At 42.2% G+C, this 72,089-nt stretch overlaps 3 protein-coding genes across 4 annotated transcripts; 2 read left to right on the top strand and 1 right to left on the bottom strand.

Moving 5' to 3' along the window:
- Positions 1 to 649: 649 nt before the first annotated feature.
- On the top strand, positions 650 to 8,315 carry LOC139443612 (uncharacterized). Its single transcript, XM_071224570.1, has 2 exons — positions 650 to 725; positions 5,956 to 8,315. The coding sequence occupies exons 1-2, from the start codon at positions 650 to 652 to the stop codon at positions 8,313 to 8,315; spliced, it is 2,436 nt and encodes an 811-aa protein (XP_071080671.1).
- A 19,163-nt stretch (positions 8,316 to 27,478) lies between these two features.
- LOC139443610 (allergen Ani s 10-like) lies at positions 27,479 to 28,225 on the top strand. The gene has a single exon (XM_071224569.1). The coding sequence runs from the start codon at positions 27,479 to 27,481 to the stop codon at positions 28,223 to 28,225; it is 747 nt and encodes a 248-aa protein (XP_071080670.1).
- Positions 28,226 to 35,407: 7,182 nt separating this feature from the next.
- On the bottom strand, positions 35,408 to 71,826 carry LOC139443155 (thyrostimulin alpha-2 subunit-like). Of its 2 annotated transcripts, XM_071224114.1 has the most exons (5): positions 71,747 to 71,826; positions 67,002 to 67,115; positions 45,917 to 46,261; positions 45,016 to 45,191; positions 35,408 to 40,770 (listed from the first exon to the last, which is right to left on the bottom strand). In XM_071224114.1, the coding sequence occupies exons 3-5, from the start codon at positions 46,020 to 46,022 to the stop codon at positions 40,678 to 40,680; spliced, it is 375 nt and encodes a 124-aa protein (XP_071080215.1). In that variant the 5' UTR covers positions 46,023 to 46,261; positions 67,002 to 67,115; positions 71,747 to 71,826; the 3' UTR covers positions 35,408 to 40,677. The 2 variants fall into 2 exon arrangements, with proteins under 2 accessions (XP_071080215.1, XP_071080214.1); XM_071224113.1 differs by lacking the exons at positions 67,002 to 67,115; positions 71,747 to 71,826 and adding an exon at positions 60,339 to 60,533.
- Between the last annotated feature and the right edge of the window lie 263 nt (positions 71,827 to 72,089).

The following is a 72,089-nucleotide window of genomic DNA, read 5'->3' as shown; positions in this document are numbered from 1 at the left end:
TCCACACCCGACAGTCTGCTATACAGGACCACTGCCTACAACCTCTAACATGCGACTACAGACCCGTGAAGATCCGGGGTAGAATAGGTCTTCAGCAACCCATGCTTGCCGTAAAGGCCGATTATGCTTGTCGTAAGAGGCGACTAACGGGATCGGTTGGTCAGGCTCGCTGTCTTGGTTGATGCATGTGATCGTATCCCGATTGCGTGGATCGATGTTCATGATGTCAGTCTCTGGATTGTCTGGTCAAGACTCGATTATTTACAGACCGTCGTCATATAGCTGGAATATTGCTGAGTGCGGCGTTAAACTGCAAATAAACAAACATGCGACAACATCCTGCAACCTGTCATATAAGTCCACACCCTATAGACTCTCTCCAGACTACATCAGCAGCCTGCCACAAGAAACAACATACTACAGTCTATCATACAGGACCATGACATATAACCTGTCCCATGCGACCACACGATACATAAATCTGGGGGTGTCAGCAAATTTATGACACAGTCCTAATACCAACCTGTCTATGATAATGCCCCTATGATAAAGTACCAGTCCCTAAAGGCACCCATTCAACAAGGTACTACATGCATGCATTCACAGTCAGTATCCCTGGAGTGTTTAAATGGAGTGCAGATGAGTGCCGATGTATGCCTTCACGGAGGAGACTGGGATAACACTGCTTCTGGCAGCGACAGTCAACCGGCAGTGCTGCAGTGAGGGTAACTTCGTTATCCGTGTGACTAGCTGATACGTCTTGCCCCATCTGAGCATCCAGACAGATTTTAATGACTTCAGGCGATTCGGGTTTAGAAGTTAACTCTTGGAACAAATTGGTAATAGAAGAGAAGGAATCGCTTTGTATGCTCACTGCGGAAGTGGAATCAGGTGGGTGAAGTCATTTCACCCTCTCGATCCCGCGGAGAAGTGTGTTAAATGTAGTCTGCCTTAAACAGACAATATAACACTAGAAACTGGAGAGCATAGATGAATACGCCAGACACAGGCAGCTTAACATTTTCTGACAAGTTCAATGGTCGGTATAGAAGAGCCTTCTATGACACGTAGATGAGCTGTGACAAGCCGTCACGATGTGCCTCTAAGATAGCTGACTACAACCCACCATGGTGTGGCTGTGTGACAGAGGACGACATGACTACAACCCACCATGGTGTGGCTGTGTGACAGCGGACAGCATGACTACAACCCACTATGGTGTGGCTGTGTGTCAGCGGACAGCATGACTACAACCCACCATGGTGTGGCTGTGTGACAGCGGACAGCATGAATACAACCCACCATGATGTGGCTGTGTGACAGCGGACAGCATGAATACAACCCACCATGATGTGGCTGTGTGACAGCGGACAGCATGACTACAACCCACTATGGTGTGGCTGTGTGACAGCGGACGACATGACTACAACCCACCATGATGTGGCTGTGTGACAGCGGACGACATGACTACAACCGACCAAGGTGTGGCTGTGTGTCAGCGGACGACATGACTACAACCGACCAAGGTGTGGCTGTGTGTCAGCGGACGACATGACTACAACCCACCACGGTGTGGCTGTGTGACAGCGGACGACATGACTACAACCCACCATGGTGTGGCTGTGTGACACCGGACAACATGACTACAACCCACCATGGTGTGGCTGTGTGACACCGGACAACATGACTACAACCCACCATGATGTGGCTGTGTGACACCGGACAACATGACTACAACCCACCACGGTGTGGCTGGTGCAGACTGAAAGCTGCTGTGTTGTAGCTCATGACAACTGACTACAACCCGCCTGGTGTAGCTGTAATAATACCGCCACAGTATACCTACATATGTACGAAGATTGTACAAAGAACGATACTAGCAGCGCAATCAAACACGGTCACTTGTATTGGTTTGTTGGTTTGTTTTTTTAACGCCGCACTCAGCAATATTCCAACTATATGACGGCGGTTTGTAAATAATCGTGTCTGGGCGTGGCAATCCAGTGATTAACATCATGGGCATCGAACCACGCAAAGGCAAGCCAATGATCCACCTAAATAAACAAGGGATATAGGGGAATTGTTTCGGACATCACTTTGGCCACTGCTGCGTCCAACTTAAAAATGTCCTCCACATACCTACCATAAACCCTTGAACGCCTACCATGACCTTGACATATGTGACCCCGACTAAAAAACCCTTGAGCAAGAGTCGTTTGACGCTCTTTGACATTTTCTTAGAAATAGCATGTTCGATTGTACCTCAAACAATGTCAAATCTTGACACAAAAGGCTGGGATTGACATTAAGGGAAAGTTGACTATTGGAAACCATCTCTCGGTTGTCTCGGCTTTGTTGGGTACGTCCGCTGACGGCAACATGCCATCGTAACGATCGCTGCAGGTGAGATAGCTTCTACCGGAGGCGAAATGGATAAAATATGCATGATGTTGTTATAGCGACAACAATGCACGATGTGCGTGTGTTTTGTACTAGTAAACAGACCTCCGTATATATTTTGTCCAAATGAATAATATCATCAATGTTCATCAGTTTTCCTGCATTTGACGAGCTGGTATTACTCATGGATAATAGAAAGCCTTGTTCATACAAGAATCAACTTTTAACAATCTCTCAGTATGCCTGTTATGTGTCTTAGTATTTCAATCGCCCACGTATTCGGTTGCTGTCTTGGTATGTTTGCGATTCACGACAGCTTTCATTGAATTGTCGGCCTGTTGTTGACTATCGACATGCATTCTCCTACAAAACATTATTGATGTTCCAGACACGTGAAGATCTGTGTATGGAATAGGTATTCAGCAACTGTGTAAAATACCCATGCTTGCCATCAGAGGCGACACTGCGTGTCGTATGAGGCGACTAACGGGATTTGCTTGCAGACTTGCTTGATAAATGTCTTCATATCCCAATTGCACAGATCAATGCTCATGATCACTTGATTGTCTGGTCCAGACTCTATTATTTACAGACCGCCGTCACATAGCTGGAATATTGCTGAATGTGGCGTTAAACAACAAACAAACTTGTCAAAAGTTATACATATATACTAACAAGTTATTAACGGCCATATATAGAAGATTTAAATGGCAGGTTTGGGCAGTAAGAAGGCACACATCGAGGTTGGATAATATATAAGGTAATTTTTGCAAATGATTTCATTTTAAAAATTATATTTATCACTTTTGTTGAATAACAGGAGTCTTTCTCGGGCAAATAACGGACAGGTTCATACGATATGACATTCTTCCTCAAAAACATTTTTACAAAATAGACAGACTCTCTCACGTTAAAGGATTCACCATAACGCCCGTTTCAACACGAATAGGGATTAAACCAAATCTGAAACTTGATGATGCTCTCCTGTGTGATCCTTTCGACAGCAGTGTGTCAGTACAAAGACTTCTGGCATATGTTCATCATGGGACTTCAAGCCTGACAATTAACAAAGTGTTTACATCAGCAAGTGGCATATATAAATGAACCCTAGTCGGTAGACCGATATAAGTTGATTGTTGAACAGAAACAATATATCTTTTATTTCACACAATGCCGAAAACCATTGGAACCTGCAAATAAAAGTGGAAATACCCTAAAAGCCATTATACGAGTCTGACTACATCACAAACATGTGTTTATGAAACACTATGGATATCTAATACCAAGTGTCAGCAAAAAGTAAGGGTATTCAGCCCCCCGGTGACACCCGTCGCAAACACATGCAATACAAGTCAAGTTTTCACCTTAAAAAACCCGGGAACATATGACACAAGTTAAAATAGGGAATTGCATCGGACATAATTATTGTCACTGATGCGTCAAACTTGAAGATGTCCTCCACATGTTGATCCTGAGACTTTTTGGAAGCTTTACAAAGGCCAGGAATTCGATCACCCTAATCAGACATGAGCAAGAGCCGCCTTTTGATGTTTTGGATTGGTTTGTTGTTTTACGCCGCACTCAGCAATAATCCAGCTATTTGACGGCGGTCTGTAAATAATCGAGTCTTGATCAGACGATCCAGTGATTGACATCATGAGCATCGATCCATGCAATTGGGATCGATGTCAGGCTTCATCCAAGACAGCGAACCTGACCACATTAGTCGCCTCTTACGCCAAGTATAGTTGCCTTTTACGGCAAGCATGGGTTGCTGAAGATATCGCCGCCTTTTGAAATCTTTATTGAAAGAGAATGTTCGATTGTCACTGAAACGTTTGTGAAATGGAGACACTCAAATTTGGGGCTGCTGGAATATTACTCGCCATAAGGGCAAAGTTGACTGTTGGAAAGATGAAGTCACACATTCTTTGGATTGGTCGGTTGTCACTCTGAAAGAGAAGGAGACGAAGAAGAAGAAAAAGAAGAAGTTTATACTAAACAATTATTCTGTTCTAGTATTACTGCTAATGTCTTCTGAACATTCAATTTATGAGATAAACATCAAAATTTACATAAAGTTCTTGGGGGATCTCTTTCGCGGCCTCAAATAGATAGGTTTCTCACTGGTAAGAGTGGCGATTTATGAGACGATAATATGTAAAAGAAAGAAGAATGTATTACATTCGAATGCCTTTTGTTTCCATAACTGTTCCTTCCCAAAACTTTCACATGGTATCTTTTTGGAAAACCAGCTGTTCACGTATTGCTTTCTCAATAAATTCAATTTGTTATAATTATTTACATACTGTGCCAAACCTTTGAAAATTGAGTTGTAAGTACATGTATAGCCATCATCACCATGTCTTGTTACAAATGCCCAATGGATCAAGGAATTAAGTTTTCCCTTCACTCGTGTGAAATAGTGTTGTGCATAGCGTGGAAAAAAACTCCAAATGATTTGACAGAATTTAACTTTGTTGCCAAAATTCAAACAAATCCTTTTTTGAGAATCCACATGGTATTAATTCATACATAAAACGCCAAAGCCAGAGAATAATCAGTCTCAATTATCTGCTGAAATAAATTCCTTTGGGAGCAAAAGTAAAAACGCGATAAAAATTATACGATTAGATCACTGAAAATTACAGATGACACCAGGAGTTCGTGAAGTCCTTCCTTGATTGTTTAAAGGAATTTGGTTATGTCTTTGACACAGGGATTTGGTGGTACATTTGAAATATATCTCTCTTTGCATGTATTTTATGGAGCTTGCCTATGGGAATCCAATACAAAAGATTAAAACTCATCTGTTACGTCATCCTATTGTTTAAACGCTCCCTTATTTTTCAGCAGTGGAGAATTGTTTGTCAAATACCCCAACAGTGCTTCACTAAAGATAAAAGCTGCAATCGCAGATACGATAAGTTATCCTATTCAAAGCATTATCAGCTTGTTTCTGACCACAGTCAAGGACTATTGAACTACTGGAGACAAAGTATCAGTGAAACTGATTAGTTTTCATTTTTTTCGAAAATTATCAGTTGACTGCCGGTTGCTACATCATCTCTGCCACCTAGATGATATTTTGGTCATTTTTTGGCTTGTGTTATTTGATGACTGGGAAGTTTATGTCGATCCGATGGCGGCTATATACATTCATGTTTGGTTGTGAGATGGTTGGTTGGCGTCATGCGAGAAATAGCACTTACATTTATATTCAACTTGTGTGTGTGGTGGGAGATACAGGTAAAGCAAGACATGCTTACCCTTTTCGCGAACACCTGGTGCCATCACTGATTACTGGTGGTCCATTCGTGTGTTTTCACTGCTGTTTTGCCTGTTGCACCCACTTGAACTTGTTTCGGCGGATGGCCAGGGGTGATTATATTCTAGCGTTGGCGTTATGTTATTGAGTTTGACTCAGGTGACATGCTTGAAACCTCATCTTCCTTCTCATCTCCCTCATCCTCCTTATCTTCCTTCTCCTCATCCTACTCCTCATCTCCCTTCTCCTTCCTCATTTTCCTTCTCGCCTCCTCACCTGCCTTCTAGTTATCCTCCTCACCTTCCTTCTCGTCACCCCCCTCAGCCTCCTTATCATCGTCATTCTCCTTATCCTCCTCATCTTCCTTCTCTTCATCTTCCTCATCATCATCCTTATCCTCCTCATCCTCCTCTTCACCCGCCTCCTTATCTTCCTCCTCCCCATCTTCCTTCTCCCCAACCTCCCCATCATCTGCCTCCCCACACCCCATCGTCCGCCTCCCCACACCCCATCATCCGCCTCCCCACACCCCATCGTCTGCCTCCCCACATCCCATCGTCCGCCTCCCCACACCCCATCATCCGCCTCCCCACATCCCATCATCCGCCTCCCCACATCCCATCGTCCGCCTCCCCACATCCCATCATCCGCCTCCCCACACCCCAACATCCGCCTCCCGACATCCCATCACCCGCCTCCCCACACCCCATCATCCGCTTCCCGACATCCCATCACCTGCCTCCCCACACCCCATCGTCCGCCTCCCCATATCCAATCGTCCGCCTCCCCACATCCAATCGTCCGCCTCCCCACACCCCATCGTCCGCCTCCCCACATCCAATTGTCCGCCTCCCCACACCCGATCGTCCGCCTCCCCACATCCCGTCATCCGCCTTCCCACATCCCATCATCCGCCTCCCCACATCCAATCGTCCGCCTCCCCATCCCGTCATCCGCCTTCCCACATCCCATCATCTGCCTCCCCACATCCCATCATCCGCCTCCCCACATCCAATCGTCCGCCTCCCCACATCCCATCATCTGCCTCCCCACATCCCGTCATCCGCCTTCCCACATCCCATCATCTGCCTCCCTAAACCCCATCATCCGCCTCCCCACATCCCATCATCCGCCTCCCCACATCCCATCATCTGCCTCCCCACACCCCATCGTCCGCCTCCCCACATCCCATCATCTGCCTCCCCACATCCCATCGTCCGCCTCCCCACACCCCATCATCCGCCTCCCCACATCCCATCATCTGCCTCCCCACATCCCATCATCTGCCTCCCCACATCCCATCGTCCGCCTCCCCACATCCCATCATCCGCCTTCCCACATCCCATCATCCGCCTTCCCACATCCCATCATCCGCCTCCCCACATCCAATCGTCCGCCTCCCCACATCCCATCATCCGCCTCCCCACATCCCAACATCCGCCTCCCGACATCCGATCACCCGCCTCCCCACACCCCATCATCCGCTTCCCGACATCCCATCACCTGCCTCCCCACACCCCATCGTCCGCTTCCCGACATCCCATCACCTGCCTCCCCACACCCCATCGTCCGCCTCCCCACATCCAATCGTCCGCATCCCCACATCCAATCGTCCGCCTCCCCACACCCCATCGTCCGCCTCCCCACATCCAATCGTCCGCCTCCCCACATCCAATCGTCCGCCTCCCCACACCCCATCGTCCGCCTCCCCACATCCAATTGTCCGCCTCCCCACACCCGATCGTCCGCCTCCCCACATCCCGTCATCCGCCTCCCCACATCCCATCATCCGCCTCCCCACATCCCATCATCTGCCTCCCCACACCCCATCGTCCGCCTCCCCACATCCCATCATCTGCCTCCCCACATCCCATCGTCCGCCTCCCCACACCCCATCATCCGCCTCCCCACATCCCATCATCTGCCTCCCCACATCCCATCATCTGCCTCCCCACATCCCATCGTCCGCCTCCCCACATCCCATCATCCGCCTTCCCACATCCCATCATCCGCCTTCCCACATCCCATCATCCGCCTCCCCACATCCAATCGTCCGCCTCCCCACATCCCATCATCCGCCTCCCCACATCCCAACATCCGCCTCCCGACATCCGATCACCCGCCTCCCCACACCCCATCATCCGCTTCCCGACATCCCATCACCTGCCTCCCCACACCCCATCGTCCGCTTCCCGACATCCCATCACCTGCCTCCCCACACCCCATCGTCCGCCTCCCCACATCCAATCGTCCGCCTCCCCACATCCAATCGTCCGCCTCCCCACACCCCATCGTCCGCCTCCCCACATCCAATCGTCCGCCTCCCCACATCCAATCGTCCGCATCCCCACATCCCGTCATCCGCCTCCCCACATCCCATCGTCCGCATCCCCACATCCCGTCATCCGCCTCCCCACATCCCATCATCCGCCTCCCCACATCCCATCATCCGCCTTCCCACATCCCATCATCTGCCTCCCCACATCCCATCATCCGCCTCCCCACATCCCGTCACCCGCCTCCCCAAATCCCATCATCCGCCTCCCCACATCCCATCGTCCGCCTCCCCACATCCCATCATCCGCCTCCCCACACCCCATCATCCGCTTCCCAACAACCCATCGTCCACTCCAAAGCTTCAACCTGACCCCCATATTCACTCCAGCGTCTTCTCTTTCATTGCCGCAATCCATTCTCATCTCTTCTAATAGACTCTCACAACCATTCCCCCAACACGTCACATTCATGCCCCTACTATAAATCCGCCTCATCTGTACTGCCTCCCTCCCTATAGGATCACGGTATTACCCATCCACCAATTCTTACTTCCAACCACCACAAGACCCATACTTGTCCACATCAGTGTGACCGCCTCTGTGGTCTAGTGGAAGAGCGTCCGCCCGGAGAGCGGAAGCTCCGGGGTCCGATCCCCAGTAGCGCCATACCAAAAGACGTTAGAAAGTGATACCTGCATGGCGGTCGGAATTAAGGGGCTAAAACAAGGACTTGTCGGCTCGGAGTCAGAATGCGATCTTAAACCCCATTCAACCCTAACCTCCACATCAAGGTAGATGTTCGTCAGTTCTGTCGGTCCTCCATCATTACATATCGTCTCCTCTCCACCCGACCACCCAAACATCACTCCCACTAGTTATTATCCGGGGGCGGGGGATAAAGAAACGGGCTCTGTCCTTCCGTCCGTCACGTTCGTTTCCGGAGCATAACTCAGAAACCGTTCAATATTTTTTCATGAAACTATGCAGGTCTGTCAAGTACATGCTAAAATGGTGCCTTTTGCTATTTAGATTTTAATTATTTTTTTATTGTTTACGTTTCCATGGCAACAAGATGGACGTAGGTTCCAAACTCTTCTTTTTTTACAATTTCCATGACAAGTTCCACCTCGGTTAAAAAAGGTTAGGGTTTGTTAAGATTTAATTATGTCATAAATTCTGCAACAGGGGCGGGTGATATATCCACGTTAGTGGCAAACTCTTGTTACCTTTTAAACGACCCTGCACCCTAAACCCATCCTCTCACTTACTCTAACCGAAGCGACAACAAGACGCCGCTTCATCCATCCTGTAAACCGGAGCCTGAGGAAGAAGCTCGTACTTAATGCCAGCTCATTTCAGTCTATTGTGATACAACACGTTGCAGGAAGACCACAGCAAATTACCTGTAGTCGAACTAATATCCACTTAGATAGCCGATGTCTCTTGATACAGTAGTCAACTATACCTATCAACTATCGACTATTTATAAACATTCAGATTACCCCATAAAAAATACATCGCAGGTTCATTTCCTTTTTGGATTAACCTACTAACAGGTTGAATAGCCAATGATGGTAGAATGTTAAGATTTGATTAAGAAAATGTAATTTGATTTCCCGCTTTTCCCAAGGGTATGTCCAGTGATGATGGCGGTGTGGTCAAGTCTATTAATATGGAGAGCTATAGGTCCATCAAGCCCCCAGGTGGGTGTGTGGTCGGTTCACTATCATCCGGGACTACAGACGACTTGCTTCTGTATATCAGATGTTGTTAGGTACATGTATTTATTTCAGTTAGTGTAAAACGTCAACGCCAGAGAATAGCCAGTCTCGAAGGTCCAAAGCAACAGATTCCAAAAGTCGTTGAGTTGTTATCACGAAGATAACTGAGACACCCCGAAATATCCGGGTAAGAATTGGTAATGCTTGTCGTAAGAGGCGACTATGTTTGTCGTAAGAGGCGACTATGCTTGTCGTAAGAGGCGACTAACGCGATCGGGTGGTCAGGTTTAATGACGTGGTTGATGCTATGTGACGGCGGTCTGTAAATAATCGAGTCTGGACGGGACAATCCAGTGATTGATTTCATTAACATCGATCCACGCAATTGGGATACGATGACAGGCATCAATCAACCCGCGAGACTGACCACCTGATCCCCTAAGTCGCCTCTTACGACAAGCATCGGTTGCTGAAGACCTACTCTAGCCTGGAACGTCACGGGTCCGATACACACAAACATACATATGTTATTCTGTTATTCTTACTTCTATTCCTATTGTACCCATCCCAGGAGCCCTCATTCCACAAACTCACACACACACGAGCGCAGGCGCACACAGCCCCTCACTCCGCAACCCCCCCCCCCCCCCCCCACCCCCCACCCCTACACACACACACACACACACACGCGCGCATAGTCCCTCATTGCGCTGAGCAAACTCCCACGACAATCCGCTTTCAACATTTTCTCTAATAACATCAGCCCACATGTCACGAATTCTATTGTATAAATGCCGGATTTCGTTAAATAAACACTTGGATTTGACATCCAATGACAACAAAATCTGAACGCTTAATAGAGGAGTAAATTGGATGAAAACCTTTTTTCATGTACTACAGTTCAACTTGCCTTCCTAGTCCAAACCACAGAGGCTGCTACACGAACTGCATTGTGTGGAGCACAGCACAATCATTAAACGTGAATAAAAATACCGCCCCCCCCCCCCCCCCCCCGAAAATAGCCAATTATACCTATAACAAAACATGAAAAAGTTCATAATTTCTCAATGGTCGATCTGCAAGGCAGCGACCACCAAGTGTTTATGCCAACGGCAGCTGTCGTCGCACTCCAAGATCACGTCCTGTGAAGATGGGTCTAGATGGGCCTACGGTTATCATTTTCTGCTTCAAGGTCTGAGTTTCTGAATCAAACTACAGCATCCATATTAGTCTGATTGTCCCTCGCTGGTCCTTGAGGGCAGGTTCTTGGGCTGTGCTATGAAAAATAACACCAGAAACTGACGTAAAGGATGTACAGGTGAAGAACAAGCCAGTCATTAGATACCAATTCCACGAAACTCGTGGATTATCTATGGTATCTGACCAAGACAAAGCAAGGTCAATACCATAGACAGTTCACGAGTTTTGTTAGAAAGGTTGGTTGGTTGTTCAGCAATATTCCAGCCCTATGACGGCGGTAGGTAAATAATCGAATCTGGACCAGACAATCCAGTGATTGACATCATGAGCATCGAACAACGCAATTGGGATCGATGTCATGCATCAACGAAGTCAGCGAGCCTGACAACCCGATCCTGTTAGTCGCCTCTTACGACAAGCATTGTCGACTTTTACGGCAAGCCTGGGTTGCTGAAGGCCTATTCTACCCCGGATCTTCACGGGTCAGTTGGAAAGGTATCCAATGAGAGTGGGTTGTATAATATTTATTACCATCATTAAATAAGTATTTAAGTGGAGGTAAACAACTTTCGTTAGTTAAACTTACCAAACCGAAACCGGTTGCAAATCTGGCTGCGCATGAATATTGATATATGCCCAAACATAGGCATTGTAAGCGTTTCTAAGCGTACGTGTGAAAAAAATGTCCTTGCTGTTGTGTGCAAACATGACAACAGGAGCGCTCAAGACCTTTATTTAAAAATTTCTTGAACTCATGGTAACACAAGCGCATGAACGTAGAACATCTGTAAGAAAAGTTAAAAGTCAAACAGCACCGTTCTTGGAATCTCGACCTCAAGTCGGTGTAATAGATCTCGCTCCCTAACGTAAGTCGAACATTCATATACAATGTATGCTCTCTTTTGTAACAGCATGGCGATCATTCCGGTGATCCTGCAAATGTGCACGCCAACCTTATGAACTATATAAACTGTTCTAGTGTTTGTTATGTGGAGTTACCACATATATTGGCGACGAGGAAAACTTTAATGGACGTATGAAAGCTCTCTGCTGTGAGTTATTCCCGTATCAGCTCTTAAGGGGTAGTCGGCGTCGTGAGTGTTTTCATCAGTGAATCAACATGGCGGCGTTCGGGAAGGTAGATGAATATGACTTAGATAAAGATGATTGAGGTGAATATATCGAGAGACTCGAGTTTTATTTCGAAGCTAACGAAATAACTGATGGAAGTAGGAAGTGTGCAATCCCAATTAGCAATGTAGGTGCTAAAGCTTTCAACCTTTTGTAAAATCTGCCGTCTCCCGGGAAGCCAGGGGACCATTCATTTTCTGCTTTGGTCAAATTGATTCAATTACACAAACACCCGAAACCGAATGTCATGGTGGAAAGAAGAGGATTCAATATCAGAAATAGACAGCCTAATGAAAGTGTTTCAGATTATGTTTCTGAATTAAAGAGACTTGCATCAACCTGTGAGTATACCGATTGGGAGGTGCAGCTGAGGATTGTTTAGTTTTTGGAATTAATGATGAAGCAATGCAGAAACGCCTCTTAACTGAGAAAACTTTGGATCATAGCTAAGCATATTCATTGTGTCTTGGCATAGAGATGGTGTCAAATGAAGTTAAACACAATAGAGATTAAACAAACCCCCAAGCAAACAAGACTGCTGTACGCAAAGTGGAATCTATGACATGTGACCGATGTGGAGGCAAACATCACAATGGCAGATTTGTTTTTTACAGAAATACTGTTTGCAACAGCTGTGGTAAACTGGGACATATTGTGCGTGTGTGTCATAGCTCATCATCTCAGTATCGACATTCTTCACATTCACGTGACCCCATACGTGGTCTAATGGTAGAGCGTCCGCCCGGAGAGCGGAAGGTCCGGGGTTCGATTCCAAGCCGCGTCATACCAAAAGACGTTAAAAGATGGTACTTGTTGTTACCCTGTCTGGTGCTCGGCATTCAGGGGCTAAAACAAGGTCTGGTCAGCTCGGAGTCAGTATACTGTGTCTGAGTGGGGTATTCATGTTAAACTGCGGCATGGTATCTCAGAGTGCTAGCACTACAAATCGGCATCGGTCCGGACTAGTACAAGCAGCCACACACACACATACACGTGCATGCACGTCGCTATATAAGTGCAATAATCTTGGACGCGACGTTAAACCCCATTTCACCTCACCTCACCTCACCTCACCTCACATTCACGTGGTCGCGGTTTCAGACATAGAGGCAGAGGCTGAGACACATCAATTGAGTTCTACTGCCAAGGAAGATGTAGAATATGAACTATTCAAGATGGACACTCATAATAAGCGTACGTAACAACATGTGAGGCGAAGAGTTGAACCTTACATGATTGATATGACTGTAAATGGGATACAGTTATCTATGGAGACTGACACGAGTACTGCAACCTCAGTGATCAGTGAACGAACATTCAACTCGTAATGGAGACCTCATGAGAGACCACAACTGTGTGAAATGAATGAAATTCTTCGCTCGTACTCTAAAGAGGAGATTGAAGGCATGGGTAGGAGTGATGTTCATGTATGTTATGGTAATCAAGAAGAAACATTATCTCTTGTGGTAGTGAAAGGAGATAGTGAGAACCTTCTAGGTGAACACTGGTTACAATTTATCAAGTTAGATTGGGGAAGAATCCTGACATTTTGAGATCACATGCAGATGTTTTTTCAAGAAGACATTGGTGAGTTTAAAGGTCACACAGTGAAAATCCAGATATCGACAAATACACCTAGATTCTATAAACACAGAAATGTAGCGTATGCTCTCCGAGAGGAAGTGGAGACAGAGTTGAATCGGCTAGAGAAACAAGGTATCATCAAGCCTGTACAGCATTCCGAGTGGGCGGCACCTATCGTTCCGATAATCAAATCAAATGGCAAAGAATCTGCTGTCATTATAAACTAACAGTCAACAAGGTAGCTCAGCCTGATGTATATCCTCTCCCTCGTGCTGAGGATTTGTTCGCATCATTATCTGATGGAAAGACTTACACAAAACTTTATCTCAGTCATGCTTACCAACAGTTAACTCTGGATGAAGAATCACAAAAGTTAACAACCATAAACACCCACGAGGGACTCTACAAGTATCTTCGACTTCAGTTCGGGATTTCAGCGGCGCCAGTCATCTTTCAGCGCACTATGGAGTGTTTGCTGGGAGAAATTCCGTTCGTGTGTGTTTACCTTGATGACATACTGATCAGTGGAGAGACTGAACGTCAACGCCTGGAGAACATTCAGACTGTTTTATCCAGACTGGGTAAAGCAGGGTTACGACTCAATGGGCAGAAATGTAAGTTTATGGCCAAATCTGTAGAGTATTTGGGATACAAAATAGATGCAGAAGTACTGCATCCTTTGAATGTAAAAGTGCAAGCCATTGTAGCGGCTCAGGGGTGACAGATGATGGCACTTGTTTTACAAGTGAGGAATTCACCTTGTTCATGAAACGCAATGGCATACATGTGTAGCGCTGTACCACCCTGCATCAAATGGGATGGCCGAGCGTGCCGTACTGACTTTCAAGAATGGTATGAAACGCATAAAAGGAGGAAGTTTAGAAACGAGACTTTCCAGTTTCTTATTCAAGTATCGACTCAGACCTCAAACTACAACTGGTTTTTCACCAGCTGAACTTTTGTTAGGTCGACGTCAAAGATCTCATCTAGATTTACTCCATCCAGATCTAGGTGACAAGGTTCGTCAGAAACAAATGAAGCTTAAATCCACACATGACACGTCTGCTAGAGATCCACAATCCAGGTTGATGATCCAGTTTTTTGTACTAAACTTTCGTTCAGGTGAAAAGTGGTTACAAGGAATAGTGTCAGAGAGAATGGGCCCAGTGTCAGTTGGGGTTCGTCTTGTGAATGGTGTTGTTCTGAGACGACACATAGATCATGTGCGGCTTCATCCCACAAGTGAGCAGATTTAAAGTGAATCTGCAAAAGCAGAAAGCGAATCTGCAATTATTATAGCAGATAGTGTTTATATGCCAAAAGCAGTTAAAGCACCTGTGTTCATTAATTTTGAGCCACCAGCTCAAGGTGTAGGAGATGAGCCCAAAGTTGTAGAAACGCATGAAAATGTCATGCTTCAGGCTCAATCATGTGTGGTAGCAGATTCACAGTTCACATTCAAAAGCATGTGGTAAACCATTTAGAGATCCTGTGATGACAGAATCCAAATCTACAGTACACCCAAGTGAAACTGTACGTCGTTCAAGTAGAGTAATGAAGGCTCCAGACAGGTTGAACTTGAAGATTTCAAGTGAACAGTGAATAATGACTTTAAACGGAGTAATCAATCAACTTTAAACTGACAAATGAAAAGACTTTAAATTTGACAAAGCTAGTCATTTTCAGTGAAATTGTGTTTTCATTACTAAGTACATGTGTAATGATTTGAAGTTTTGAAATGTGTTCTTTTATTGAAGTTAATGATCTTCCCAAATAGATAAGATTGTTTATCTTATGATAGGGAATAATGTTATTTTGATATGTTTATCAGTATACTGTATTTTGTCAACATTTAAAATGTTCAGGATAATGCCATGAATAGTTTACATTTATTCAGCATTTGAAAAGGTTAATTTTCAATGCATAATGTTCAAATGTTTATTGCTTTTGAGTTATGCTTAGTTTTGAATGGCTAAAACAAAACTAGGTGGGAGGAGTGTAATAGATCTCGCTCCCTTATGTACATCGAGCATTCATATACAATGAATGATCTCTTTTGTAACAGCATGGCGATCATTCCAGTGATCCAGCAAATGTGCACGCCAACCTTATGAACTATATAAACTGTTCTAAAGACTGACAGTGTTTGTTATGTGGAATTACCACAGTCGGACACACCCACACGAATATCGCTGACAGCGATCCGAGTATAATGAAGTTTTGTTCTGTCTAAAGCTGACAAATACAAACTTAACGTCTTTCCTACGCGATTAGCTTGATCCAAATCCACAAAAAATCAATTAGCCATGTATCCGTGTCACGTTTCGCCGTGGCTGTCAATCCGATCTTTCTTTATCGAGCCAAATTCGAGCTAATCGTGTATATATGCCAATATGTTCTACAAGGTGGAAAAGTAAGTTTCGTGTTTGTTTGATGTTTAATGCCGCTCTCAGCAATATTTCAGTATAAAACGGCGGTCTGTAAATAATCGAGTCATTGACATCATGAGCATCGATTTATATCACCCGGACATCATAAAGTAATAGCCACTTTCACACAGCATATCCATTCTGTTAGAATGATAAGATATTCTGTGAGTCAATGGAATTGGTAGATAGCATCTCCCCAACACGCCTGGCTGTCAATCGTGACGATAGACTAATGCATATATGCGCCCCCAAGCAACACCCCACCCCACCCCACCCCACCCCACCCCACCCCACCCCTCTGTAATAACACATCACAGACGTAGCTGATGCTGCCGTGACAGCAGATGAGGTCTAGGAGTGTAGTTGCTGACACCGTGTCAGACCTGTCACAGCACTTTTATCATCTAAACGACTTCCCTAACCACCCCCTCCCCACTTCCTCCCCCGAGACATGCGCGCCACATGACAATCCCGCTGACAGCCTTCACTGCCACAGAAGGGTCACCCTACATAAACTGCTTACTTCAACCATTCGCGGATTAAAAGTTTCCAAACAACACTATTCGTATAAGGGAACTAATGTAGGGCTTATCTCGCCCCAAGGGACTCGTGTGTTGTTCAAATGCGATGTGACAGGGAGTAATGGTTACAATTAGACATCTGACCACGGAGAGAACCTTACCGAATTTGCATTCGTTCAACAACAGAAGACTTTATCCACTAGATCTACGCGTTCGCTAAATAAGAATAAATGACATTATTTCCTTGGCCTTAAGCCGTGGAGGACTGATTGTATGCACACAATTTTCGCTAAACAACAAGTTTAATTATTCATCTGGATTTGACCTTCCGCCGCAGCAGGAAGAATATATTATGAGTAAGGATTAAATATATGGATGAACAACTTCTTTATTACAAGTAGGAGCGACGTTTCGGGGAAGGTTCTAACACCGTTATCAAGCAAATGATGTACAGAGTTGTTGTTGCATTAAGTGTTTTAGAGGTCGCCTTCTGCCTCAGCCATTTCCCCTGACCTGACCCTCTTTGGGACTCATGTGTGTGAGTAGGGTAGGGTATGCGCATCTATTGTGAGTTTGGTATTTGGGTATTATCTTTGGCTGCTCTGTTTATGTACGTTCAAGTAGCTGTGCCGATCACTCAGAAATAGAGTTAGTTTGGCCTTTGCTATTGCATCTCCTGGCTTTAGGAGATCTATGACAGATAGCGGATCTAACTGCAATTCTTGCTTTAAACGAGCCCGGGCTGGGGTGTGGTCTTGACATTCCATTAACAAGTGAGCAATGAATTCATCCTGATTGCAAGATGAGCAAATCTTGTCATAGTGCTTTGTGTGGCCGAATCTGAGGCGTGATATGGCAATTTCAACTTTCCTTTCATTTGAGTATGAGTTGGCTTTTGTTGGATCTTGGGTTGAATTTTGTATAGCCATCTGCCGATCTTACTTGCGTCCCACTGGGCTTGCTGGGCTATAGAGGCTTTGATTTTGATTTTTATCTCTTGTTTACTCTAGTCTCCGCTTTGTCTAGAGCTAGCTTCGCCAGTGTGTCTGCCTTTTCATTTCCATGAATATCTATGTAGGAGGGGATCCAACACAGCGCCACCTGTTGCCCTTGGTCCGATAGTTTTGGATATTCGTACGGAATATTATTGACTTTGTTTGAGTTTCTACCGCTGATGGCTTGAAGTGCACTTAGTGCGTCTGATAGGACGACTGCCTTTGCTTCTCATTTTACCTCACTTCTCCAAATTGTAAGGATGTATCTCATCCTATCCGTTAAATATTAGCCTCATTACAGAGAGACAATGTCTCCCTCCGCTGCACTACGTACCACGTCTGGACCTACATTGGACATTTAACTTTTCATTATCCATCTACCTTTGCCCTTCGTACAACAGCAGCAAAGATATATTCTATCCACACAATTTTCCAAAATTATCCACCTAGCGTTGACTTTCGGTCAACATTAGAAAGATCATGGCGTTAAACAGTTAAGTGACACATCTTGAAATTCGTACACCAACAGTTAAATGGTATTAATCAATGCATTAAAGGATTTTTCTTGTCCTTGTGATGCAACCAACAACATTTAGAAAGACATCTGCTGGAGATGATCTGGGCATAACCGAGATACTAATTCCCAAGAACCATGTGTTTGACTGTCCCTGCGGATCCGAGAGTTGACAGGGCCATGTGGGGTACCAGTGCACATCAGTACCCGATGGTCGCCTTGCTATGAATCGCCCTGAGCGAGTTCCGTGGTAGACTGTGATTGGTCCGCAGCACCATGTGCCTCTCCGTGCGTATCCGGACCCTTGCGTTTATGCCCATTTGTATTTCTGGACATGATAGATCTTTGGTGACACACACTTGTTTCTTTGTGTGGACCAATCCTTTCAATGTGTGCCATACTTGTCTCCTTGTGTTGAATTCGAAACCAACTATCAAACGTCTTTCCACCATAGCGATTCGGGGGGAAAAATAGGCTAGACTAAGAACGTGAAGGATTTATGTGGAGATTTTACAATGTCTGACCAGACTGATTGTATGCCACTGTTGTCTGAGCTGTCAAGTGTTGCTAAGGCTGTGTTCACACAGTGCCGATTATGGCTCTCGTTTGAAATCAGACAGCGCTACGACACGAAAAGTGAAAAAGTCGGATTACTGTCCTCGGTGATCTGGAATGTCCTATCATTGTCTGAACGCAGTCGTATACGTTCGTAACAGAGTCCTAGCTACGGATCGGGAAAGGTCCAGAGAGGTCGGCCAAGCACTCCCGACAGTATGGTGCGTCCTGTAACATTCGGGAAACTCAGCCGATTTTGTCTGGTCGGATTACAGTCGTGACTATATCGTGATATATTCTGTTGTATCGGATCAGAATCGGAACAATGTCCTGTGTTTTCTGGACGATGTCCTGTGGATGGGGACGCTGTCGTTATGAACGGGCATAATTTGGAGAAATTGTTCATTGCCGTTTTTTGTCGATTGAGTCCAGATTGCGTCCAGATCTTGCGGAATGCGAATCGTCTTTGTCGATTCACTGTCCGGTCACTGGCTGATCTCTGCCGGATCGCATTCGGGAGAATCGGAACGCTGGTGAGACAGATTCGATCGTTTTTTACCACGCAGAAGATATAAATCGGATCAGATTCGGGTTGAGAACGGGAGAATCGGGACGCTTCCTGAACGATATCTGGTTGTTGTCGTGATTAAATAAATGTTTGTAAATATTTGTGAATTTCCCGCCACGAATCACAGATTCTTGATCAGACTTTTGACAAATTTTAATCGGGAATAGTCCGATCAAGGACGGCAGTAAAAATCCTGAATGTGTGACTGAGCCCTAATGAATTATATTAAAGTGTATCGTGATGGCGCTTTGTCGCGTATTCTCCATGTAAAAAAAAATCAATGCAATCAACTTATCAAGTGAAACGTGTCCAAAATATGACGACACCAAATGTCGTTTCATATAAATACGTGTGTCAGATATGAGCATATACCACGTGACCAGGAAGCGCTCGGGTAACAGATAAGGAGATTTTCAAATTTAAACTTTCCTGCTGTTACTTTGAAAAGAAACATACATCATATTAAACTATTTTTTCAACAACATAACGTCAATGTGTTTGTCGCTGTATTTGTTTTCTTTATCATGGAACCTGCGGTCCTCGGTCCGATGAGACCACCTCAAGGGTCAGGTCCTCGGTCCGATGAGACTACCTCAAGGGTCGGGTCCTCGGGTCCTTTTTTACGCATGATGACCCGTAACACCCAATCAATTGTTTTGTTACCGAAATTCATTTACAAAGTGTTTAATTTAGTGTCTAAGAAGAAAGATCGTTGCACCGTGTATTGCCAATCGCAGACACCGTGTTGAAGACGAAGTCAATATTCAAGAATAAGTGTCAGTCACGTGATTGAACTGAACTGAACTGAACTATATTTCATTCAAGGCTACAAGAAATAGCATGTTGAGGGTTAGCAGTTAGATCAATATATACACATACATGTCGGCATTATAAACAATAATCACTTAAAACCATTTATATTATATTTACAGAAAATTCTTCATGGTAAGTTTATCTTTACATTTAAACAATTTCACCTGTTTAAACATTGAAGAATTTCTTGTATAATACAAATAGATATATTTTGAGCCACAGGAAACAAACTTTCCACAAAATAAGACATAATGATGCTTATCAGAAATGTCATTGCATGTATAGAATGGACATGTCCTTCTAGTGGCGTTTTTGTCCAGCGACCCTTTTCAACTGGTAGCCTGTTACAAAACATTCTAAAATGTAATAGGGGCATGTGATATTTTGGGGTTAATTATATAGATAGAATTCTGTTTTAACTAGTACGTATTTGATAGGTTTATGGAATCTAGATTTTGAGGATGCCTTCATATCAGAGTGCCAATGTTGGAAGTACTGATCTTCAAGACGTGTCTTAGTGAGTGAGTGAGTGAGTTGGGTTTAACGCCGCTTTTAACAGTAAAGGCTTTTCTAAATCAATAAAAGCACAGAATAACGTTTTCTTTTATGTTTTCAAAATATGAATAAGACTGTACAGATTGAAGATATAGTCAATCGTGGAATATCCCTTCCGGAATCCAGTTTGAATTTCAGAGAGGATTTCAGTGTAATCAAGAAAAGAAGTAAGTCTGTATTGTGAGGTCAGCATTGAGGTTTCGTCACCTGCTAACCAATTAAATTTAAAGAATCTTTATGAAGGTGTAACAATATGTTGTTTCCCTACTCTCAGTCTGTTAACATACTGCTCAAATATTCTTAATAATAAACCTTCCCAGACTTATTTAACTCTCCAGCAATATTATTCAGTTTACAAACAAGCGCCAATAGCAGAGTTCCGCTGGTGTATGGTGGCCTGTCTGACACCGGTAGGTGACCACTCCGTGTCTTGGCTCTCTGGAACTGCCGTCTCAGGCTTCACGTCGGGAATCCTATCTGGGAAGGTTTTGATTGTGATCATGTCCAGATAATGTCGCAGGTCGTTCAGATAAAAGTAGCAGCACATCAAGAAAGGCATAATCCACCCAAACATGGGAAACAATGCCACACCAACATCGCAGAGAAGGAAACACATCGGAAACAGGGACACGTCGACATGGAAATCGGGGAGACGCCAACATTATAAACAAGGACACATCAACATAGGAAATATGGACACCATGACATGGTAAACAAGAAGACACCAAAACTCGAAACAAGAAGACACCGAAACAGGAAGACGCCGACATGGGAAACTAGGATACATCGACGAGAGAAACAAAGATACATCGATATGTGAAACAAGGAGACACCAACACTGGAAACAAGAAGACACCGACATGAGAAACAAAGATACATCGATATGTGAAACAAGGAGACACCAACACTGGAAACAATGAGACACTGACATGGGAAACAGAGATACATCGATATAGGAAACAAGGAAACGCCAACACTGGAAACAGGTCACCTACATGGGAAACAAGGAGACACTGACATGGGAAACAAGGAGACACCGACGTGGGAAACAAGGAGACACTGACATGGGAAACAAGGAGACATCGATATAGGAAACAAGGAGACGCCAACACTGGAAACAAGAAGACACCGAAACAAGAAGACACCGACAAGGGAAACAAGGATATATGGACATGGGAAACAAGAATACATCGACGTGACAAACAAGGATGCATCGATATGGGAAACAAGGAGACACCAACACTCGAAACAAGAAGACCTCACCATTGGAACAAAGGACACATTAGGAACAAGGAGACGCCAACACTGGAAACAATGAGACACTGACATGGGAAACAGAGATACATCGATATAGGAAACAAGGAAACGACAACACTGGAAACAAGTCACTGACATGGGAAACAAGGAGACACTGAAATGGGAAACAATGATTCATCGATATAGGAAACAAGGAAACGCCAACACTGGAAACAAGTCACTGACATGGGAAACAAGGAGACACTGACATGGAAACCAATGAGACATCGATATAGGAAACAAGGAAACGCCAACACTGGAAACAGGTCACCGACATGGGAAACAAGGAGACACTGACATGGGAAACAGGGAGACACTGACATGGAAACCAATGAGACATCGATATAGGAAACAAGGAAACGCCAACACTGGAAACAGGTCACTGACATGGGAAACAAGGAGACATCGATATAGGAAACAAGGAGACGCCAACACTTTAAACAAGAAGACACCGAAACAAGAAGACACCGACAAGGGAAACAAGGATATATCGACATGGGAAACAAGAATACATCGACGTGACAAACAAGGATGCATCGATATGGGAAACAAGGAGACACCAACACTCGAAACAAGAAGACCTCGCCATTGGAACAAAGGACACATTAGGAACAAGGAGACGCTAACACTGGAAACAAGTCACTGACATGGGAAACAATGAGGCATCGATATAGGAAACAAGGAAACGCCAACACTGGAAACAAGTCACTGACATGGGAAACAAGGAGACACTGACATGGAAACCAATGATACATCGATATAGGAAACAAGGAGACGCCAACACTGTAAACGAGAAGACGCCGACATGGGAAACAAGGACATCGACATTGGAAATATGGACACACCAACACGGGAAAACAAGGAAACACCGACATTGGAAACAAGGAGACATCGGCAGGGAAAATATGGACACATCAATAGTGGAAACAAGGACACACCGAGATAGGAAACAAGGAGACATCGGCCTTAGACTCAATAACACCCGCTTCTGAACAGACATTAGTACAGAACTTTCATTAAATCTTGTATCATGATACTTGTCGATCCGCGTAGGGCTGCATGGAGTGGATAATGTGATGCCGTTGGTGATCTATGCGTCTACTGCTGGGTTGATGATCTGCCACACACACACACACACACACACATGTGTATGCGAAAAGAAACAGTTCAGTCAGAAGGCGAGCACAGTGGTGCCCATGGGGATGGCTGCATGTTGGCTGAATGCCCAAATGTCATTTAGATGTTTTCTATGAGGTAGTCCAGCATTTCACAAACTGTTTTTTGACAAATGATCATGAACCTTGGAAAATAAGATAGCTGTCATTAATGACCGGCGCCCCGTTCCACAGGTGAGGTGAGGTGAGGTGAGGTGAGGTGAGGTGAGGTGAGGTGAGGTGAGGTGAGGTGAGTGTGCCTGCTTGTACTAGTCCGGACTAATGCCGATTTTATAGTGCTAACCCACTGAGATACCATTCCGAAGTTTAACATGAATACCCAGAATACATCAGACACAGTATACAGACTACGAGCCGACCGGTCCTTTTTCATACAGAACGCAAGGCAGGGCAACAGCAAGTACCATATTTTAAAGTCTTTTGGTACAATGCGGACGGGGTTCGAACCCCGGACCTTCCGCTCCCCACTACACCACGGAGGCGGTCGTCAACACTAGGTCTCTCATGGGCTGTAGTGGGGCAGTGGGAATGTGTCGCATCCCTTTCCCTATCAACCCTCAATGAATACCAGGTGGCTTTGGTTTTATTTCTGCTTGTTCAAGTACATTTTAAATACGTCTATAGTACAAGGTCTTAATTTACACATGGCATTAATTACAACATCTAGACCGAGACTTGAAATTGGCACCGGACCATCGTGCATTGTTCCTTTTTTCAAATGTTTTGTTTGTTTGTTGTTTAACGCCGCACTCAGCAATATTCCAGCTATATGACGGCGGTCTGTAAATAATCAAGTTTGGACCAGACAATCCAATTTCATCATGAGCATTGATCTACACAATTGGGATACAATGACATGCATCAATCAAGTCAGCGATCCTGACCACCCGATCCCATAAGTCGCCTCTTTTCAAATGTATACTGGATACAACAAGAAATCATTGGCATACCGATAGATACAAATATCTATCTATCTATCTATCATCTATCTATCTATCTATCTATCTATCTATCTATCTATCTATCTATCTATCTATCTATCTATCTATCTATCTATCTATCTATCTATCTATCTATCTAACTAGCTATATATCCCATTAATATAATATATAAAATTCAATACAAGGTGTGGGGAAATGTGCGTGTAGGGCATTGTCCGACTCGAGAAATGTCCTAAACCCTTGTCTAAAGCAGAGACGTCGCTCACTAAATGGTGGAGTTCATGTGTTATACGTGACCAAAGCCGTATGTCTTGAATGGTGTAACTGACTAAGTCTTTAAAGTACAAAATACCTGGTATTATAATATTACTTGAGGGATCATGAAAAACAGACCCGTGTTTACATAACAAACAAAGGCAGAAGCTCCCCTCTTGTGTGTCACATATTTAGCTAACCTCGGTATTATAGTTGCCATGACAACACGATAGTAACACCTTAATTACAGAGCTTATCTGAAGGAATGGTGTCTGTACTTCCTGCTGGTGACACCAAAGGCCCGGGCAGTCAATCAGCCATGGTCAGCCACTTTTCAGTTTCCGATTGTGGTCACAACGGGATTAGTGGCCATCGTAGGCTTCCAGTAATCGCTGCCCATCTACTTGTCACTGGGCCGACTCTTGCGTTTATATCTCACCAGAGTGCAGTCATGCTATAAGCAGGTCTCCATGTGTCATGCTTGCGAAATCGGGTTTTGCAGAAGCGCTCCCTAAAACATCATCATCATCATTCATCATCATCATCATCATCATCATCATCATCATCATCATCATCATCATTGATCATCATCATCATCATCATCATCATCATTGATCATCATCATCATCATCATTGATCATCATCATCATCATCATCATCATGTGCAATGTTGAATCCTCAGGTGACCCAACAAAGGTGTCTCTAAATGTCACACATCAGAGTCAATATAATATCACGAAAAACAAACTTAATGTATATATGTAAGAAACACCCGGCGTGGCTACAGTGTGACTATCCATATCAGTGGAGAGATGTTATTAACAGATGTAAGAATAGTCTACGGTCCAGCACAGCATACAACAAAAGCTGAAATGCTGAGATGCGAGAATGTTAAGACAAACGATCTCAATATCAATTTCTTGTCGTTGTTCGTAAATAGAATATTCCCGTTGTTTTGCCGAGGTGAAATATACAATTTCATTCGGCTACAACTATTCAAACAATACGTCTATCCGCTTCATGCATTGATGAAAACATATCTACCCTTGAGGCGCTTTGTGGTATTTGAGACTAGAGTATTGACTTTTCTTCACAAAACAATGTGCATCGATTTGTAAAAATATGCAAAGCAAACCAATGCAATTGATCCGCCTACATAACAGCCTCAGGTTCTATTTCAACATTTATTCAAAAGGCTGCCACTCCAATCGTTCTACCTGTAAGTACCCTGTAAGACATGGAGACACTCATTGTACGACAGGCGGAGAATTGTCCATAGCCAACAGGAAGAGATTTGCCTTCAGAATGATAGGTGGATATAAAGCATGTCACACGGAGACCTGCTAATAGCATGACACACGGAGACCTGCTAATAGCACGACAGATGGATACCTGCTTATAGCACGACAGATGGAGACCTGCTTATAGCATGACAGGTGGGGACCTGCTTATAGCATGACAGGTTGAGACCTGCTTATAGCATGACAGATGGAGACCTGCTTATAGCATGACAGTTTGAGACCTGCTTATAGCATGACAGGTGGAGACCTGCTTATAGCATGACAGGTGGAGACCTGCTTATAGCATGACAGATGGAGACCTGTTTATAGCGTGACAGATGGAGACCTGCTTAAATATGCAAAGCAAACCAATGCAATTGATCCGCCTACATAACAGCCTCAGGTTCTATTTCAACATTTATTCAAAAGGCTGCCACTCCAATCGTTCTACCTGTAAGTACCCTGTAAGACATGGAGACACTCATTGTACGACAGGCGGAGAATTGTCCATAGCCAACAGAAAGAGATTTGCCTACAGAACGATAGGTGGATATAAAGCATGTCACACGGAGACCTGCTAATAGCATGACACACGGAGACCTGCTAATAGCATGACACACGGAGACCTGCTAATAGCACGACAGATGGATACCTGCTTATAGCACGACAGATGGAGACCTGCTTATAGCATGACAGGTGGAGACCTGCTTATAGCATGACAGGTGGAGATCTGCTTATAGCATGACAGGTGGGGACCTGCTTATAGCATGACAGTTTGAGATCTGCTTATAGCATGACAGGTGGGGACCTGCTTATAGCATGACAGGTGGGGACCTGCTTATAGCATGACAGGTGGAGACCTGCTTATAGCATGACAGGTGGAGACCTGCTTATAGCATGACAGATGGAGACCTGCTTATAGCATGACAGGTGGGGACCTGCTTATAGCATGACAGTTTGAGACCTGCTTATAGCTTGACAGGTGGGGACCTGCTTATAGCATGACAGGTGGGGACCTGCTTATAGCATGACAGGTGGAGACCTGCTTATAGCATGACAGATGGAGACGTTCTTATAGCATGACAGTTTGAGACCTGCTTATATCATGACAGGTGGAGACCTGCTTATAGCATGACAGTTTGAGATCTGCTTATAGCATGACAGGTGGGGACCTGCTTATAGCATGACAGTTTGAGATCTGCTTATAGCATGACAGGTGGGGACCTGCTTATAGCATGACAGGTGGGGACCTGCTTATAGCATGACAGGTGGAGACCTGCTTATAGCATGACAGGTGGAGACCTGCTTATAGCATGACAGATGGAGACCTGCTCATAGCATGACAGGTGGGGACCTGCTTATAGCATGACAGTTTGAGACCTGCTTATAGCATGACAGGTGGGGACCTGCTTATAGCATGACAGGTGGGGACCTGCTTATAGCATGACAGGTGGAGACCTGATTATAGCATGACAGATGGAGACGTTCTTATAGCATGACAGTTTGAGACCTGCTTATATCATGACAGGTGGGGACCTGCTTATAGCATGACAGGTTGGGACATGCTAATAGCATGAGGTATGGAGACGTTCTTTAGCATGCGACTGCATGGAGACCTGCCAAAACCATTGCAGGCTTAAAGATATTTCGAGCATCTAAATGCCACTGATTACATTAAATACTTCTACATTCCTGAGGACTAATCATAGTCCAAATGCAATGCAATGAACGCTTATTCCAGCAGAAACAATGTAATACAGTAACAATCATTGTTTAACAATAATTTACACTGCCATATCAGAATATGACCTGCATAAGCGTAACAGTTAGAGACCCGTATAAAGCATGACAGGCGGAAAACTGCTTATTAAATGTGTACATGATAGCAGGCGGGGTACTTGTGTACACCGTGACATGTGAGGGACAAGCGGGGGACCTGTGTACACCGTGACAGGCGGGGGACCTGTGTACAACGTGACAGGCGGGGGACCTGTGTACACCATGACAGGCGGGGGACCTGTGTACACCATGACAGGCAGGGGACCTGTGTACACCATGACAGGCGGGGGACCTGTGTACACCATGACAGGCGGGGGACCTGTGTACACCGTGACAGGCAGGGGACCTTTGTACACCGTGACAGGTGAGGGACCTGTGTACACTGTGACAGGTGAGGGACCTGTGTACGCTGTGACAGGTGAGGGACCTGTGTACGCTGTGACAGGTGAGGGACCTGTGTACACCATGACAGGCGGGGGACGAGTGTACACCATGACAGGCGGGGGACCTGTGTACACCGTGACAGGCGGGGGACGTGTGTACACCGTGACAGGCGGGGGACCTGTGTACACCGTGACAGGTGAGGGACAAGTGTACACCGTGACAGGCGGGGGTCCTGTGTATACCATGACAGGCAGGGGACCCGTGTACACCGTGACAGGCGGGGGACCTGTGTACATCGTGACAGGCAGGGGACCTGTGTGCACCATGACAGGCAGGGGACCTGTGTACACCGTGACAGGCGGGGGACCTGTGTACACCGTGACAGGCGGGGGACGTGTGTACACCGTGACAGGTGGGGGAGAAGTGTACACTGTGACAGGCAGGGGACCTGTGTACACCGTGACAGGTGGGGGAGAAGTGTACACTGTGACAGGCAGGGGACCTGTGTACACCGTGACAGGTGGGGGAGAAGTGTACACTGTGACAGGCGGGGGACCTGTGTACACCGTGACAGGTGGGGGATAAATGTACACTGTGACAGGTGAGGGACCTGTGTACACCGTGACAGGTTATAAGTGTACACCGTCGCGTGGGGGGGTTGCAAGAGTTCACCGTGACAGCCGGGGGACAAGTGTACACCAAGACATGCAAGGGACAAGCGAGGGACGACAGGTTGGGGACCTGTGTACACCGTGACAAACGGGGGACTTGTGCATACCGTGACATGTGGGGGACAAGTGTACAGCAAGACAGGCGGGGACATACACCGTGACATGCCGGAGACATATTTACACAGTGACAGGCACGGAATCCGTCTACACTGTGACAGGGGGAGGGGGGAGACTTGTTTACACCGTTAAAGGCAGGGAACCTGTGTACACCATGGCAGGAGGGAGACTTGTGTATACCGTTGCATGTAGGGGACAAGTGTACGCCGTGACAGGCAGGGGACCTGTGAACACCGTGACGGGCAAGCCAGCTGTGTACACCGTGACAGGCGGGGACAAGTGTACATTGCTGAGAGGGATTGGGTCTGTGTCATTGTCACGAAGCTGCGCCAGTCGTGGGCGTACTGCTATGGAGAGAAGTACTATTACACATGTCCTTGACGTCAGGGACGTATGGAAGAAATCGTTTGATTTTAGCAGATTATTCACAAACATGCTCCTGCCGATTAGGGGCGACATCTGTCAGAATACACCCTGGTAGGAGATATAGTAACGTAGGATGTAAACATGTCTCCAATTCTAACTGGTAAATTTTCATGTTTTTATGATCGGTATTGCATTGCAAGCGCAAACATTCCTTTACAGCGTGATCAGTGAGTGCAGATTCTTAAAAGCGTCGCTTCAAACATGATTTTTATTTTTGTAAGGGCGAATTATACAGAGAATGTCAGCTCCTTAGACGTCTGGGCCACCTGGGCCACCTTAGTGTTACTGATATCAATACATTATGGTGTCAGTAGGGTGTGTGAAGGTTCATGAACAGTTTCTACATTGTACCTGTCACACCTGCACACCTGCAGATGCAAGCGAACTAGACAGATTCAGATAACTAGTTCTTTTAAAGGGACCAGTTCAGGGATAATTAATACTTGATTACTGAGGGACTTGGAGAAATCTGTTTATCATACCTCCATTTCAGAATGATGATATTTGATTGGTCCTCGTGATCTTGATAAAATATTATGTATCCCGCCTTGGAGGGAAATAAATTTCTCAGCGGAGGAATATATCTCTCATACCCCGCCACGAGCAAGTCAAGCTGCACGTGCATTTTTAAGGGGCAGCTAGATTGCTTATACCCCGTTTCGAAGACAAATATTGCATTATGATAGAGATTGCCCTAATAGATTGCCCTATGATTATAGTATTCATTGCTTGATTATAGTATCAGTGACATGAAGTGGGGTGAGGTGAAATAGAGAATCTCACCTGTTTGTCTTTTGATATCAAATATATCAACACGAATTGATAAAAGTGGAAAAATTCCAAGGCTTGCCGAAGATTTTTGCCACTTTCATCAACGAGTGTTGATATATTTGACTCGACTCGAGGGTGAGATTTTATTCATCATCCAACATCATTCTTCAAACTTGTTTGTAGACAGTAATTAGCATGCAGTGTCTTCAGTGTAAAAAAGTATTGCTAACAGCTTCAGTAGCAGAGCCATTAGTGATGTCATGAATATCATGATATATTGATATATGCCCAAATATAGGCATTGTTGACATTTCTGTGTATCCGCATTAACAACATGCGCCTGCGGTTGTGTTTGCAAACAAAACAGCACCGATGCTCAAGATCCTTTTGGAAGAAATTCTTCAACTTATGGTAATTCAAGCGCCATGTTGTAAGTACGAAAGACACCTATAAGAAAATTTGAAAAATCACATTAGCGCCGCGCTTTGAATATCGGACTAGATCTAACAGTCGGTCACTTGCACTGTCGGTGTCCCGTATGTGCAATCAAAATGGTTCGGTTTCCTTGATCTTATCAGCTGAATTTATATCATGTTCGTACCATTTTGGAAGAGGGAAATCGAAGTGTTCGCCAAAGACATTCATGTTAACTGAACCACCCTATACTGAAGACGTAAAAATCAACAAACTCAAGTCTGCTTGCATGTCAGTGACAGCTTCGAACGATCGAAGGGCAAGGTCACCACCGGAATAAGAAAAGACAACCGTGATCTACTCACAGCGTTTTACGCTAGAGATAGGGAATGTTATTGTTCACTGATGGCACAACCGGATCATCCCAAGTAAGTCTGGATATCTGTCCAGATAGTTTATACAGACTTCATTTCACCACGCTTATCCTTTTACGTTAAATCAAATTGAAAGTTGAGACAGCGGTCGGGTGGGTCACGCTCATGGGGACCCTCGCTCTATTGATCGGTGGTCGTACATTGTAAATGGATATAGCTCGATTATATGATGTCTGTAGAAGCTTGATGCGTGTAACTATTTTGCATGGTTTAATAAAGTGTTTGTAATATCTCCCGTTCTCATTAATTTCTTCAGTTCTTCCTTGTAGTTGCAAAATGAATGACGTCTCGCGCTTTTCTATGAATGAAAAAAGTAGTCCCGGTGTGACAGAGGTCACGGTCATCCAATCAAAACGAATAAAACAAGGTCAACGACACACGTGTGACGTACGGATTTAGTATCTTACCACCTGTATCTTCACCACGTGGGTAATAACACCAAATATCACCTTTTAACGTCTTTTGGTATGACGCGGCATAGGATCGAACCCCAAAGTTCCGCTCTCAGGGCGGACGCTCTACCAACAGACCACAGGAGGCGGTCGGTTGACATTAAAAAGATTGTAATTGTGTCTTAAAATACCAAATGGCTGGAATATACACACATCTCAATAAATTATAGATATTACAAATACGTAAAATGTTTTCACCTGCAACATTTGCTTTCTTACACACTTTTTATCGTTCCTGTGTTCCCAAATATATATGCGATATACGTCGAGCAAGTGCCCGTCTGTGTTAAAATATATATATAATGTTGATATAAGATTCAACGACATAAAGATGTGAGAAAGTTGTGTAGCCAAACGTGTTTGAGAAATTTGAGAGAAACGAATGCCAATTTTGCTCATGGGATAATTTCCGTCGATCTAGATTTTTTTCAAAAAGCTATTTACATTTATCACCAACTGCTCTTGCCATGTGTAACTTCAGATGTCCAATTTCTTTTATAATTTACAACAAACACCAAGAGTGTTGTTCACATGTTTTTACATACCGGTGGTCTGCTACACAGAATGAAACAATATTTTATCGAGCGTTTTAAATGTAATTATTTACGCACGGAGCTTATCGGCAACATTCGCTTCTTAAAATGTAAGATGCTACGGAAGACTTCAGGGCCCCTGGGTCCACTTGCACAAAGCGATCTTAGCACTACGACTATCGTAAGCCTATGTTAAAGTATGGGAGTTAAGATCATCTTAGTGCTAAGATCGCTTTGTGCAAGTGGACCCAGGACTAAGAAATTTTATTAGCAGAAAAATGTTTGATGTCTGAAAGTTTTTGCGCCATACAGCAACTGCTCAATAATTATAGTTATATATAGCATTTATTTTCAAGCTCGTGCCATTTTTGTGATTTCCTAACAAAATTATTTCATATTTGTTTTTTAAATAGTTATGGACTGAATTCGATGCCATTGTGGTAAAGGCCATCTGAAGGAGAGAATACATCTACAGGACATACAAAGATGGTTCGCAACATTGTATTAGATATTCGTTTGATGTTATGCATTGCGAGTTGACTCTCTAGTTGTAAAACTGAAGCAGGCATGGTTGAATTAACCTCTTATTATAAACGGATCATTTATTAAATTCGCTTGACTAAATAAGTACGAAGAAAAATGTTCAGGTGTCCAAATATGTACAGTACAAACTGAATCTGAAAGCGGATCGGTTTCATAAATTGCCGATAAATATCAATATATACATACAAATTGTGACATCATTCAGTGTGTTCTTTCAGTGAATTATTTCCCATTAAGACTTTCACCTGTACAGCTAATCGACCCTCCGTGATAAACTGCTTCAAGCACGCCTACGTGTCAACCATAGTTGCTGATAAGTACTCCAGTAGTGAACTCTCTCAGTCAGGCAGATGGGTATTCTAGCAGTTAACACTCTCAGTCAGGCAGATGGGTACTCCACCAGTTAACTCTCTTTCAGCCAGGCAGATGGGTATTCTAGCAGTTAACACTCTCAGCCAGGCAGATGGGTATTCTAGCACTTAACACTCTCAGCCAGGCAGATGGGTATTCTAGCAGTTAACACTCTCAGTCAGGCAGATGGGTACTCCACCAGTTAACTCTCTTTCAGCCAGGCAGATGGGTATTCTAGCACTTAACACTCTCAGCCAGGCAGATGGGTATTCTAGCAGTTAACACTCTCAGTCAGGCAGATGGGTACTCCACCAGTTAACTCTCTTTCAGCCAGGCAGATGAGTATTCTAGCACTTAACACTCTCAGCCAGGCAGATAGGTACTCCACCAGTTAACTCTCTTTCAGCCAGGCAGATGGGTACTCTAGCAGTTAACACTCTCAGTCAGGCAGATGGGTACTCCACCAGTTAACTCTCTTTCAGCCAGGCAGATGGGTATTCTAGCAGTTAACACTCTCAGTCAGGCAGATAGGTACTCCAGCAGTTAACTCTCTTTCAGCCAGGCAGATGGGTATTCTAGCAGTTAACACTCTCAGCCAGGCAGATGGGTATTCTAGCAGTTAACACTCTCAGTCAGGCAGATGGGTACTCCACCAGTTAACCCTCTTAGTCAGGCAGATGGGTACTCCAGCAGTTAACTCTCTCTCTCTGCCAGGCAGATGGGTATTCTAGCAGTTAAACCACTCCTCCAGGCAGATATGTACTCTAGCAGTTAACCCTCTCAGCCAGGCAGATGGGTACTCACGCAGTAAACCCTCTCAGCCAGGCAGATGGATACTCCAAAAGTTAACCCTTTCAGCCAGGCGGATGGGTACTCTATGACTTAACCCTCTCACCTAGGAGATGGGCACTCCAACAGTTGACCCACTCAGCCAGGCAGATGGATACTCCAACAGTTAACCCTCTCAGCCAGGCAGATGGGCACTCCAACAGTCAACTTTCTCAGCCAGGTAGATGGGTACTCTAGCAGTTAACCCTCTCAGTCAGGCAGATGGGTACTCCAGCAGTTAACTCTCTCTCTCTCTCTCTCTCTCTCTCTCTCTCTCTCTCTCTCTCTCTCTCTCTCTCTCTCTCTCTCTCTGCCAGGCAGATGGGTACTCTAGCAGTTAACCCTCTCAGTCAGGCAGATGGGTACTCCAGCAGTTTACTCTCTCTCACCCACGCAGATGGGTACTCCAGCAGTTAACCCTCTCAGCCAGGCAGGTGGGTACTCCAGCAGTTAACCCTCTCAGCCAGGCAGGTGGGTACTCCAGCAGTTAACTCTCTCCGCTTGGCAGATGGATACTCCAGCAGTTAACCCACTCCTCCAGGCAGATGGGTACTCTAGCAGTTAACCCTCTCAGCCAGGCAGGTGGGTACTCTATGACTTAACCCTCTCAGCCAGGCAGATGGGCACTCCAACAGTCAACTTTCTCAGCCAGGTAGATGGGTACTCTAGCAGTTAACCCTCTCAGTCAGGCAGATGGGTACTCCAGCAGTTAACTCTCTCTCTCTCTCTCTCTCTCTCTCTCTCTCTCTCTCTCTCTCTCTCTCTCTCTCTCTCTCTCTGCCAGGCAGATGGGTACTCTAGCAGTTAACCCTCTCAGTCAGGCAGATGGGTACTCCAGCAGTTTACTCTCTCTCACCCACGCAGATGGGCACTCCAACAGTTAACCCTCTCAGTCAGGCATATGGGTACTCCAACAGTTAACCCTCTCAGTCAGGCATATGGGTACTCCAACAGTTAACCCTCTCAGTCAGGCAGATGGGTACTCCAACAGTTAACCCTCTCAGTCAGGCAGATGGGTACTCCTACAGTTAAACCTCTCAGTCAGGCAGATGGGTACTCCAACAGTTAACCCTCTCAGGCAGGCAGATGGGTACTCTATGACTAAACCCTCTCACCTAGGAGATGGGTACTCTAGCAGTTAACCCTCTCAGTCAGGCAGATGGGTACTCTAGCAGTTAACTCTCTCAGCTTGGCAGATGGATACTCCAGCAGTTAACCCACTCCTCCAGGCAGAAGGGTACTCCAGCAGTTAACCATCTCAGCCAGGCAGATGGGTACTCCAGCAGTTAACCATCTCAGCCAGGCAGATGGGTACTACAACAGTTAACCCTCTCAGCCAGGCAGATGGGTACTCCACCAGTTAACCCTCTCAGTCAGGCAGATTGGTACTCCAGCAGTTAACCCTCTCAGTCAAGGAGATGGGTATTCTAGCAGTTAACCCACTCCTTCAGGCAGATGGGTACTCCAGCAGTTAACCCTCTCAGCCAGGCAGATGGGTACTCCAACAGTTAACCCTCTGAGCCAGGCAGATGGGTACTCTAGCAGTTAACCCTCTCAGCCAGGCAGATGGGTACTCCAACAGTTAACCCTCTGAGCCAGGCAGATGGATACTCCAACAGTCAACTTTCTCAGCCAGGCAGGTGGGTACTCCAGCAGTTAACTCTCTCAGCCAGGCAGATGGGTACTACAACAGTTAACCCTCTCAGCCAGGCAGATGGGTACTCCAACAGTCAACTTTCTCAGCCAGGCACATGGGTACTCCAGCAGTTAACCCTCTCACCTAGAAGATAGGTACTCTAGCAGTTAAACCTCTCAGACATGCAGATGGGTACTCTAGCAGTTTAACCTCTTAGCCAGGCACATGGATACTCCATCAGTTAACCCTCTCACCTAGGAGATAGGTACTCTAGCAGTAAACTCTCTCAGCCAGGCAGATGGGTACTCCAACAGTCAACTTTCTCAGCCATGCAGATGGGTATTCTAGCAGTTAACCCTCCCAGCCGGGCAGATGGGTACTCTAGCAGTAAACCCCCCCAGCCAAGCAGATGGTACTCCAACCATCTCAACCAGAAAATGATGTACTCCGGCAGTTAACCCTCTCGCCCAGAAGGGGAAGAACATACTTCCAATGATGTATTACAACGGTAGGAACACAAGCGTAAAAGAAAAGCCAAGAGTCCTGTTGCCTTGTGACAATATTTTATTCAAAATAATTCTCAATGGACCCCAACATTAGGTGTGGATATCAGAACTAAAGCAAAGCAGCACATTTCATCACCTCGTTACATCTCAATCTTCTGGAAATGATTAAAAAGCTGTAAACATCTTATACTGAAGGGGACGTAATAGACTTGAAACATAAATACTTTTTACCCATAGTTACAATTTAAGAAACCAATGTGTGTTTCATTGGATATGAAACACTGATCACATTATATGGAATACGCACTAGGGGTTAGAAAAATAATTTCTTTTCACTTCAAAATATTGCACCTCTTCACAATATACACACATATAAATAGAAATATCTATGATTTGCAATAAATAAATGTGGTGTATACTACCACACAGGTAAATATATAGATATATATCATATCTATTTTCATATATAGATTTGTTGACAATAAATAGCGAGACAGGTCAATTATAATTATGGGGCCACCTGGACAAGTTGTTAAACAACATATACTTCCTAATAAGGAGATCCATTCAAAGCTCTAATCGCCAATGACCATGCACCAAGTACTCACAGGTATACCAAGGAAACAAATGTCAAGAAATAGATATTATTTGAACAAAATAATTCTTTCAATTTAGATTCAAAATAGTGAGGTATTACAACATATCAAGTTTACTTTTCACGCAGTCGTTACAATCAAAGCTCACTTTCAACACACAGCTACAATTAAACCTATTCTTGCAGGACAAGGAATCATATATACCAAGAAATTCAAAGTTTACAAATGTAGGTTTTGTTTCAGAGCATGAGGTTACTGCCTTACAATGAGATATCGTTTGCTTGTGATAATTTCAAGCAAGGGTTTAATGTGAAAAAAATGTAAAAACAGAAAAGAATGCGTTGAAAGAAATTAAAGGAGTGAATGACTTCACAGTCAGGTGTCAATGTCCTGGCTCACGGTAACAGCTATCCGCGACCCCCTACTGAACAAAACCTGCCTAATTCTTACATTTCAATATAAAACGTGTCAAGTCACCCAGGCTGCTGTCTACAACCTCCTTAGCTTCGACACCCGTTGTTGTCCTCGCTTACAATTATCACTGCTGGAACCAGTACACGTGGTCTGACAAATTGGACTTCACTTGCTCCATCGCGGCGGGTGTGAAGCAGAAGACGAATCCAACAATTTATCCACATGTCAATCAAGCACCAATCTAATTAGTGGTGTACTGCGATGTGTTTACAATTTCATTCGGTCAGAACCTTCGTGGCCCCAAAATAGAACACAAATCAGTTGAAGTGTCTGTTTTGTTGGTAGTTATTTAGAGTTATCTTAAGTTATTTAGAGTTCCACGTCTTAGTTGTATAAGCTGCATAAAGCCATGCATGATGCAAGTGGTCTCGTTCCATGGCTGGTGTGGCTTAAGATGTGGCTGTTGTTCAGGTGATCAAAGGAATGTTGTGCACGATAAGTGCACATCTATCAGACAACAAGTCACCAAACACTATGGCAGTGAAATTAGCTAGAAGGATACGATGGCTGAAAGAGCTTACTGATGCGCAAAATGTCATTGATTTGTATTATTTCATACATTATTTAAATCATCTGATATCTACATTGTCTATACAATGGAACTTATAAACATTTTGATTTTATTGTATACAGTCCATTATTCAGTAAGACCATGTGTTTGTTTTTACTTAAGAGATAGTATCAGCATTTGACAAATTTTATGTTCAAATATCATATGAAAGAAACTGAAATGCATTCAGACGGTTTTACTCCAGAACAATGTATTGTGATCTTTCATATCTTGACTTCACCTTTTAATCCCACTGATGACCACAGTCACAGCAGCATCAATACTTTCAGCAGCAACTGCATTAATTAGTAGCATCGGCAATTTACACCAACGCACAACACAAGCAGTGCCATCATAAGTGAGTGAGTGATTCAGGCTTCTGCTTGAAACAGTATTTCAGTATTGTAATGACATCTCAGTTAAATGTAGGAGAAAGCCCAAAGTCACGACACACGTTGTTTATAACTTTAGTGTAACCTCTTATTCACACTGACATGGTATCTGGACAAGTAGAAGGCATTATCGAAGCAGGAGTACCATCAACTCATTTGGTATTGATTTGCATTAAATCATTTACTACACAATTCCAGAGTACATTGCAAGGGATTTAAGACCAAGAATCTTTTCTTCTTCAACAATATCATTATATCACAGGCATAACTGAGGCTAGCAGGACCGCATTATGAGTCTCTATTCAAAGTTTTACTTTTTAGAAAAGTGACAAGTCACTGACAAGATTTTTTAACTCTTTGTAGGTGTTTCAAACAATGTCACCGTACACCATGCACTGACACGAACTAACTGCCATCACCCAGCAACATGTAGCCTTGCCCGAGCCCTTGTCATTAACTACCTACCACCTTTGTGTCTGGACTAAATCAATGCCATTGGTTTAATCCACGAACGTGACCAATAACGGTGTCGCTACATGCTTTATGTCAATCACAAAAAAATGCATGACCTATTTTTCATAACTAATTTACATTTAGAATTTATTTTTAAAAGGATGTTATTGATTCTGTATGCTCTTTATCCATCATTTCTATCTTAAGAAAATAACTCACATGTAATCTATGAAAAGCTGACAACTTATTTCTTGAACAAGATGTTTTGATGACACAATACTGCTTCTGATGATAGGAATGTTATAGATTTATTTTGGGCACTCTCTGACATGTGATGAACCACGGCTCACACAAGTAATTAATCATACTCGTGTTACCAAAAAATAGATTTCCTTATATAAATATAGCAAAATCATCTCCCACTTATACAACTGTCATAAGCATCTGTGAAAAAAGATTTAGGATAGTTTAATGATTTCTTTGTCCAGCCTCTAGTCTTGGGAAATCCATCAAAACATTAATACATGTTTTACATTTGCACAGCATCGCCTCTACTCTCAGTCATCAAACCAACAGCAAACGTGAGAAAAGATAAATTAGCGAATGAAAAGACAAGGAACTGCACATTCTGTTTGACATATAGTTGGGGAACTCTGTTTGGAGATATGTAAACAGGACATTGTTCTTGACTAATGTATCAGGTTTTATTTTTTAGCTGCTTTGTTCCAGAAATATAGACCTGAAAGCCTCAACTATCATACGTCTATGTTAAAGCATATACGTTTGTAACACGAAGATCGCGTTGTCGAACAGGCAAGTAACCCCCATCTCATGTTGACGTATTAAGAGTATTCTATCTGCACCTATCAATATAAGCATAAAAATGTTCTGACAAACTGGAAATGATAAGAATGTGTGGACAAATTAGAATCACTTCTTTGATAGGTATTTAGAAGCAATAGTAAGGATAAGATATATGGATTGTAATTGTAATAAAGAAATTGTTCATCCATATATCTCATGCTTACTCAATTGGAATCAATAGGACTGGAATAATATGCATGAGCACATGCTGACCAGAGTATGATTGGGATCACAGGATTAAGCACACCAGCAATCGGGTAACACCAGACAGCAGAGAGAGCTAATGAACAATGTTTGTAACCTGCCAATGATGAGGGCCATGAAAACCAAGCGAAACAGGGATAGCAGAGCACACTGAAAACACAGAAAGTTACAGGATGTTGTCAATCTCATTGCCCACCGAACAAACACAAGTTCATAGCATGTAGAAGTATTTTCCTTACGAACCTTACTAAAGCTTTATAACTACTCAGTCACAAATGAATATAACCTCAAACTGAAACACTACAGATTGGGATGGGATCCTAGCCTCACCTTAAAACGCTACTGACTTTGACAGAAACCAAGCCTCGCCTTGAAATGCTATTGACTGGGATAGAAAGCAAGCCTCATCTTAAAACACTACTGACTATGATAGAAACCAAGCCTCACCTTGAAATGCTATTGACTGGGATAGAAAGCAACCTTCACCTTGAAACACTATTGACTAGGATAGAAAGCAAGCCTCGCCTTGAAATACTTTTGAAATACTATTGACTGTGATAGAAAGCAAGCCTCACATTGGAATACTATTGACTGGAATAGAAAGCAAGCCTCACCTTGTAACACTATTGACTGGGATAGAAAGCAAGCCTCACCTATAAACACTCGCTTTGAAACACGACTGACTGGGGTACGAACGTACATTTAAACACAATACGAAAATGTCAGTTCGACAACATGCAACGATTACCAATATATTCACTAAACATCTAAAACATCTTCAAAATAGTCCATGATGAACAATTAATATAAATCATTTTCAAGTAATTGACCCCTTCTTTAAACATTAATGCACTTCTCTTCATTAATAATTCAACGTGAACAAATATTTATTTTAACATCTTTGGTCTGGCAATTATGTTTATATTTGAACAGAATGTATATGAACATGAACCTTAAAACAAAACTATGAAATTTACTTTGACTGCATATCAAATAGCTGAGGTGATTGACGGGAACCTAATCTGTTTTGTCTCAACTAACACGTTAATTCTTTCAAAAAAATGAGATAGTAAAAAATCTTTCTGATAGAAATTTTACTTTTCTTTGTCATTGAACGTTTCTGATGTCACGCGAGAAACATGATAGCTGAAGTCGTCGGATGGTTTCTTTGGGAGGTAAAGTTTGGGCGTAGCATCTTCAATGATGTCAGACAACTGAGATATATCTCCCTCCATGCTCTCAATGGAACTGTCTCCACGCCACAAATGTCACATAATTGTCGACTATTGTATGACTCATACTCCTCTTATGAAGTAAAATAAAGTTTTTGCAAAAGAAAAAGTTAATAACATTTAAAGAAAGCAATATTTCACCTAAACCCCAAGAGAAATATATGTCTTCATGTAAAAAAAATATTATGTGTCAGTACAGAAGAACACAACTTAAACTACATACTTAAACACGTGTACTTTATCTACCGTAAGGAAAAGTGTCATGGGTATTACAATATAGAAGTACATGACATGTACATCTGTAGGATACACCTGTTTTCGCAGAACCCGAACCTACTTCACGGTGTACCTCTGAAACAATGATGATTACAGCAAAGTGGAATGTTTCATTGACCCCTGTAACATGTTTCTGGCCAGGGTCTGGCCCCTCTCATGGTGCATTCTGTTCTGTGCCAACTGAATAGGTAACGAGCTTACATCCCATCAATGTCTCCTACTCATGTGCGTGTGTGTGTGTTGTTGTTGTTGTTGTTGTTGTTGAGATTGACCCCATCATGTGTTGTGGTAGTTGTGGTCCTGTTGCTGGTGGGTTAGCTTCTCCGGCAGATGGAGCAAGCGCAGGTACGAGCAGACTTGAATACAACCTCCCGGAACCCATCCATGCAGCGCACACGCATCTTCACCTGAAACATAATGTGTGAAATTGTTGTAACAATTCGTTATTAACTGAAATGTCGTCTTTAAGATGTCATTATTGTCATCATTCCTTCAATAAGTAAACTGTCATCATTGTCACCATTCCTCACATGAGTAAACTGTCATCATTGTCACCATTCCTCACATGAGTAAACTGTCATCAATGTCACCATTTCTTAAGTGAATAAACTGTCATCACTATCACCTATTCTTAAGTGAGAAAACTGTCATCATTGTCACCATTCCTTACATGTGTAAACTGTCATCATTGTCACCATTCCTTACATGAGTAAACTGTCATCACTGTCACCATTTCTTAAGTGAGTAAACTGTCATCACTGTCACCATTCCTTACATGAGTAAACTGTCATCACTGTCACCATTCCCTACATGAGTAAACTGTCATCATTGTCACCATTTCTTAAGTGAGTAAACTGTCATCATTGTCACCATTCCTCATATGAGTAAACTGTCATCATTGTCACCATTCCTTACATGCGTAAACTGTCATCACTGTCACCATTCCTTACATGATTAAAATGTCATCATTGTCACCATTCCTTACATGAGTAAACTGTCATCACTGTCACCATTCCTTACATGATTAAAATGTCATCATTGTCACCATTTCTCACATGAGTAAACTGTCATCACTGTCACCATTCCTTACATGAGTAAACTGTCATCATTGTCACCATTCCTTACATGAATAAACTGTCATCATTGTCACCATTCCTTACATGAGTAAACTGTCATCATTGTCACCATTCCTTACATGAGTAAACTGACATCATTGTCATCATTCTTTACAAAAAGGTCATCATGTTCACCATACCTCATTATTTTATAGTAATCATTGATACACTTTCTCACCACGATGTGTCATTGTCATTCCTTTAGGCTATTGATTGAAATGTCATCACCGTCACCATTCTTTAATTACTTGAATGTCATTAATTGTCTGTCATTGTCACTGTTTTGTACAAATATGTAGATGTCACCATGAATTGAGTGAAATGTCGCTATTGTCACTCTTCCTTACAATTGTCTCACCAGCGGAACTATTTCACCATGAGTGAGTTTGAGTGCGTTTCCAACTGTTCAATGCCACGATTCTTCACCATATTTCATTGGGAGTTCACAGTGTCATCATTCCTCTTTCAAAGAGATGCCATTAATGTAACCATTCTTATCTGAGAGATATTTCATGGAAGTCACCATTTCTCCTGGTCTGATGTGTCACCAATGTAACCATTCCTTTTTTTCTAAAATGACATTTATCTGTTTTTGAAAGTTAAAAAGCTGTTTAACAGATTGAACGCAATAATGCTTAAGAAAACCAATTTGGGCTGCCATGGTTGACAATCAGTCAGTGTCAAATTAATGGTTCTCAATTGTCATATCGTTTTATTTCCTTTCGTGTTTTCACAAAGACAGCTGATTAAAAATAAAACGTCAATGCCAGAAAGTAATCAGCCAATTCCACTGGGCGTAAAAGGCAATATAACGATGCAAATTATAAATGAATCATTGAAAATATGTCATGATCCCAGGTGTTCGCAAAAAGCACCTTGGAGGGGAGACATGTGTACGTCCTTTGAATGTTAAATAAGAAAATGAATAAAGGACGACAAACCGGTACACAAACACTTCGGAGATTAACGGAACTCTACATGACAAAAACAGACTTAATCTAGCCAAGAAATAAATTAACAAAACTGTAAACTAATCTTGCTGAAGGGAATCACTAGTAATCTCTTTAATACCATATGATGAACAAGTTGGCAAGTAATAACACATAGCTGCAGATGTCGCTCCTCAACATATGAGGAGAGATTAGCACACATTCGTCACGCTCTCTGATGTAAGGAACCACCTCCCAAACATACTATAGCAGTATAGCGCTGCAAATAACAAACCGTCTAAATCTGTTTGAAACAACCAAATCAAACACATGAGCATGAAGATTCCACAAACAAACGGATGCTGCCTAGTGTAAGAGTGATGTAGCGGACCCACCTTGTTAGGTCATGTCGAGATGCGCATGGTAACGCCAGCGACACGAGGCATGTGTCATCGCAGCAGTGATTGATGTCTTGAATGCGCGTAGTGAGCAAGGGATATAATACACCCATACAAATCCAGCTTTCAGGAGATTTCTTTGAGTGGCATTTAGAAGTTGGTGTGGTGAAGTAAGACGAGTTCTATGGATGAACAACTTCTTTATTACAATTAGTGCGACGTTTCGGTGTAGATCCTAACACCTTTATCAAGCAAGTGTTTAAAATGTTTGCGATCTGAAGTCTCAAATAGTCCACTTTTCCCCCTGGTGCTTGTTGTTGAAGCCCTTTCTCAACATTGGCTATGAATGTATCATGGTTTGGGCGAGAGGTGGGTGAAAACTTCAACCTTTCAACCCCCCACTTGCTTGATAAAGGTGTTAGGATCTACACCGAAACGTCGCACTAATTGTAATAAAGAAGTTGTTCATCCATAGAACTCGTCTTACTTCATTTCAGGAGATTATCAAGATTACCTCTACATGATAACACCATACAACAATGGCAACCAGACTATATCCGGGAACAACACTCAGCCCAGGAGTACCCTTGTGTAGTAATAAGGTGAATATTTATTAACGGGAATTTCAAATAAATGACCGGGAAATATATCTAAAGGGTGAGCTACTTGCGAATGTTCTAACGAGTAATGTTATATGCCGTAGCAGCGTGGGTGTGGATCCAATGTGTAAGGCACCTACATGAGAACCAGAATCATATTGCATTAAACTATCCGGTTTCATGATCATGTTTGTTTAACCATTACATTAGTGAATTTCCCAAACAACAGTGCATTGCTTGAGATCCACTGATATCTCAAACTCCAACTATTAAAATGTAAGGACTTATCATGACTTTAACAACCTCTCAACAATTGAACGTTTTAAATCGTCCTTTGACGGGGAGATAAGCTTGGTATAATTTGCAATTTTAGTTTCATTCATGCCAGGTTTAGATATTAAAGTAGTCATAAATTCATATCCGCATATTTCAGTTGTACGAGTATCACACAATTGGCAGTAAACTCATCGCATGCAAACTGATTTAAATATCACACTTTCGAAATTAATTTTCATTTGATGCTATTAAACTGAGGAGCGAAAGAAACTATATCTCACAATTGATTTAGAAGTAATATTATATTAAAGAAATATTAAGTAAAAAAAGAACTGTACCGACTCTTAGTCAGTACTCAAAGAATAATTCCACATCTTTTTAAAACAATATTAAATTCGACTTAAAACTTTTTTAAATTAAAATAAATAATCGCATAACACACATGTGTTGATAGGTATCTTAGACGACTTATCTTTGAAAATTAATAAATTTCCTTTTTCGGCAAAGATTTACAACATTTCAAACATGGTAGGAGCCATGTGGTTGCAAATTCATTTCTTGTCCCAGTTTTCATTGAACCAATTTGTTTTTACGCAAAATTACACCGCCACGGATGACTTTTTACAAACTGCTGCAGAAATGATGGTTGAATAGGCATAATCAAATTTAACAACAGTGCTTTCAATTTTCAATTACATAAAACAATAATCTGCATACTCTCTTTTGCCGAAATGGTTGTTTTCAGCTGAAATACCTGTAGGGCAGAACATGTTTACACCTGATGTCATCACTGATTTTTATCACGTCTATCCATATAATTTTCACCGTAATGTTGCCTTTTACGCCCAATGGAATCTGTTCCTGTGGATAATCGAGACTGGGTGTTCTCTGGCGTTGACGTTTGATATCTTACGGCTTGAATGTTGATAACTTGAGTCAAACTAAGGATACAGATAAGAGGTGTCCAAATGAAACGGGTTCCTCTGTGACAGATCAAGCGCACAGCTTTACATTGAAGTGGTTGTGTCTTCAGCTGAGGTTTGTTGGTTTGTTTGTCTGTTGTTTAACGCCGCAGTCATCAATATTCCAGCTATATGACGGCGGTCTGTAAATTATCGAGTCTGGTCCAGATATTTCAGTGATTGACATCATGAGCATCGATGCATGCAATTGGGATACGAGGACATGCATCAACAAAGTCATCAAGCCTGACCACCCGATCATCTTAGTCGCCTCTTACGACAAGCATAGACGCCTTTTACGACAAGCACTGGTTGCTGAAGACCTATTCTAACCCGGATCTTCACGGGTCTCAGCTGACGTAGCTATACTTACATCATGTGTGTCCACAATGCTGCAGCACTCCGCGCGTGACGTGATGAGATAATTGGGGTTCGTGTTGAGAGTATGGGAGGGTGACGGGATGGCGTATGAGGTGCAGAAGCCTCGACAGGCATTTGTCGGCACTTGAAAAGCCACGCATCCAGGAATATGAACTGTCCTCGTATGACCTGTAAATAATATAGAATGGAATGGTCGTTATCAACATTGCTACGTGCGAGAAGATAGTAACGGTGGACCATCTGACACAACCAGCCACTCACCAGTACACCGGCAATAGTTACAGTCTATATGCGTCTACAGTACACCCACCCCATCAACCACCCAGAGTATACTCTGACACACCCACCCATCCCTGTCTCCAGTAGATTCCAGACATATTTTTAAAAAAAAAAAATTAAATAATTTTTTAGATTCCCGACATGGGTACAATGTGTGAAGCCCATTTCTGGTGCCCCCCGCCGTGATATTGCTGGAATATTTCTAAAAGCGGCGTAAAATCAAACTCACTCACTGTCTCAAGTACACCGGCTATACTTAGAGTCTGCATGAATCTACAATACATCCACTACCTACATCAACCACTCTAGTAGATATCGGACACACCCACCCATCCCTATCTCAAGTAAACCAGCTATACTTAGAGTCTGCATGAATCTACAACACATCCACTACCTACATCAACCACTCTAGTAGATATCGGACACACCCACCCATCCCTATCTCAAGTAAACCAGCTATACTTAGAGTCTGCATGAATCTACAATACATCCACTACCTACATCAACCACTCTAGTAGACATCGGACACACACACTCATCCCTATCTCAAGTACAACGGCTATACTTAGAGTCTGCATTCACTCCGAGTATACATGACACATCCATCCACTTACCCATTTTGAAGCAGCCTGGGTTCTCCCATGCATGTCTGGCCTGAATGTGAGACAACAGAGACAGCACAGCGACCACCACCACCAAACATGCTGTCCATGGATTCATTGTTGTCAGTCAACGCAGGCCTCAAATCAGTCCACAATAAGTTCGGCTAATCCAGACCCAACTTCAATCTTCTCGACCCAGGAAATACCACCCCTCCAGAGAACAATAAGTCTTTAATACCACTATGACCTCTGCAGAATTGGATGCTGGATCAAAGAACCAGTGAGCAGGTAGATCGTCGCCAAGCTACAATGTATTCCGATTCTGAAGATTAGATGCTGATCTTATGTTTGATGTTTCTGAAAGCAAAAGATATTTGATAATAGATTTATGGTAACAGACATGATTACTTTAGAAAGTGATAAATGTCAGATTTATATTATCCCTATTCCTGTGTTTCTTCTTAATTTCTTCAGTAAAATTAGCTCGGTTGCAGTGACGGTAATATTCAGTTAATTGCTGCCCTGTGTGAAACTGATACACTGGCTGAATTCAGTAGGCGGACGAAACCATGCCCCCCAAAAATAGATCTTTGAAATAGGAATAGCAGACAGCAGCGTGTTGTTTGAATTGCCTCACTTCGTCGCTCAAATAAAGTCGCTACGTAACGTGTTCATTTCAATATGTGGGTTGATATCCTCGGACACCAAAGTGTAATTCTTTAATTTGACCCCGTGAATCCGGTTTAGAATTGATATTTATCAACCCATGCTTCCCGTAAGAAGCGACTAACGGATGGTCAGGGTCGCTGACTTGGTGCATGTCATCGTATTTCAATTGCGTAGATCAATGCTCATGATGTCAATCACAGGATTGTCCGGTCCAAACTTGATTATTTGCATACCGCCGTCATGTAGCAGGAATATTGCTGAGCACGGCGTTTAACAACAAACAAATAACGTGATTGGTCATAACTGTTTAACATCATCATCAGGAAATACAAATCCTGGTCAAGCAGTCAATTGGTACTTTAACAAGATGTTTCCATGCGGTAATGGTAGAAAAAGTAATAGCATGCTCGTTCGTCCACCCACCAAGGAACACATTCATCAACAACTACGTTTTACAGGCAGGCTGTGTTGAAATGTGTAGGAATAAAACGATAGCATGTATAATGTTAGTGACTTAACATTCTGTGAACAGTGTGAAATCAATTTGGACTTTAATTTCAAATTAATCACGGATGTTCAACCAAACAGAGGGCAAAACAAGCGAAAGAAACAGTGAAATGTCTTTCCCCATGGATAAATTCATTTAATTAATGGAAGGTTTCACAAACTCCGTCGGAATTTCTATGATTACAAATGACCCCTGTTCTTCTAAAATTCAGTTACAAATCTTGCTGTGAGAAAATTTGTCATGGTTCCAACTGACAAAACGTCAACCATGATTGTCATTTGTAAACAAATTATGTGAACTGTCTATGCAAAGAACTTGGCGTTGAAGGGATTGCTACTAATCCAACCTACAAAGCTAGATCAAAATATGTGACAATCATGGATAATATCTTTGTATTCGTGACATTTCTAAAACATCGTAGAATAGATCCATTCTAGCTATATATTGGATTCCTAAGCTTCACAAGAATCCATATACAGAGAGATCTCATGTTGGGCCCTGCAAATGTACTACCAAATCCTCCTAAAAACTACTGACAATACTTGTGACAACAATCAAGCAAGGCCTAAGTAAATACTGCCAGAGAATATATGAGACAATTTGAGTTAATCACATGTGGATCTTGAAACAGCCAAAAGATCTACTTGAAGGTATAGAATCTCAGACCAGAACAAAATATTCAAGATAGTTGGGTGTTTTAGTATATGTGGGATGCAGTTCAAGTTTGTTCACATTTATCAGTATGAAATGTTTTTGTCATATTGAAATATAAAATCACGAAGAAAACATTACGCGTAGTTAGACGACAAACAGTTTTCTCAAATTTCATTTAGACACGATTCCGTACAAGATTCCGTTTTAGATTTCACCTCCGTAGCCAGAAGTTCAGCACAGAAGATGAGAGATAGGCTAAGGTCATTGATATTTGTTATCTACGATTGGGTTTACTGATGACTTACTTAAGACTGTGTGACAAGAGCGTTGACTTCAAGTTTACAAAATTCAAATTTCCCTTTATGTTGAGCAATATTCCAGCAGCCTTTCGTGTCTACATTTCACAACTTTTAGGGTACAATCGAGCTTTTTCTACGATGATTTCAAAGAGAGTTCTCCGACTCTTCCTCCAAAATTATTTGATAACGGTTAAAACACTCAAGGCCTCAGAGAAATAAATTATAGTAGACTTATGAAGAACATTTTCATGTTTGACAAAGATAATATCCAATATTACATACATCCCCGTGTGTGTTCCGTAGAACTGGTCTTCAGCAACCCATGCTTGTCATAAGAGGCGACTAACAGGATCAGGTAGTCAGGCTCGGTGACTTGGTTGATGCATGTCAACGAATCCCAAATGCATAGATCAATGAGCATGATGTAAATCACTGGATTGTCTGATCCAGACTCGATTATTTACAGACTGCTGTCAAATGGCTCGAATATTGCTGAGTGTGGCGTTAAACAACAAACAAACAAATCAGCTGAACAATTGACTTGGCTTTGCGTGTGTTTGTGACAGGTGCCACTGGTGGAGAATGTTACCCGGGCCTTACGCCTTGTATCATCACTGTATGATAGTGATTCATAAACGCATGCTTCTGACATAGTTGGAGTCGAACAACGGACTCTGCATTCAGCAAAAAAACCATATAATAAGGGAAAGGCTTTTTTAAAACTCCAAACCAGAAAGGTACTCGTATCCCCATACAATCCACATGCAACCTGACCATCACGTCTCATGTAGTTTTATATTTATAGCACACAAAAGATGAAGGCTTAAGTGCTTTACTTTGTGAAATAGAATGTTATAAAGTGGTAAGGATGTATTTGGCCAGTCGAGTATTGTTCAAACCCAGCATCCTCGCATCTCATGCCTCATCATTAACTGCATCCAGCTGCCATGACACACAGACTCCCTTCAATCAGGCTTCTTTAATGAATTGATTGTGGGAATGACTTAACTGTCTTTAAAAACAGGACACATTTTAGGCCCAAAGCGTCTGAGTTATTCTTGTTGTAAATGTCCCTAAAATAGACTCACTCGGGATTACGCTTCAAGAGGGCTGAAAGGATCCACAGAAACAGAATTACTATCCTCGGGAATTCTGTTACCAAATTTTCGGTTTCACACAGTGGTTTTATTTGAGTCTAAAGTGTGGTCGACAAAATTTATTTCCTTTTTTATCCTGGGCACGATGTTAGGGAGTGTAAATGTGTTACTGTTTGACAATCATTTGTGAAAACTGCCTTGTCACTTAACTATACTCAATGAATAGAGACACTGACATCCTACTCCGAACTAGAGCTTCAACAGAAAAAATAGGGAGGGTCACAAATTATTACATTTATATGCTAATATAGAACTTTGTGCTGGGTCATGAAAATTGATACTTATAATTGATAATGATTAATTTCGGTGCGTTTTCGTGGAAGTAAGATATCCCACATGGAGGCCAAATGAATCAGAAAACTGAAAAGATCAGAAAACCGAAAAGATAAGAAACCATGTTGAGTTTACATCTCTCTTTGTCTTCCAATTTCTAGATTATCTGATAATCCGATTGATACAGTTTGTATATCATTATATTTCGTTAACACTTGTTAAACCAAAAATCCTTACACATTCGGAGAAGAGAGAGAAACCATTATACAATATACAAAAATCAATAGATATAAATAGTTGTATAGCATTACGTGTTCACCAGATTGATGTTTGCGTTGGATTGTATTGTCATCTCTGGCCATAAGTATTTTTTCTAGTTCCATCGGTATGATTGATGACCCTCAGGTAGCATCTGTTGCTGACAATTGTACATAATAACTAAGTGTTTTGTAGCAAGCCACCCCCTGTCGACCATCTGCTCTGTCATCTGCAACCCATTGGCGAAGATCACCAGGTTGAATCTGGCCGCACCAATCACATACGCATCTCTCCAGCTTCAAGTTTCAACACTGGAGTAATGGGATTGTTCCATGATTAAAACTCTTTACCCTCCAAAATGAGATTGATGATTGGTGTTAAGCTGTTATACATGAAAGGGCATATAATAATAGCCTTTAAACAAAACATTGATGCTCTGTTGACATGGTAAATGTAGGTTTTAATGATTTCATTACTGAATGCCTGTGAATTGCTGTCTGGTGTATCATGTCACCAAATACTAGCAATCACAATACAGACATATCCCAGATGCAATTACCATTTATAGTAATATCATTGTGGCAATACACTGGATAGTGCTCTGCCGGCAACTTGAAACTGGCAGTGTTCTGGGCAGTTTTAGGACTAAATCGTGCAAAGTTTTAGAACCAAATCTCCGCATGATGGTATCTGGATGTCAGAGGAGTGGTTGGATGACGACAGAGTCAATCTCCAGACGCATCAAGCATTCCCTTCTGATAATCAAAAGAATCAAGGTAAATCAATGACAGCCCTGAAGGAGAATAATGATACCCTGGGGAGTATTGGCATCTGTAAACAATCCACGCTTAAACCGTCAAGGCTGGCCTTCAACAATGAGCAGTATCTGCCAGAATCCCATGGGTGACCAGGGACAATGCCAACTAACTTCACCATCCTGAAATAGCGGTGACTGACTATCAAGAGATTCATAACAGTACAGTTGCCAACAACAGTTTATAAACAGTAAATGACACTGCTGTCTTTATACGATGGAACATTTAACGTCCGTGTTCTATCAAACTAACCCACCATGATACTACAATGTTGTTGTGTTCAGTGCACAGCGGTCATCAATCCCCGTCCCAGTCCACCAAAGCTGGCCAGTGTGATGTTGCAATGTTCTCGATGTTCAATAATGGTAACAGGAAAGCTTCAAATGCAATTTCTTTGTAATATCTGATTTTATCCCATCCTATTTTTTTGAAATGACTCAATAATGGCAACCTCTAAATATAAATTCAGCATGTTATTTGCCTGTAAAGATTATTACATTACATCATTCTTGTCCAACCTGAGTGAGTATGGTTTTATGCCACTTTTATCAATATTGCAGTAATATCACGGCGGAGGACACTAGAAATGGGCTTCACACATTGCACCCATGTGAGGAATCGAAAACGGGCTTTCGGCGTGACGAGCGAACGCTTTAACCACCCAGATACCGCCCCGTATCCAAACTGAAGTTAATGAAGACATATCACTGTATTCCTTCAACACAATACACGATCATAATTCTAAATTGACAACTATAAAACTGATGTTACCATGGCCTCAGATAATTATTAACATTACTGCCGTACCACTCACTATCAATGATTCAAGGGATCAGCCTACTGGACAGACATGAGAGATGGAGAACAGTCAGGAACTAAGCACAAACAAAAGTGTGCCTGTTTAGTTTATTGGTTTCACGTTATTTAATTACTTTCAAGAAGAAATAACATGTTCTCAACACAACTATTTTGAAAATATAATCCTGAATCCTTACAAAATATACGCAAAAGTAAAACTTAAACCTTTACATGATTTTTAGAATGTAAACCTTGAACATATTTATGAAAAAGCAACCCAGCAAATGTGGATTGTACTGCATGTTTCGTATAAGAAATGTTGTTTGGGTTCTTGTTTTACGCCGCACTCAGCAATATTCCAGCTATATGACGGCGGTCTGTAAATAATCGAGTCTGGACCCGACAATCCAGTGATTGACATCATGAGCATCGATCCACGCAATTGGGGTACGATGACATGCATCAGCGAGCCTGACCACCCGATCCCGTTAGTCGCCTCTTACGACAAGCATGGTTGCCTTTTACGTCAAGCATGGGTTGCTGAAGTTCTCGTGCAAGAAATGAAGATTATTGGAAGGAAATTCTAATGTTATATATAAAAGGACAAATATCCAATTCTATATTCTATATTCTATATACTCGAAGCAGTCTTGGGAAGTGCAGAGTTTAGAAAAAAAGCACGTTTGATTGTTTTCATTGCGCCGCGCCTTCCGTTACATCGCACGTCAATTCAATGTCGATAGGAACGCCATGTGACATCGATGACAACGTTATCAACATAACAACCACATCAGAGGCCGCTCCCGTAGTGGCCGTCAACGCGTGAAAGCCCTCGCCATGAGGTGTGGATTCAAACGACGTATCCTCGACAGCAACTCTAACAGCCCGCACCATCCTGGGAGCAGAGGCCAATCTCACTATGCATCTACGGTTATCAGCGCGAGGCGTCCAGCCAGACGGACAATCTTGACGCCAGAACGATGTCAACTTCGACGTCTCCAATGGTGCTGTCAGCACTTGCAGTGGTCCGCTTTACTGATGACTCCACTTGCAGGGCACGTGACTACGGGCGTAGAGGTAAACGTTATGTCACGCCATGTGTTCTTGAAGGCGATCGCTTTGGACGTGGTGGCGTTATGATCTTGAGAGAATGACGGCTACCGGAAGAACTCCAATTGTACTTGATGGAAAATTGGATGCTGCGAGTTGCCGGGATGATATATTACAAACGGAAGTTGTACCGTTTTTGCAACAGATCGGCCCTTAAGTATCATTGCATCACGATCTCGCCATACCACATGTTGCTTGAGTTGTGCAATAGAAACTGAATCAATGCCAATGTGTTATCCTGGCCTGCAAGATCCCAAATCTGTCACCAATCGAACTGCGATCAAATGAATGATGTTTGCAACATCTTCCAAGTCCTCCAACAACCTTACCCAACCATTCTCCAGTCTCATTGAAGCGGAATTGGCCTGCATCAATTCCCAAGGTGGAAGACACAACTTCCGACGTGTGACATGACTCGTTTGCAATCACAGAAGTGCTCTTCGTGTGCACCGTTTCCCCTTATCGTACTTTCAAACATGATTATCCTATCAACGTGATATTCAATGTATGACAGGAATATATTTTCACCGATGGCACAATGACGTTTGTCTTTCAGTAGTTATAATTCTAATAACTGAGGGGGCACGTCCAACCCAGGTACCACAATTAAACCTATGATCCTGGGTTCCAATCTCTGTTTTCTCTTATTGTGTTTGTCAGCACCTCGTAACAAAAGCGTATATCGTCTATGACCTTCACTAGTTGACATACCGTAAAATAATGTTATACTCACTCACGCAATTGACCTTTATACATTTCTGAGTTCCTTGTTTCTCTACAAGAGTGAGTATTATTTTATGCCCCTTTTAGCAATATTCTAGCAATATCACGTCCGGGGACACTAAATATGGGATGTACACATTGTACCCATATGGGGAATCGAACCCTGGTCTTCTGCGTGACGAGCTAACGCTTTAACCACTAGCCTACCGATCGCCCTTTTCTTCTTTAAATAACCATAGTCTCATAGTCGAGTTAGATTATGTGCTGCGTTTCCTGTTTGTTAAGTATTTGTTGACCCATCTATCACGCTAGTGTGTTTAGGGATGGTAAAATATCCTGTATAAGTAAAACCCATTTCATTTAGCGAGCCTTGTCTAGTAACTGACCATATATGTAGACAAGTATAAAGTCTTTGTTGGTATCATCTCTTCTGATGGGTAGTGTGTCCTTGCAAATTAAAAACACGTGTTTTTTTAATGCATTTACATGTCAAAAGGAATTAATTCCATAAGAATTGCTTTACAAAGACCTGTATTCTAACTATCTCTTAACTTGCCTCTAGCGTCGCACTAATCTGATAACGCTGTCATTTAGCAGAATTTGGGCCAGGCTGACGATAAAACCCTGTGACACGTTCATCCATAATGGAAACTAGATTCCTCCTGTCGTGTTCAATTCATTAACTCAAATCTCCATCACCGTTAAATTATGTTTACCTCAAAGAGTGTTAGCCTTAGTTTATAGTTTGCAATGATAACTATAATCGTGACATTTAGCTGTTGCAAAAGCTTCCTGTTGAAACTGTTTAGTTACTTCCGGCAAATTGTTTCTTGTTTAATGGAGAAGCATTAACGAGATGTGAAGTTTTGTGCTGTTTTTAGCAACAGCTGAAGAGTGTGGGGTGGAGGGACATAACAACTGGCTTCACACATTATGCTATCTGAAGAATCCAATGTAGATCTTTAGATTGTCGCAACAATTTTCAGAAGACCACGTGAATGTTATTGACTTCATTTTGCTGATGGTATCAAACATACACTGGCAAAACAAACACAATAAAATGGATCATGTTGTAAATGATCGTCGTAGCTGGTTTGAAAATTAAAGAATTACAAGTTTGATTAAATAACATTCAAATGCTTTCATCACTAAACTACCTTTCCACCCCTGACGCCTCACACAGCAATCGATAGACGAACCCAGGGGTGTGTGGGAAACCACCAACAATCTCAACAACCATCCTCCTAAACCACTTTTAAAAACTAAATATAACATTGTTTTATGCACTAAACTAGTAATAATAAACACAAACACACACACACCAATCCTTCAAACACATTCACTTTTTTCAATTTTTAACCATTTGCAAGAGATCAAAAGGTGTACTTTCAACGCAATACCTCTCCCTTTAGGTAAAGACAAGGACTGTTTTTGTGCTCGGTCGTAACATAACTTAAAGTAATATTTTAAACGATCAAAATAATACAAAGGCTATTCTACTCACAGCAACTCTCTGCTACTACTGCTGGAGGCTGACCCTAATTTCAAGGACCTCTTATTATCTAAATCACAAATTTCTTCTCGGCTTCATTTTTATCTTTCGTTTATTTTATTGCTGGTTTAGAACAATATCTTCTTAATGTTTCCGGACCATCTTGTCCCACGCCTGGCATTCATTAACCTAGCATGACACCGCTATCAGTAATGACATCGTTCGAAAGGAAGCCGGGGCTACGGGCGGTCATGTCGCTCAGGCGCCGCAATTCGCTGTGCAGAGTTTAAGCCTATGATCGTGGGTTCGAAACCTGGTTCGGCCCGATTATATTTCTAGGTTTGTCAGCACCATACTCGTGCTTATGGGCTTCACCAAAGTGGTAAACATCTGAGACCTGCATCCCTTCGGGCTTTTCTCCCACATTCAGCTGCTGACATGCCGTGATATAACTGAAATACTGTTCAAAGCGGCGTTAAACCCACCCGCCTCACTCAAATGGATGCGATCAGCAACAGCTTCATGGTGAATTTCGACCACGCTCCAGGAGTAAACAGCTACACAACAATATATACAGGACAAGTGTGGATGGCAGTTTTGCCCTTCTTTACTCGGCAACAAAACCCCCAACATATATAAATGTAATGGCAACCCAGCCCTACACTAGAGGCCAACAGAACCATTAACAGCTACGGGTATAATGGGTTCCTTTGATCAAACCACAAGAGAAAGATCAAAATCAGTGTGAATAACGGGCAGATGCATGGCTAAGCCACTGAAATCACTGAAGAAATGCAACGTCTTAGATAACTATTGTCAGTACTTTTTAAATATTCAATACTCGTAATCACTTTAGATACTAAACACATTTCTACTTTTACTACCAGCCCTACTCTTGGGGCCAACAGAACCATTAACAGCTGCACGTGTAGAGGCACCCCGGTGTTGCCCTAGGCGCCAACAGAACCAACAAACCTGACATCTGGAACAAGTGTTCAAAATCTAGATGTAGTAAAACTGGAAACATGTTTAGTATCAAAAGTGTTTACGAGTATTGAATATTTCAAAAGTGGACACCTAATCGTTTTTGCTCATCCCACGGCAACGGTCTCTCGTTACTAATACTAAACTTTTGCCACATATCCAGTTCCACATAAAATTTGTGTCTAGTTCCTTGACATGTTTACTCAAATGGCTGTATGGTTTTGATAACCACAGCTTAAATTGTAGAATTAATGTCCAGCTCTTTGGCATTTCTATTTTGCTTTTGCTGAGTTTACAATGAGCAGCGGCAGAATATATTAAAAAAACTGGTCATGGACCAGTGCAATTCATAACTAAGAATTAAAATATCGATGGTCGAGATTTTTACCACGCTGGATTTTCGATAGCACTAACAGATTTGATAAAACATGTGATAAATCATGACCCCTAATGGCCATTCGTTTTTGAATGGCTGGAGATCCGTTATAAAGCCAAGTATTTCTCTTGTTGAAAGGAAATATAAATATACTAAACATACTATTGAACGAGTGTATTCTGGGCTTTTTAAACTTGGTGGTGCAAATATTTAGAATTTGAGCATGGTGAGAGAAATAATAAAAGAGATATGGTCTTATTTCCATTTGTTATGCAGCAAATTATGCGTGGGTCTCACCAAGCTGATAGGATCAATGGCCTGTAATTTTTTTGGGTTGATATCACTGAAATATTGTTCAAACAACTTACTCCCTCACTTCGCCAACAACAGATGTTCTTGATATGTGCACAGTACGCCCTCTGCCATGAGCAACAATACCAACTAGACGGAATCCGAAATCAAATCATGAGAAATTGTCATCACTATTTTGATAAGACCTTTTGAGAGATATTGGTTTCAGTTTGCTGAAGGTTTTACAAAAATGATTATCAAACATTCCCTTTCAAAGCAAATATAATAATGTTCGTGTTCTAAATGACAGATCATCGTAGCTGGTGTGAACAGAAGACAAATAAATGTTTGATTAAATTGATATTCTAAAAGCATTTTAATGAAAAGTGGGGAAATAGCTGTGATTAATGTTGATGCACAAAGACACTGACAGCTGCCTAACCTTCCCATAACAGACATTCTCAATTGTCAGTAGAATAATTACAAACATCTATTCAGTATATATGGCAGTTTGATCTCACTTATACATATCTCACTTATGTATACGGGGCGGTCGAGTGGCTAAAGCGGTCGCTCGCCACGCCGAAAGCCCGGGTTCGATTCCTGACAAGGGTACAATGTATGAATCCCATTTCCGGTGTCCCCCGCCGTGATATTGCTGGAATATTGCTAAAAGGGGCTCACCCAATCAGTCACTGGGTATACAGAATGATAAAATTGGTGAATAAAATATCCCATTAAATTAAAAATGTCTTCGAGTCATCCCTTTAATTCATGGTTGGTAGAATGACATAAAAACATGCTTTTATGAATGACAAGTCAAAGGAACTGACATCAATTATGAAAAGTATAAATTGAATTATTTTCTCCTGAGTTCTTGATTTGTTTTGGGATCAGTAAATCAAGTAAATAGATTAAAAAAGAAAGCATTTTCTATAAAGACAATAATAGTATCAAGATACTTCTAGCTCTTATGGTTTAGTTAGAGACAGTGGATGCTGAGTGATTAATGCCACTCTGTAAATGGACTGATGATATACCTTCTGGATAGTATCATTTATCAAAAACACATCAGTAATGACTACGATGTTTCAGCTAATTTCAGATTCTGTGTGCCATAAAAATGTTAAAACATCGCCGAAAGCCTGTTCTGATCTGCGGAAAAGGATCTTAACGTTCTAATGATCCGTCTGAAGAAGTTGAAAGCTGTCCAATCATGTACTGGTTTTGCACGATCAGTAAGTACCGACATCCCGGCATGTTACTTCAGAGAGCTCTTAAACATACATATACACGAACGCAGATGTCAGAACTGAGTACTTAAATTATTTCCTAATGACCAAAAAAGACATCCGTGTTGAAGTATTAGCGTTGGATGGGACAGAATGTCCTACATTAGCAATTGTTGATATATGTATTTGGGTTTATTGTGTTGGAATGAACGAATGGGGAAGAATTCATGAGACAACATGCCAACCGAGATTAACGAACAGGTACAGGCTGATGGTAGTCTTGGCCAACAACTGGTATCAAACACTATTTAAAAGCTATTCACAATCACCCGCGTATGGTAAATGTGGTATCGTACTGTCGACTTTGCTTTCAGCGGAGATTTCTTATGAATATGGAAAACGTTTTGTCGCTTTTATTTAGGTATAAAAAACGCTTTTTTGTTATATTGCTGGTAGCATCTCTACGACAGCCATATCTAATTTCAGTCGAAACATAAAACGTGAGTTTATACGTTGTCTCACTTTTGAAAGAGCAAACCAACTATCTCGATGGACTAATCATCTTCTAATGGGGAGGTTTCATTGGTCACTGTTGAGACCAGAAACACTTGAAGGAAAACTTGACATTTGATGGCCGTAATAACGGTCCATCCATAAAGCCAAGCTAATGAAATGACATCCCCAAACAATGGAGACCAGTGTGTTAATGCGATGGTTGACCTTCTTACATTCCCATAACAAGTAGTAATCAGATTTCCGACCCCCCACCCACTGCTGCCCTGAGTCGGAGTGTAGAAAGTCTTATTCCGACCCTACTACCACCATGTTTGTTTGTTAGATATGTCTCTTTTGTAATATTTCAGCTTTACGACGGCGTTCTGTAAATAATCGCTTCTGGACCAGACAATTCAGTGATTGACATTATGAGCATCGATCTACGCAATTCGGATACAATGATATGCATCAACCAAGTCAGCGAGCTTGACAATCCAATCCCGATCTTTTGATAAGCATGGGTTGCTGAAGACCTGTTCTGACCCGGATCTTCACGGGTTGTCAGATATGTACTGCAAGATGACTTGACCTTCACTTGCAGAGACAACGCCATACAGAAGAAGATCCTACCCGTCCCAACCACTGGCGCTCAGAGATCAGAATGGCAGTACATGATCCAACAACACGATAAACAGACGCGATGAGACCAAGCATGTACCGGCGGTCCAAGATCTTACCTGTATCCACCCGGATACAAACTACAATATCTGACCCACCCGGATACAAACTACAATATCTGACCCACCCGGATACAAACTACAATATCTGACCCACCCGGATACAAACTACAATATCTGACCCACCCGTATACAAATTACAATATCTGACCCACCCGGATACAAATTACAATATCTGACTCACCCGGATCTACAGGCGGCCTGGGACTAGAAAAGTAGTTCAATATTTTACCTCTCCACTAGAGCCCCCCAAAAAGAGATTTACATTTCAGATTCTTTAACAAAATTGATACATCATTAGAAGTCAATAATTTATGAACTTGAAAATATATATTTTATGAAACATCCCATTTGGCATATACTTTTTTTCTAAAAGATACATATGAAATGGAGTTTATCTTCATTGCTATCAATATTATACATCATACGAATTCGGTTAATTATTAAATTCTTTACTTCTAAATCCTGAAAACAACGCAGCGACAGCTCTTGCAAATAAAAAAAAGAATATATTTTCCTACTACCCTAAAATTGATACTTGTAACAAAAATATTCAACATTCAGGAATGACTAATATGCAAGTGGTGTGGAATCGTTCATATTACTAAATATATTTAGCTTTCCCTCAGTCTCCTAATCGCTGCGCAGTCGTCTAAGGCACCACAATTCGCTGTGTGAGTTGCTTCCCTTGGGCACGCCAGAAACCTATGATTGTGGGTTCGGGTTTCGCCCCGATTATGTTTCTAGGTTTGTCAGCACCATACCCATGCTCGTGGGTTTCACCGAAGTGGTAAACGTCTACGACCTGCATCACTTCGGGCTTTCCTCACGCATGAAGCTGACACGCCGCGATATGACTGGAATATTGTTAAAAGCGGCGTTAAACCCAACTCACTCACCACTGTACGCATGCGCGGAATTGTAACGAACGAACGCTTTACCTTCTAGGCCACCCTACCGCTGCTGTTCTATATGAACATAAACGAAGGTCATACCAGAGATCCAACTTCAAACTAGATGTGTTTTATAAATCTAATATTAGGTGTTTTCATGTACACCAGAACGTATATAATAAATCTTTTATAGGCCCGCTTGAGTGATAGAATGTTACATTAATACGCAGTCCCAATCTGTTCAGAAAGTATTATCCTTTCGACTGCTTAGCAAGAAAGCACGTATACAAATAACATATCAACATTGCGGATCAAGCATTTGCTACTTATAATGTGTATAAAAAAAAAAAAAAATTGACTATAAACTAAAGAATATAACATTTAATAAACAAACATTCATATTTCCCATGTTATCATACATTGTATTATACTTTACTGCTATTTTTTAAGATCACAAGACCGATACCAGTTACAAAGAAACGCGGTAAAATAATTTATGAAAAATATTTTAAATTATGTTAATTAAATTATGCTTTTATTACTTCTGATTAGTCATATTGCGTATGATTAGTTTAACATGCTATAAGATTTTCCTGGAGAAATGAGAAAATAACATATTGTAATTTGAGAATCGACCCTAAAGTTAAAATAAACAAAAGCTTATCCTTACCTTTATCGCACGAGAAAAGTTGAACTGTGTTGGATAACTTCTTAGATATAGTTCATATATCGTGACCAGAAATGTGATTTATCCCAAAGCACTCCCTGCACCAGCCGAACTACCCAACAAACTGTCTTCTTCTCTGTGACTCTGCCCCCATGTGACACAAGCAACAACAACAACAACGCTGTTCCCGGGGTATTTGAAACAACCACCGCCTACTCCTGCGCTGCCCAACACAAGACATTCACACTCGGTGTGTGTTTATACCGACAGCGTGGAGGGAGGCAGCGTGGAGGGATGGGTTGTGACTATGAAGGCGGAGTGCCGGCCTCGTAAAGTATTGATTCCAGCGTCAAGGTATGGCTGATTGCAGTCACCCAGCAACTTCCTGGAGTGTGACTCGCGTTGCCTACACGCCAAACGACGTGACGATGTTCACGTTGCGCTTCAAACTCACCCCTGCTTTTTACCACCCTGCTTTAACGTAAAGCTCTTTCTGATTAATGGCTTTTGAATTCCTTTGTCCTTACCACAGCACAGTCCAACTGGTGTCTTAGTATATATTTATTTATTCATCATCATCATCATCATCATCATCATCATCATCTCACTACTACTACTACTACTATTATTATTATCATTATTATTATTATTATTATTATTATTATTATTATTATTATTCTTAAAGATCGGCTTATCTGCTTCAGACACTTGACACTGCTTTAGAGTTATACAAACATGCAATCTTTTTTCAAGGCTTGACCATTAGAAAACTACGTCAAAGCATTTCTGATGGACCAGTACGGTAAACATAGACAATAAAGGGTTTTAGTTAACAAGTTCCAGGACAAAGATTTTCTCCACGTTTTCATATCAAGTGAAGTTGCTCTCCGCCCTTGCCTGACCCTTTCCTAATGGCTTCCAACAAGCACTCATGTCAGAGTGCGACATGTGGCATATGCACACTACCTTACACTTCAGTCTCTCAAACGATTACTTCTCATCCACAAAGATCAGCACATCAAACCTGATTTATTCAGCATTTATCAAACAAACTAACAGCGCCGTTCATTGTTTTCTACGAGACTTGAATGAACTTGAAGGGTTTTAAAGCGCTTTATACATAACACACAATTACTTTTAAAGATCAGCTTCTGCTTATCTCATTATAAGTATTGCAAGCCGAAAACATCTGACAGACTTATTCAATAGGGAAATTTTAGCTTATATCATTGTACAAATATCCTGCAACATATTTATGATCCCAGCCTTATTTTGTTCAATATATAAAATGTAGTGGTCGCTTTTTTTGTTAGGGAGAAGGCGGTAATAAGTTCTGCACTTGTGCCCAATCCCTTTGTCTTTTTGGACAATAAATTATGTTTAATAATAATCTTGGTCATATGTGACAACCCTGAAAGTGGAGACTAACGGGATCGGGTGGTCAGACTCGCTGACTTGGTTGATGCATGTCATCGTATCCCAATTGCTAAGATCGATGCTCATGATATCAATCTCTGGATTGTCTGATCCAGACTCGCATTTTCTTACCGCCTGTCGTCATATAGCTGGAATATTGCTGAGTGCGGTGTTTTAAACAACAAACAAACATGGTTTTACAGTCCATAGTTAGAAACGTTACAGCTTCTAATCCTAGTCAAATATAAATGTTTGTGTTCGAGTGTGTGCCTGTAACTGATAATGGTTTCCCGATTTCTTCAAATGATGTCTGTTATCCATGGTATCTCCTTAAGACCAACATAATCTCACGTTTAGATATGGCAGATTTGACTTCATAGTATCAACAGTAGAGGATTACCTACAAAAGGGCGTTGAAGTCCGCAATGTGCTCACAGGAGCTTTAAGTGTGGGATTCGCTGATACAGCATGTGTTATCTGTATGTATTTTAGTCTTACATTCCAATTATCAGTCTGGTGTGCGCAATACCGACTTACAGCAGAGGAGAGTGGCCTCAGTTTCCCAGACTGCTTGATCGGATTGAAATATTAAGATCAGATAATTGAAGCTTGCAAAATGTGCTAAGACAACGCTTTGGGATGTAGTACGTTCCTTGGGACCAACGTGCGTGATGTTTGCGCGTTCACGTTGCTCCATGACGATTATGACCCTACATGGACATTGTAGGAATGCTTCATCCAGTACCATATTTGACTGTCAGCGGCTATCTGTTCACAACATCCAACACCAGGTGCTTTGCTATATTGAACCCAAGACAGGGAGCACACACTGGTGTATCATCTGTTATCTGTGTGACTTATAATATTCCCTCAGTGTACAGCCGTACATGTAGCGTACACCCTTAGTGTCCAATCGCATTGTACGCCTTTACCAGATACACGTGAACATCCGGGTTAGAACAGGCCTTCAGCAACCCATGCTTGTCGGAAGAAGCGACTATGCTTATCGTAAGAGACGACTAACGAGATCGGGTGGTCAGACTCGATGACTTGGTTGATGTGTGTCATCGTATCCCAATTGCCTAGATCGATGCTCATGATATCAATCTCTGGATTGTCTGGTTCAGACTCGCTTTTTTTACCTCGGGTGTCAATCACTGTATTGTTTGGTCCAGGCTCGATTATTTACAGACCGCCGTCATTTAGCTGGAATAATGCTGAGTACGGCGTTAAACAACAAAGAAACAAAACATTTATTGTTAAATTATCATATACTTTTATTGTACAGATACAGTACACCCTTATTTGTATATTTATTGTACTGATGCCATGTATTGTATGTGATGACATGGTACATATCTCCTGAACGTACAGTGTTGTACAAGGGACAGAACATTTACCACATGAAATACGGTATCCTTCAGAGCTCGAAGCAGATATCAGTGATCACATTCTCATGCAAAAACACAAATTACTCTTACAAACTCGTGATTTCACGTCTACAAGACAGAATGCTCACCCTCAAGCTCATACTCCCAGCCCTACATTTTTTAAACAATATATGTCACTGAGCATTATCATGATGCTAAAAAAAATAGATCAACCAGATTGCGTAACGTTGAAATACGATGACCATACCGCTTTTGTAACTGCCTTAAGTCTGCTTCAGCAAATTTGTAAAGCAGACAACGATTTAGATGATGTTCGTGATTGGATCAACTGAGGAAGATAAATATCGCTGGTTTTAAAGATACAGATACCATCTAGTATTGGGTTACAGTGTACATTTGGTATATGATAGAGATGTGCAGGCTTGTTCAGAAGCTGCACAGGATGTTTGTTTGTTTGTTTGTTTGTTGTTTAACGCCGCACTCAGCAATATTCCAGCTATATGACACCGGTCTGTAAATAATCGAGTCTGGACAAGACAATCCAGTGATTGACATCATGAGCATCGACCCAAGTATTTGAGATACGATGACATGTATCAACCTAGTCAGCGAGCCAGACAACCCGATCCCGTTATTCGCTTCTTACGACAAGCATAGTCGCCTTTTACGGCAAGCATGGGTTGCTGAAGACCTATTCTACCCCGGATCTTCACGGGTCGCACAGGATGTAGTGGTGAATGATTAGTTAATGAATTTCATATACATGCTTCCTGTGTGAGAGTGATTGGGATTGTCAAGCAGTTGTTTTTAAACCTTACCCACCGGCCGACCCCAAGAGGGATGATGATGATGATGATGATGATGAGTGTATACACGCTAGGATGGTCTCAAAGTGGACATGACTTGGCATATAGCCTACATTCGTATATTGAATGCAATGGCGTATTGCGTAGATGATATCTTGCATCTTAAGTGACGATACAAAGACAGAGCAACTTTTTATGTGAAATCGGATACAGTGTAAACTTTACTCCGGCATACGTTATCAACTAGATATCAGAATCGGAGGTAAACATGGAGACAGTGGGATGAGGGGAGGTGTCCCAGGGGATTGGTGGAGGTGTGTGTCCGGAGGTGTCTGTGGGGATTGGTGAAGGTTGGGTGGTGTGTGGGGGGGATGGGGGAGGGGGGGGGGCGGTCGTCGGGGAAGGGTTGGGGATAGGGACGGAAGAGGTACTTGAAAGGTGATATCTACAAACTGCGGGCCTAATTTGAACATGAATCTTATCATTCTGTGTCAATATAAATATTTCAATACAAAAGTATAATTGGCTTTGATAGATTTACAGACAGGGTGAACCGGATAGGATATGGACAGAGATTGATTGACTTATACAACGGACAGAGAGGCTCCTGGGTGTATAGAGACAGACATTTTAACATTTCTATCACTCTGTCAAATTCCCTTCAAGTAAGAGAAATTCAGTTCCTAATTTTTTCAGATCTTTCAGTCATATTCATACTTGTAAATATACAACAAGTGTAAAATACAACAAGTGTAAAATACAACATCAATTTGTTTGCCATTAATGAAACATATGTTTCAGGGAGGCTACTCGTAACAGTTAAAACGGTGCCTGGTTTAACTATTTACTGTAGAATCATTTTGATGATTGTGAACCTTGTTTGTAAATATAGAACTGCAAAACAACCATTTGTAATATGCCACAGACAATAACAGCGACAAAACCGTTTCCATATTCATTAGAAATCTCGATTGTACGATTCCCACTATATCATGATCATGTTTATGAATCACAATCAAATAGTGATGATACCAGTTGTTCACGTCGCAAATACACGCAAAGGCAAGTCAATTGTTCACCAGAAAATAACAAGGCAACGTATGGTACAAGGAAAAAAATTGTACAAATGCTAAGTCAAATGTTACCGTCAGATTCTAAGTTGACAATATAGCCAAGCAATCATTCTCATTCAATCCCACCTTGATACTCCCAATCCCTATCAAAAGTTGACAAGTGTATGTGTATATTTCCCATCAACGACTAGAGTACCGATGACGTTTAACACATTGGCCAATAAGTGGTAATGACACAGTGTCTGTTTAATGAGGTGTGCTTCCTATATTGATCGTCAGTAAAAAGCTTTCAGCAATGTTTTACACCTATTTAGTTTTATTGGATAATCATCCTGAATAATGTATCGCATGATGCCAAACTCCCATCACCTTCTTCATCTGTAACCTCGTATCAAACATAGGATGGTGTTTCATACCTGTCTCGTTGTATTGTCTGCTTATGTATTGCACCATTTCAGTTCGAGCTAAATAGTTCAACACTGCCAGTTTTAATTTGGAGCTTGCAATCCAATATATATATAACGTCAATGCCAGAGAATAATCAGTCTCGATTATCCGTCAAAATAGATTCCACCGAGCGTAAAAGACAAAATAGTGGTGAACGTTACATGAATAATAGATCACTGAAAATCAGTGATGACACCAGGTGTTACGAAAAGGGTAAGCATGCTCTGCCCTATAGCAAAAATGTTTGTAGTAACAGTATCAGTTTTATTGTACATGGTACTTTCTAAACATAAAACGAGATGTATTCAGTCTTATCTACCGAAATAGATTCCATTGGTCGTAAATAATACGAATGGAATACCGTTAAAAGCGGCGTTAAACCCAACTCACTCACTCACTTGTAATAAGTGATGACATGGGTTCTTCATAAATTCGTGGGGTAAAAACGTTTCAAAGATAACATATTTATACAACATTGTGTTCTTGGTGCTATCTCACAACGAATTCACTGATCACGTCAAATTTGCTTTTCTTTAGCCATTAATGGCATCATGTTGCAGGTATATAGTTAATACTGTCTGGTCATTACTATAAATTGAAGCATTTTGCGAACAAACGCGAAAAGTTACTTAAAACACGACACTTGACAGGTGTTCCATCATGTTTTAGAAGTAATACAAGACGACAAGAAGCCTGACTTATGAGCAGGCTGAATGTACATGATGTGTGGTACAACATACGATATAGTGCCTCGGTAGCCGCTAGCCAACTCCATGAAACCCAAATATTAAAGTGAAGCTGTAATGACTGGATATCAAATTTCACGTCGTATGTGAAATGTCAAAAGTTGTAATACATCTCTTGAAGTTTGAAAATAATCTGTACTAACTCACACGAAAAGACATTCAGACATTCAATCAGTTGTGATGCAAGTGCGACAGCAAACCTATGGAAACATGATTTTCTTATCATTGTGCTGACATTGTGAAATGTTCAGTAACAATGATGTAAGTTAACAAAAAGTCTCCTTTCAAATTCCTTTTTTCTGTTTTGGAAGTGGTATCTCAGCTTTTCACGGAACATCGAAATGTGAACTCGTACATTGCCAGCAGAGTATGATTACACACCAGGCCAGCCATTGAAAAGATCAGATTCGGTGTTTCATGATCACTAGAGCAATACAAACCCAAGGAGCAACCAAACAGCAGGTGTTGCCGTCCCATACTCAATTACAATCCTTTTTTTCACAGGCACGGGTAGGAGAACAAGAATTAAAAACGTCAGATTACACACAACTCCACACAAATCCCCTCCCCGCATAGACCTACATCTGGGTATGTGTATAGACCTACATCTGGGTATGTGTATAGACCTACATCTGGGTATGTGTATAGACCTACATCTGGGTATGTGTATAGACCTACATCTGGGGTCTGACATGAAATGGTCGGTTCCATAAACCATCAACCATGGAAGGCATTTTACATTAAATCAACATTATTCGTTAATTTCTTACTCACTTGAACAACTTACCTGTATATCGACAGTGCTTGTAGTGATGTCCAGTGGGATAGCCAGGTGTCTTATATACAGTTGTGCGTCTGGGTGTGTCAGGGTGTCGGCCGAGACTATCTCCAGGCAGGATTACTGAAAGTCAGGGCGGACGATTTTATCAGCTGATGTTTCTAGGATCTACCTACACATATCTCACACCAGGACTTGTATCTGTCTGCAACTAGGTTCCGAAGACATGAACTCAGAAAATATACGTAATCAATGTCTTTATGGATATATGAAACTTGAAAAAATAATTTTCTGTTCTGCAATGACATTTCTATTCATCAAAAGCAAATTTATGTTTGTTGAACGTCTTTACTTAATTGTTACTAAATATAAAAATATGTGTCAAATTTCAGAGAAGATTTCAAAGCGTCTAAAAACATCTGGGATGAATGAGCATAGATAACAATATAATGACTAATCCAATGACATAGGATTAATGTACAAAGGTAACAATATAATGACTAATCTAATGACATAGGATTAATGTGCAAAGGTAACAATTTCATGATGAAGCCGATGGGATAGGATTAATATGCAAAGGTAACAATATAATGACGAGGCCGATGGGATAGGATTAATGTACATAGGTAACAATATAATGACGAGGCCGATGGGATAGGATTAATGTGTAAAGGTAACAATATAATGACGAAGCCGGTGGGATAGGATTAATGTGCAAAGGGAACAATATAATGACGAGGCCGATGGGATAGGATTAATGTACAAAGGTAACAATATAATGACGAAGCCGGTGGGATAGGATTAATGTGCAAAGGGAACAATATAATGACGAGGCCGATGGGATAGGATTAATAGGCAAAGGTAACAATATAATGACGAGGCCGATGGGATAGGATTAATGTACAAAGGTAACAATATAATGACGAAGCCGGTGGGATAGGATTAATGTGCAAAGGGAACAATATAATGACGAGGCCGATGGGATAGGATTAATAGGCAAAGGTAACAATATAATGACGAGGCCGATGGGATAGGATTAATGTACAAAGGTAACAATATAATGACGAGGCCGATGGGATAGGATTAATAGGCAAAGGTAACAATATAATGACGAGGTCGATGGGATAGGATTAATGTACAAGGGTAACAATATAATGACGAGGCCGATGGGATAGGATTAATGTACAAAGCTGTACAACTCGTCAACAGTCATGACAACATCTACACTGCCGTCTACAGAAAACTCATTCACACAGACCAGAACATTCACTACATGTCAAACCACCATCCTCAGATCAAACAAGCCATAACTGCCACCCTCACCCGACAAGCCAGGGCCATCCGGACACTCTCACCCTTACCGACAAGCCAGGGTCATCCGGACACTCTCACCCTGACCGACAAGCCAGGGCCATCCGGACACTCTCACCCTGACCGACAAGCCAGGGCCATCCGGACACTCTCACCCTGACCGACAAGACAGGGCCATCCGGACACTCTCACCCTGACCGACAAGCCAGGGCCATCCGGACACTCTCACCCTGACCGACAAGCCAGTGCCATCCGGACACTCTCACCCTGACCGACAAGCCAGGGCCCTCCGGACACTCTCACCCTGACCGACAAGCCAGGGCCATCCGGACACTCTCACCCTGACCGACAAGCCAGGGCCACCCGGACACTCTCACCCTGACCGACAAGACAGGGCCATCCGGACACTCTCACCCTGACCGACAAGCCAGGGCCATAAGGACACTCTCACCCTGACCGACAAGCCAGGGCCACCCGCACACTCTCACCCTGACCGACAAGCCAGGGCCATCCGGACACTCTCACCCTGACCGACAAGCCAGGGCCACCCGGACACTCTCACCCTGACCGACAAGCCAGGGCCATCCGGACAGTCTCACCCTGACCGACAAGCCAGGGCTATCCGCAATCCGGACAGAAATTCAGCATTTTAAACACACTTTCATAGCCCTCAAATGATATCCCAAGCATCTAGTAGGGAAAACCCAGGAAACCCAGCAAAAAGATCCCGTTTCCAAGTCCAACCCAGCCCCATCACCCATCCTCGTCAGCATCCCATACCAAGCCCCCACCAGTCACCATATCAGCAGACTGCTAACCGAAACAGCCCACATAGACGTGACCTTCTGTTCCGACATGACGCTGAAAAACATGTTACACACCAACGGTAAAGGTCCTACCCAGTCAACCCCAAACCCCAGGGGATGTGTGTATGAGATATCATGCAACTTTGGACACAAATACATTAGAGAGACTTCACGCCCCGTGAACACAAGACCTCTGTTGAAAAATCTGACATAGAACCTGACCTTTCGGAACACCTCATACAAAATTCTGACCACCATATTTCCTTGCCACAAACCAAGATTCTCCATACCAACATCAGTCATTGGAAAAAGAGGAAACTTTAAGATAGCATGGAAATCCGGAGAAAGAAGATGACTGCATGAGACCAAGATATCTACCTACCAAGTGTGTACTCCACTGTGCTATAATCACATCATCAACCACAATGGACAACTGGATCGCGTTATTGCTTGTGTCGCAATAGCCAGATCCTAGTCATCACTTCACCTTCAGTGTACTTGATTAATCCTCTCCTACTAATCCCAATGGCTTCTTAGGGCGGTCGGGGAGCCTAGTGGTTAAAGCGTTCGCTCGTCAAGGCGAAGACCCGGGTTCCATTCGCGACATGGGTACAATGTATGAAGCCCATTTCTGATGTCCCGGACGTGATATTGCTAGAATATTGCTAAAAGCGGCGTAAACCCATACTCACTCACCCACTCACTCAATGGCTTCGTCATTATATTGCTATCTTTGTACATTAATCCTATGTTATATGCTTTGCCATTATATTGTTATCATATATTAACTTTATGCACTTACTAAGCATACACCTGATGATGGAGCACGAAGTAGCTCTGAAATATCGTGACAAAGAATAAAAGAAGATGCTATCCATAAAGTGTGTCATGTAGTCATGTACTCCCAACTTCTAAATGCCTATCAAAGACCTCTTGATTCACACTTACTTACTTACTTACTTACTTACTTACTTACTTACTTACTTACTTACTTACTTACTTACTTACTTACTTACTTACTTACTTACTTACTTACTTACTTACTTACTTACTTACTTACTTACTTACTTACCTACTTTGGAGATTTAACGTGCGCTTTCCGACTGATGCGTATTTCGCACACGGGCCCGGTCAGGCCATTTAATGTGTTTCCGAAAGAGGCGAAAGTGGTGTGTGCAACCCAAGAGGGGGCTTTAGGGGATGCTTATATAGAATTGGGGAATTTTGAGATTTGGAATAGATGCCGATGGGGTTGGAGGGGAGAACTAAGGGAGCTGGGTATGGTGGATGTTTGTTTGTTTGTTTATGTGATTTTGATTTGGTAGATTATAGTGTTTTTAGATGCGTTTTATTAGTTCCGTTTTGATTAAGAATTCACAGTTTAGACATCCTCCCTTACATACATCACATAAGCTGCGTGTATAGTTAGAAACCACGTGTTAAACACTCTAAGATAACCATATAATACCTTGATCAAACGACTAGATATATACCGCTTCATGTGCGCTCAGTAAACAGCGAAGATTTGAAGGAACGAACACCTACTGACTTACATTACTGTTTGTAACTGATATACGTAAGCTAAGAATAGAATAGCACATTTGCAATAACCTGTGAGGCAAGTTAACTTGAAAATAATCGTAAAACTAGTAGGCTATATTACAAATAAATTCGACCGGCTAAAAAGAGTCAGATATTCATGTTTCACATTGCAAATGACAGCACCACGCCAAGTGTCATCCGATATGCTTTATGTCAATTACAGTTTGATTGTAAGAGAGAGTGGGTGAGAGTTAGATTTTACGCCGCTTTTAGCAATATTTCAGCAATATCACGGCGGGGGACACCAGAAATGGGCTTCACTCATTGTACCCATGCGAGAATCGAACCCGGGTCTTCGGCGTGACGAGCGAACGCTTAAACCACTAGACTACTCCACCGAACCTGAGTGTAAGGGACCAAGGGCAAGAGTAAAGCTACCGCGGACATGAATCAATTGATGAGCCGAGTCAGCTGGTTTGGCGTTCAGATTTGCGAAGTAGCCATGAGTCAAATGACCACCTGCATTAAATGGCCAGGTAAGTCCAATGGACAGGTAAGCTATGTGGCCTGATGTGTCCAGTGGTCAGATAATTCAGGTGGTCATTTGAGTCAAATGATCAGATGAGCTATGTGGCCAGATGAATAGAGTGATCAGGCATGCCATTTGGTCAGGTGAGTCAAATGGTCAGATGAGCTATGTGGCCAGATGAATCGAGTGATCAGGTAAGCCTTTTGGTCAGGTGAGTCAAATGGTCAGTTACTTCCAGACAAATGTCAGCTGTGTCGAGTCAGACTTATCATATCACACCGGGTTGTACGTCTGGAATCAAGGATTCTGCCCATTCCCTTCCGCTAGAGTTATATCCAAATAATCTCCAAACTTTCAAATTAAATGCGAATGTAGCGAACATTCACATACCAGTGATCAATAACCTTATTTTCACCTCCCCTAAACTTAAAGATGAAAATAATTATCTACCCTGCGTATCAATTAAAACAGATTTCACCTAAGGAGATAATTTGATTGAATCAAAACTATGGAAATCAAAATTACGGAATTTGACGGCATGTCAACAGTATGCATTCTTCACTAACCTGGTTAAACTTGGGAGTTCTTTCTATTGGATCTCCAGCAATGTAAAACTCTTCCCCTGCATATATATAGAGAGATGATGGCTTTACACAATCACAGTATTAATAAAGAAGATTCACTCATTCACTTCCCCCAGAAGGAAATAGTTAGGAATTATTTTAGGCATGTAGGGCATCGGGAATGCGGAAATGTGGTGACGAGGCGAGGGTGAATGGGAACACAAGGAGAGAGGTGGTGGTAGGTGTAGGGGTGGGGGCTGAAGGAGAGAGCTAGAAATTCAGCTCAAATTACATTTGTTCTGTATAGGAATGCAACATGTCAGATTGAGGAGATACCACACACAGT

The sequence above is a fragment of the Haliotis cracherodii genome, unplaced genomic scaffold (genome assembly GCF_022045235.1).
Source record: "Haliotis cracherodii isolate W230 unplaced genomic scaffold, xgHalCrac1.p SCAF_5, whole genome shotgun sequence".
Lineage (NCBI taxonomy): Eukaryota > Metazoa > Mollusca > Gastropoda > Lepetellida > Haliotidae > Haliotis > Haliotis cracherodii.
This window is presented reverse-complemented; position numbering and strand designations above follow the sequence as displayed.

Bases quoted from the DNA above. Each gene is read 5' to 3' on its own strand.
- LOC139443612 (XM_071224570.1), top strand. From the start codon at position 650: ATGTATGCCTTCACGGAGGAGACTGGGATAACACTGCTTCTGGCAGCG. The intron at 726-5,955 runs GTAACTTCGTTA...CCTGCCTTCTAG, and splicing joins CCGGCAGTGCTGCAGTGAGG to TTATCCTCCTCACCTTCCTT.
- LOC139443610 (XM_071224569.1), top strand. From the start codon at position 27,479: ATGACAGGCGGGGGACCTGTGTACACCATGACAGGCAGGGGACCTGTG.
- LOC139443155 (XM_071224114.1), bottom strand. From the start codon at position 46,022: ATGAATCCATGGACAGCATGTTTGGTGGTGGTGGTCGCTGTGCTGTCT. The intron at 45,192-45,916 runs GTAAGTGGATGG...TATTATTTACAG, and splicing joins CCCAGGCTGCTTCAAAATGG to GTCATACGAGGACAGTTCAT. The intron at 40,771-45,015 runs GTAAGTATAGCT...ATTATGTTTCAG, and splicing joins GCATTGTGGACACACATGAT to GTGAAGATGCGTGTGCGCTG.